Source organism: Sinohyriopsis cumingii, chromosome 6 (assembly GCF_028554795.1).
Source record: "Sinohyriopsis cumingii isolate HCF-2022 chromosome 6, ASM2855479v2, whole genome shotgun sequence".
Classification (NCBI taxonomy): domain Eukaryota; kingdom Metazoa; phylum Mollusca; class Bivalvia; order Unionida; family Unionidae; genus Sinohyriopsis; species Sinohyriopsis cumingii.
The window spans coordinates 61,747,479-61,819,567 of record NC_142966.1 but is presented as its reverse complement, the minus strand read 5'-3'; the positions used below and the strand labels follow the sequence as shown (position 1 = coordinate 61,819,567).

The following is a 72,089-nucleotide window of genomic DNA, read 5'->3' as shown; positions in this document are numbered from 1 at the left end:
CTACTACAAACTGCTTCAGATATACTTTGTGAAACATAAATTCCACACGCCATTTTCCAGTCATTTCCAATCTGCAAATACCCTTCCGATGGATAGCGTCCCCCATATAGTCTCACGATCTGGCGACCTGTAAAAGCCGTATAGAGTGTATGAGCTCAAAGACGTGATCAACAGCGTGGTTGGTATAAAGTACTTGTATATAGGAATACCATGATCAAATGGATGAGATCACAATAAATACACATCAGCCAACATGGCTTTGGAAGTGTTGCCATAAAAATCTTTTATCGACCGATACCATTAAGCGACCCATGTTGTACGAAAACTCGAAGAACATTGGTTTCAACCATAGATTATTACATTGAGTATAGTGATGGCTATCAAATTACTATTAGCTATTAAAATAAGAAAACTGAAATATATTCATAGTCCACATTCAATTTTCATTTACTAAATGATTAAAAACATTGTCACGTTTGCCTGCCCGCGATTACGTACGTCAGGAACAAAGGAATGGGTTAGCGCAATGAGTATGTCGACTTTGCACTGTTATGGCGATTTTTGTTTGTACAAGAGCCGTGTCGTTAGGTGTTAACACTCGCATATAGATGTTAGAAGCTTTGTTCTAAGAACAAAGGACCCTCAACGCTATTGTAAATCTCCCCGCTTTGACAGATGGCCTGAGGCTCGTCTGTTAAGCTGAACCGACTTGAGGTAGAATTGATATCCAATCAGAACTGATGAAGGGTGGGGCCACCAATTCGAACCAGAACTGAACAGTCATTCGGACTGATAACGAATTAGTGATTTGTAAGCCGTCGTACTGATAAAGCAGAATATACTCACTCCGAGGGAGCCACTTTTGATTTGGCGGGAAAACTCTTAGTACATTCTAAGGAGAGAAAGCTTCGTAAAGGTCAGTGAGTTATTTGCTCGATTGTTGCAGAATGTTACGGCATTGTAATTGTAATTAAGTGCAGTATGCATATTTACTTACTAGAATCGTTAGTACGTAGAATTAACCTTGTATTGTTTAATTTACATGCGTACTTGAGAAATGAGCTATGATTATGCAGATTGCTCGCTCGACAGAATTAATATTGTATTTCGCTATTTAGTTACTTCGTAGTAAACTAGTGTATTTATTCATGTGAGATTCTAGATTTTGCAATTGTTGAATTAAATTGTAACTTTGGAAATAGTTGCAGTGTGTAAATTTAAATAATATGAATATTTGAATATTTGTGTACACTTGTGGGAGTGTAAAGTACAGAAATGCGTCGGATTATTGTGATATTGTTGAGAATAATGAGATTAAGAATATATTGATGTGACGCAATTTAGTGATTTCTGTATGATAAGTAGGATACCGCTCTTATTGCAACGTTGTTTCTATAAGAACGTGTGTGGTTTTCGATGTTCACGAATGCGTGGCCAAAGATGTAGATAACCTTGATCTGACGATTCATTGATTGTTGATTTAGTGTGAGCGAGATGGCTAACACAAATGCTAACGTCCTTGGGTTTTTCGTAGGAAGCTTTTGGGGACAGAGTAGTCAAGTCCCGAGTCTCAGAGAGACAGGATAGAAGTAGGCGGAGAACAAGCTTCGTTGAAGGAGAAATAGCGAATAGAAGCAGGCGGGGAACAAGCCTCGTTGAAAGAGAAAGAGAGAAAGGAAGGAGGAGGAGAAAAGAAGACAAAAGGGGAAGAGGACAGGAACAATAGGAGAACGCCGGAATGAGGAAAGCAATTGGCGTAGTAAACACAGATGAGTAGAAACCAAGTACAGGGGAAAGCCATCTCACACTGAAATCACGTGATGAAATAGGTTGTCACATGGTCGAGAGGAAGCAGATTGGTTGAGAACTTAATATCGTTTGATTTGTATTAAATTATTATTCTTTTGGATTTCACCCTTGTGTTCTTAATAATTTAATTGTCGGTATTGCTGACTGGGGGCTCGGAGCTTTACCTCTCTCTATCACTAATTTCACTTCCTACAAAACGAGCCAGGGTGGGAATTTCACAGTAATTCAAATAAATTTGGGAGCACCCCACCCCAACGCATAACAGTGAGTCACATAGAACTTCACAAACATGTTTCTCAATTTCAAATAAGTTCTCTCTGATTTCCTGTCGTCTATTTTTCACGAGGTTGTCTATTACTTAATTGCCAGACACTTCGTGGAGCAAAAGCCCGCATCCATTATAGCACTAAGCCATCATACACTTCAAAATAAAATGTATTATTCTATATTTGTAGCTCATTGATAAGCATCATTCATATTTTGTCGCCTCCTAAACTGTTGTGCATATGTAGATTCCGCTGCTCCACAAAGGAGCCTATCTGCTTTAGCTTGCATTGTTTTTCTATTTCATCTTTGTCATACTGTGGACAGTGATAACATAATAGATACACACTCCAAGAGAGCCCTTATAACAGTTCAAATACAAAGAATATACTCATTATATTCTACTTATTTTCAATAAAGTTTGAATTTCAAACTTCATAGGATATCTAATCGTTTCATGTTTCACTAGCATTTTTCTGCATATGTATATGCCAGGATAAGGTTTCGTCTCAAATGAAAGAGAAAGTCCTGCTTGATAATAATGTAACTCATAAAAAGATGTGGTGGCGTTCCTTTTGGAGATGTTTTGTTAGGATATGATCACTGATTCGGTTTTATTTAGGTAAAAGTCACATATTAATTGATCTGCCTACAGATTAATTTTAATCATGCTCCGTTCATACACCTTTTTGGTAGATTGGTCCTCAACAATAATTGACAGCGATGTATTATCAGCAAACAGTCTTATACAAGACTGAATATAAGGAATAATCTCATCATTGTAAATTGCAAAAAGCAGTGGTCCAAGCATATATATCAGGGACACAACAACCATGATATGCTACTCCAAAGTACAAGTTCACTAGCAATGGTTTACGCCCTGTTCGAAAGAAACAAGATTAACCGTTACAAACGTCCATCTATAATTCCAATATTTCGTTGCTTATGAATTAAACCATTGTTCCAACCTTTGGCGAAGGTCATATTAACATCGCAAAATACTAGTGTAGTGTATTTGCATTCTTCGACAGCCATGCATAAAGTATTAAACATAGCAAACATTTGGAAAGGTGGCGATACGTTTCAGATTAAACCAAATTCAAGATAGCCAGTTAGGCTTCTGGCTGTAAGATAGTTGTAAATGTGTTGAATATATTTTATTATATAATCTGTTAACATGGCGTAATAGGGAAATAATTTGTGATTTTTGTATGTGTGTCTCTCTATCCAGTAAGCATGCACAATGAAATGGATATAGGATAAACAAGACACAAATATACAGTAGCAGTGGTACTTAAAACATAATAATGGATTGGATCTACTGTAGATAACATCCTGATTATCTCATGAATATTCATTTTTTTTCCATTGGTCTTTTCCGATTTGTTTCGACATACTGGCGGATGACCCAGTGGCCGTGCTTTCACTATTTGAATGCAATGCTTTTTGTATGACTATACATTCGTTATCTGAACCATCTTTTATATTTAGATGGTAAGCGTATTTTATTTACATAATCAATATTAGTTAAAAGTTACGTTCATAAAATCAAATTAGCAATTTTCATCAAGATAGCGAATAGCTGCAATAGCTTTTCAATAACACTGTGCTGCGTACATGTTCGTCTTGTCAATTTTAACTCTTTGAAATCTAAAAATTGTGTATTTGTACGTGGCATAAAAAAGTATAGTCTATGTCTGACTAACCGCTAAGGGAAAGCCTATTTTCTTATTTATTACAAATGCATACTTCTCTCGGAATATCAAATAAACTATATACTCTGTCTGTCTGTCTGTCTGTCTGTCTCTCTCTCTCTCTCTTATATATATATATATATATATATATATATATATATATATATATATATATATATAACGATTTGTCTTTACACTTGTATCCGACTTTGTCAACGGTTGTATATCAACGTATAAAGCAAAGATGCCAATTAACGAAATAAAATTGGATAAATCGCCTTAAGTACTACTTGCAATCTACTCCAACGTCTTGGTTGTGATTGCAACCTGAGCTACCCCATGTGACTGAAGGACATTTGTCTAGTGTAGCTTCCGTCCCATTACATGATAAGTTGTTCAGCCAAATATGCCCTGTTCCCGATCCGTAGCCAGCGCCGGTATAGTACTGAATTGAACTATACATTAAAAGAAACAGAGGGTTACAAAAGTATATTACTACTAGAGAATCATTTCAAACGCAAAAGTTTCATCACATAATGTTGTAATACCTTAATGCGTATAAAATATGAATAGTCACATATACATCTGACTGACACTTTTGTCAGGGAATCTTTAAATCAATAGATGGGATCCTTGACCGTGTAAAGTAATAAAGAACGCCAGAAAAACGTCGGGTGCATTCCGGCAAGTTCTTAGCACATTTTGTCACTAATACAGCAACGATTGCTTATATTTTAGTATTTATTAAATGGACGAATGCTTTGGGACAGATTACGAAGCAGATTTAAAATACATCTGCACACAAACGCAGTACAGTTTGCTGTTATAACGCTAAAACAACTAAAGTTTCCAGAACTTTCTTTATGCTTCTTGTCTATGCTCGATTTGAAAGAGAATTTGAAGAAAACAATTGTTGATACAGACATTGTATTGAAAGTTGCCTTGCATTACACAGCCAGAAAACATTGTATTACCTTGAGTCATAACCCAACATGTAGTAAATCACTTCAGCATCCCTAGAATCAAATCCATTGTTGCACACAGTTCCCCATGTACCATTATAATAGACTTCAACCCGGCCATCAAGTTCAGTGTTCCCACCAACAAGCCGTACATAATTTTCTAAATAGTACAAGATAAAATTAATGATACAATGGTGTAATAATTGACTGAAAAACTGCCAGATATTTTAAGTATAAGCATACGAGATCTACAAAACAAAAACTAATATTAATAAATGTATTCTCCTAAACTTATAATTATTAAAGTCTATTCTAGCAAATGCATGAAATGCAGTAATCCAGTTATGTTATGCTTGCAAATGCATACGGGTTTAGTAAACAAGAAATAGTTCTTTATCTCGAAAGTAGAGCAACGGGTTTCCTCTATATTCTGTGAAAATTAGGCTATAATGCAAACAAAATAAAAGTCCATTTTGTAAACTTACATGTTGTTGAATCATTATAAAATTCACATGACACGTCCACAGACGGTCGAGTCGCATGGTCAAAACGACCGTTTCGAATGAGCAAAGTCGCATATGACCATTTCCCCCGATATTGATTCAACAGCCGAATATTTTTCGATTTAGCCTTGTGGTAACTACTGGATACAGAATGTAAGTAATGGGCTATATACTGATTATGGGCCATACACTGTATGACCTTTTACTTCATAATCTCTGATCTTCACATCCATACTCTGATCTTTACCATAGGTCACAGGTCCTCAACTTTGTACTGAAGAATCAGGATGCATAGTTGACAAATCTACATGAGACAAATCTGTCATCTATGTGAAAAGCAGAACATGTTGTCTTCAAATTGTATGAACAGAACCCTTCACGAATGATCCGTATTATAATGCAGCTATGAAACCTTCGCCAGTGGTCTTCAACTGTGATGACAAAACTATGCCCAGTGGTCATCAACATACTAGGGAACTTGGGATATTGATCCTCGTGACTTTCACAAGGGGTTTTTGTCTAATGGTCTTAAGAACTGTATAATTTTCAATTGGTCGCCACATTTTGTCAGAAAAACGTTTGCCAGCGGTGGTCAGAATTAGGTCGGTGACACAAAATATGACCCAACGATGATCATAATAGTTATTTATAACAAAAAGACTCAACAAATATTCAATATAGTAGCTGTAAAAACAAACTGTTTGGACTACTATCTCTACAACAACAAAACAGTATATTAAAAGCAAGCTTGTTTGCACGATAGTTATTAACATCCAATTAAAAAAACAACTGATATCAATTAACAATTTAAAATTACATACATAAACCATGGACTTAATATTGACCTTATCCTTGTATCGTAAATGAGTTTAAATCAGCATTTGATAAAAAAGCATTGAAGGACATTAACCAGATAGAATTTAAATGCATAATTTACATAAAAGCCATTAAGCATTTTCGAAAACTACACATTACAGTTTGATCACGAAGATTCAGGCAATGGGTACAAGGCAAAATGTGGTAAGACTTGTTTAGTAAATCATTTAATTGGAAGGAGCAAAGCCGTATATGAGCATTTAACCTCCTGGTGGAATATCAAATTGGCTTTCGTCGAATAGAACCATACCAGTGTTAGTAAAGTCGATATATAGATTTCACTTTTTCAGATACGAATTTTGCAGTCTGAACAATCAATAAAACGCATATAATACAACAACAAACAGCCTAAAGCTAGAAAAACTTAACACAATTTATAGAAACATGAATATGCCACAACATCATGATTAATGATATCTTAAAAATAACAATTTCAGTGATGTTAATTCCCTTAAAAAGGAGAGATATCACTGACATTGAAATAAGCAGACTGGAACAAAATTGAACTTCACAAATGTGGAATATAGTACGGTGGACAAGATGCAACTATGATTAACAAAACTACAAGACAATGCATAAATACACTATAATGAATCTGTATCTTTCTCCAAGACAGTAATGGACTGACAAATGAATGATTAATGAGTCTCAATAAAAGTAAAGGGTCATGTATAACATATTGCGCAACTGGCCAGGTAAAATAACTAATGCTGTTAAAGAAAACAACAGATGTTTAATCTAGGGCATGACAGATGCAAAAATAGCAGTAAGATTTCAAAAATATGTTTCAGATTCAAAAGTTAGTTTAGATCATCTGTTACTGCTAAAATACTAAAGGCTCTAAATATTTAATAGGTTACTGCATTTGTATGGGGAAATATGAACAAGTTTGTCGGATGGATATACTGCACGACCTTGGGAGTGAAGTATATCCATCCAACAAAAAGAGTTCATATTTCCCCATACAAATACAGTAAACTTTTTAGCACATGCTCATTTTCGTATTCTATCGAAGGCTTAATTATATAAACAAAAAATACACTACTAGAAACATAGTAACTGAATGTATGCCTTATTTAAAACTAAATACACAAACGCAGATTCATCAGTACACAACAACAACATTATTAATGAACACATAACTCCACCCAGATATAACTGAACTGAGTCGAGTGCTATACATCACTTTCGAAAGAAAATGGAGTTTAGGCCAACTTAAAATTGAAACTTAGATTTATTTTGTGAATGAATGCACATTGCAACAACTTTCCCATTTAATCTGAAATAAATAGCTTTTGGTAGTTTTCTCGATTCTTCTAACTTTCGTGATAATGATGATTTATCTGTGTCAGTTCTATATGAAGTACACCTGATTTCTGCAGCGAGGAGGGCAGCGTGGTGACATCTGCAATTGTGTTTCCATTGTGCCATTGAATGTTTGAAATTATGTGGGGGAAATGTGAAATCTTAAATTTTCCATTGTCAAAATGATGCTATGGAATACAATGTTGGGTTTTCTTATTCATTTTGAGCGCTGTAAGAAGGATGTAATTGCACTTGGACATTAGACCAAATTACAGTACAATTTCTAATCGTGTAATCAAGCTTGCGAACCCATGATATTGCTCATGTAATTCGGATTTGCAGAATTAAGAAAGTACATTTCAGGAAGTTCCTGAAGTAAAACTGTATCTTTATTGCCATTCTTATTACCAGCTAATGAAGACAGTTTATGCATTGTCAGTTCTTGCATGTTATTTTTAGGGACCCAAACATTTTATGACCTGTTTTTCGTCACTCGCTCGATAAATCCGAAACATTGTATCAAAAATGTTAACTTGGAATGTGGCAAAACGTCTGCTTTAGTTAGTTTAGAAACAAATTTAATCAACCAAAACGTAAAGCGTCTGCTACGTGAGTGTACATGATTTGTTTACAAAGTAGTTCCTAATACACTATTGGACACACTTAAGTGAAATATGAAGTGCACGAGAGTGCAATATCGTAAAATACTGCACGGTTCTGAAAATATACAATTAACGGAGCAAATTATGAGCATATAATAACAGCAATTATTGCACTTTGTCTAGGAACATATATTTTAGCATTCCCCAAATGATTATGTTTATTTGAGGTCTTACTCAAGTTCATTTACATTTTCTCCAACATTAGTTTATCTTTCTTTAAAATGACAAAACATGTGCACTTTTATTCGTTCATAAGTTTGTAGCTCATTTAATGTAGCTGTTGAAGCTGGACCATTGTAGTAATATCTTCTTCCGATTTCCTAAAAACGCTGTCGTTAAGTCCAAGTCCGTTTTGATTGATATTATTTAGAAATGTACAATATCAGTACTATTCTCATAGTTTTTCCTTCTCTTGCTTATTGAATAACAAGCAATGTATCATTCTTGAAAATCGATATTCCCTTATTTAAACCGATACGTATTTCTCTTACTTCATTCGAAGAATGCATCAACTTTGAACCTTTCATCTACGCTCGCACGTGCTCGCGCACTCACGCTAAAACACATCCACACATATACGCATACGTATGTACATACATACGCACGCACACACACACACAAACACACACACATACATACATACATACATACATACATATGTTATAGCCGTTAAATCCTACAACATACATACATACATACATACATACATACATACATACATACATGCATGCATGCACAAGCACACACACACACACACACAAACACACACATACATACATACATACATACATACATACATATGTTATAGCCGTTAAATCCTACAACAACATACATACATACATACATACATACATACATACATACATACATACATACATACATACATAAATACATACGTACATACATACATACATACATGGTGGCCCCGAGTGGCCGAGTGGTCCAAAGCACTCACCGTTACGAATCACAGCCATCTCATCTCTGTCTGCGTCAGTTCGAGTCTCAGCCTCGGCTAACGTTGGTACGTGAGAAAACCTGCCAGTAGCTTCTCGTGGGTCGGTGGTTCTTCCCGGCGTTTTCCAGGGTTCTTCCTCCACCAATTATACTGGCCGCCATGTATAGCCTATCTTGTGCAGAAAATGGCGTTAAATCCTACAAAAACAACAACAACAACATACGTACGTACGTACGTACATACATACATACATACGTACATACATACATACATAACGTGGTTCATTTAATGTGATAGCATTTTTATTTCACTAATCGATTAGTTTGACTTACCTTTGTTGCAACTAACACCTGCGTCACTGTCGTGATTGTAATAATTGATCATTACGTTAAATGTAGCACACTCTGTAATATTTTTTTCAAGTCCTGTGCATCCATAATTTTGAAAAAAATAGGGAGGACCAGAACCTTGCCCAAAATATGCGTTTGTAAACACACTTACATGGCTGAAATATAAATTTTTAACATGAGTCAGATGTGTTAAAGTAGATAACAGTGTCTAAAAATATACATATTTGAAATTAAAATTGTCATTCCGCAAGGATATTTATAAACACGTAGAGATGTGAAACATACACATTTGTATATTTAGATATTTCTAAACAGATGAAATGATCTAAAATTTACATCTACTGATACAATTGAATATTATACCATTAAGTAATGTACGTTCTTTTAACAAATACAAACATCGTCCCATACAGGTAAATTACGATATAGCTAAACTTGCTATAGTTTGACTGCACGCGCATAATATATTAAATTCCCAGATGGTCCTTTCCACGTTACGATTATCAGCAAAGTAAAAAACAATTCGTAAAATAATGTACATTTAAGGAGTCGCCGCTAAGCATATATTGATTTATTTCATTCTGCAATACGTCATAATAGCTATGCAAATTAATCAGTGCATGCTTTTGCGTGTGGTACTTGAACCACTTAAGTAATGTGTAAGGTTAGTAACAAAGAAAGAAGTACCCAGTTTCACACCTGGAATGAACTAGACTGTGATATGAATAGTGCATGACATGGCCACAGTACAATGTTGAGGAACACGGTTTCAAATGTCATTTTCCAACCGAACTGACAAGAAGTGCAATGTCTCTAATCGAAGTCAATGACAACAATTTCACGAGATTCTTGTTTAGCGTTTTTGCTAGGATCCCTAACCTTCCTTGCATAACAGGTGTATGTTTTTTTTCATGCGGTGTTAAAGAAAGCCAGATATTGTCTATGAAAATGGTATCTCCGATGACAGTACTATATCACAGCAACAATCTCTCTCTCTCTCTCTCTCTCTCTCTCTCTCTCTCCGCTAATATTGGCTCCCATAAAGCACGGTATTACTTCCAAAAATGAGAGACGACCTTCCGCTGCACAACTGATCTACAAGGAATGTTTCCGCTACAAGTCTTAATTTTTTTTTATTTCGGCCGTGATAAACGACCCAATTTTAGAGTATTATGAAGTGTATCTAAACCTGTTTGGGCACATATAATAATTTCAAGAATCACTGTGCTGCGACTAACTAATATATTGCCATGGCGGTCGCGGTAACCCACCTTGTGTTTAGGGCCATTCATAGTCGATATCGCATGGACGCACAACAGGTCCAACAAAACCTGACGATTTAGAATTATAATTCCTCAGCGCTTTTATCTCAGTTCTGCTATCTGAAACAGAGTCTTAATGAGATGTTACATGTAGTGTTTGGTTCATGTTGGATGTGTTAAATGTATCACTGCATGTGATCCAATCTCGTTTAGCAGCGAGTCAGGTGAAAATGTTTCGTTATTACGTAATTACTAGATACCTAGTGCTTGCTGATCATTAGGTTTGAAAACACACACACACACACACACACATATATATATATATATATATATATATATATATATATATATATATATATATATATATATATATATGCAAAAGAAGCTACCGTAGCGCCTGAATTTCCAGCTTAAAACAATGAAATGTATTGCTTCAGACCTCTCATTAAGTAAATTTTCATTAAACCAAAATTAGCGTTTTATGAAATATGCATCTTTTGATTAGATTTCTGATTGACCTTGGACTTAAAACTGATTCCTTAACGTTAGACAGCACCACATATAGAGTCACATACAATTGCAACAATAATAGGGTCTACTTTATAAACATGTACACGAGACCAAATCGTTCCGAAGTTCAGTTACAAAAGTTATCTTTTCTATCAATTATAAGCTGGAGTGTCAAGTCAAAATTGTACTTAGAAAGCTAGCACACAAATCCGTGTGGTTCAATATATTATTGAAAACGTTGATTTCCAAAAACAAATAAATCTCATCATAGGCAAGAAATACAAAATAACATCGCCAAACACTATAATTGTTCTGGGTATCTGGTCGATTCCTACAGAGATGCTATTGAATGACAAAACACACAAACAAAAACAACGATGCAAATTATTTACGGCACAATTGCAAAAGAGCTTTTGAACCTTTCGAACTGATCGAAGGAGGAAAGGTTTGCATCCACAAATAGCACCAAGTACAAAAGCCACTAGAAAACCTAAGCTATTAGAAGACTTGGATAACCAGGGAATCTACCATCAAGAGTTAAGTTACGGAAGAAATAAAGACGCCATAATTGAGAAAGGGCTGAAAAATGACTATTGACACTTGGAATAATTTTCGAAGGCTTAGAAGGTACCAAAGTTAGACTGCCCTCCATGCCTCCATAGTTTATATCTGAAATTAGTAAATAAGTTAGAATACTTCTTCCAGTCAAATGCAGTGCGCATTGAAATACCCTGTTGCCTCGAATCCCAACATTCTGCATATAACTTTGGCTGCATTTATATTAATATTAGACACCGTTCCCCACGTGTCATCTGGACCTAGAATTTCAACTCTTCCCTTGCGTTTTCCTCGACCACCAGCAAGGCGAATCTTTCGTACAATTGCACCTGAAATAAAAGTGTGACTTTATTGTCAAAAACCTAATTGGCTTAAACTGAATAAGAGAAAAGTAGATTATTTAAAATAGTATAGGTGTCTAGGTTAAAATAAATATATCATGCCATTTCACCGTACGTATAACGCAATCAGAACCATGATTTATTTTTGTGGCATTTTAAAAGACATCAGAAATTTGCTCGAGAGCTGCATGAAGGTCGTATTTAGTAGATACTTCATGATGGAGTTGCATGACTGACTGACTTGATTTCTACAACAATTACTCAATTTATTATAAAAAACAAAATAAATATGTATTTTAGAGGTTGGCAAAGGCGTTCTTGATTAGAAAATGTATGTGAGATACTTAAAGTATTTACTGAACGTATATCGGAACTTACTAGACTGATTCACATGTTTCGTTCTCATTAGTTTCGAATTAAAAGTACAAAACAATCGTATAGCTACATGTACAATAGTGTACTAAAGGTTTGGTTATGTCTTTGTAAACATTGATAGTTTGTATTTATATTTATTTAACGCAGGAATAGGTTCACTTTTCCATCTTTTTTGTTGATGACATTTTTTGCATATTGTCGACTTTATATCATTGCAATGCGGATGTTTCCGAACTTTGCATTTTAAAGATCGCGCATATTACATTTACACTACACGATTTAGTACCTGGAGTTTTTCTTGGCAATTAGAATAGGTATCTGTCTAACCCCAATCTTGGACATTTTAATATTCGTTCACGTAAGATTGTTTATTTTCCTTAACCTTGTGGATTTATATTCATTTTTGGAACTATGTGCATTTTAGTGTGACTTATGTTTATGTACTATATAGGAGAAATTAGCATGCATCTGAAAACTAATATATAAATTAAACGAGTAAAATGCTACGCGGATAGTCGAAATATTGAGCTGAAACGTCTTAGAAACATGTTCTAAGTCCATAGTAACATAAACCGATAAAATAGTATTTCTTACCAATGCCACACGCTACCCCTGCATCACTGGAATGGTTATAATAGGAAACATAACTCGAACATTGATCCAGATGTGTCTCATTTCCTCGACAGCCAAGATTGTTAAGCCAAACTGGACCAGATCCCGCGCCAAAGTAGGTGTTACGGTATGCAATTGCTTGACTGAAAAATGTGAAAGACATATTAAACATTATGTAACTTAATTTCAATATACTTAAAGACAATATAGAAATAAAGCTATTTATACCTTAAGAAATTAAAGTTTAAAATATGCTTTGCTTGAAATACACAAATTCAATATATATTATCATCAATATGTGATATGCACAATCATTGACAATAATATTGGCACTAAATTAGATGCATTGAATATCTATGTCAGGGCAAAAATAATTTGCATAGAAGGAGCACAATCAGAAGACTGACATGTTATGTTCACACAACAGATCGTGTATGTGCCACATTAATGCTGATGTTATTTAATAATATTATTGCTTCATCATATTAGTGCCCGCCTGTTTAGTAAACTTCCACCATTGCAAAACGGCAACATTTATATTTTAAGTGTTTAATTCTAAAAGCAGATTTGTACGTTTATACATGAAAGTAATTTCAAATTTAGTTTAATATAAAACTTTTAAACTTGCAGCATGTACCCTGTCACAAAATCATGATCAAACATGATTGGATGCTTGGTTGTTCACATACTTTTTTAACTAATGGCGATTGTATTTTGATTGCAATCATGACAAGGTGTGATGTCATGTATTGACACGTTTTATATACTTGGTCTTATATCACTGTATTGCTGGAGAAAGTTTTTAATTACTATGTAATATATTAATTTACTTTCACATGCGTTTTATGTCTGTTTCATAATTGCCTTATGTTGGTGCCGTGTTAGGTGTTATTTGACTTATTAAAATTTAATATATCAATTACTATTAGTGTGGCATGTTTATCCTGCTTTACATGATGTATTGCTTTATTATTATTATGAAAGAACAAGACACCATTATCTGTCGAGTTTGATTTTGAATTTAGCCAGAGTTAAAAAGACAGTGACATCGACTTAATCTAAAAACCTTTGTGTGGACATTGATTTTGACCATGGACAAACACGTACACGGACAATATATCCAGCTTCCGACAATGACGGCTTGATATATCATCTCTTTGTCTCTCCATTTCCGCTAATGATTGAATAAGGGAACTATTTCTTGAGTGGGTTCAAATTCATTGTAACATGCCTAAATGTTTTCGCACATCAAATTCCCAACTTACTTCTTCTATAATAAGAAGTGCAACTAATTAAAAGAGGTAACTATAGAAACCTGAATGACCATAAGAACAACACGACTTGAAGGAAAACAATGCATTAATATTATCTGTACGATGAGCTATATGCGACAATCTAATTGTAAGTAATACCTCAGGCAAATTTACGGAGCTGAAATGTAATAAAAACTATATCACCTTAGTTAACAGGTAGGCTTGTGTCTATAATTGTTTATATAGCATCACGTGCAGTTTCTGAGACACTAAAGGTCTAGTAATTCAATTTTTGATGGCGGAATAATTGGATAATGCGTCTTCTGTAAGCAATGATATTATTTTTTTTAAAAGTAATCATAATATATAAGTTGTTTATATTTTACATGGGAACAGCGTTCTAATAAACGTATTAAGTACCCGGTACTAAATCCAAGCATTCTGCAAATAACCATAGCATCAGACGAGTCAAAGTCACCTTCAGTAATCGTTCCCCAAATGCCGTTTAAACCCGCAACTTCCACCCTTCCTCGAGAACTTGTACTTCCGTTTCCAGCAAGATGAATATTCTGTACCGCTGTAAATTTATAGACAAATCAATATATATATATATATATATATATATATATATATATATATATATATATATATATATATATATATATATATATATATATTGTAACACGTAAAAGACAGTGAATCAACCAATACTTGAGTGAGCCTGCCCCGAGTCGATTTGTTCCACTTTTTTCAAAGGACCGTAAGACAACTATTGTTGTCACCTGCAGCGTTCTTAAACACGCAAATAAAACAAATGTTTTATCCTAATCGCCTAACGATAGCACATGAAGAAACTCTAGCATCACATTTACGTGCTTTTTCTTGATTCACATTTGTATGACCCATCAATAAGCGTTTCATTGTGCAAAGAAATATGAGGGTCCATTTTGTGAAACTAATCCATATTACAGTAAAACCTCCTGAATACTCTAAATTATGATGTCTGCTCCTTGAAATTGTTGAAGTACCTGGTTTGAGAAATATCTTGCCAGCACCAAAAATCCATAATCAACAAAGAATTACTAAAATCGTAAATGTCGTAAATCAATATATTTTCGTTTTATAATTTGCATCGCAAATCAAAATTTCTGTCCAGAAAGCGTAGTGTTCTGCATGTAATTTGGTAAATACATCTTGAAATGTCGTTAGTAAGCACATGAAAATCTTCAGCTAAAACAGTTTCTAAATACACGGCCTGGTTGAACTGGTTTTAATTATATTTTACAGGTCGAAGATTTGAAATTCAGTCAATGTTTGTACATAACCAGTTTTATAAATTATATTTCTGCCCACCACACACCAATGATCAGACAACTGACGTCTATTTTAAACGTTGAATGACAGTATGAAGTGCAACAACGTTTTGAGGTACAATTACATACTCGACGGTATTCTGGTATTCTGGTACAATGTGTGATCAAAAGTGAAGCTGTTTAACGGTGCCACAAGAATCATTCTGCCATATAAGAACAATTATAGAAACATCTGAGTAGCAATCGAACCAGTAGCACGAGTAGTGGAAACTATCGTCTATTTCCCATGCACCAATGACCTAACCTAATCACGTATGCACTAATCCAAGTCTCCACCCTAACCCAAGCGTCAAAGAAGAAATAGTCGAGGTGCAAGAAATATAGCATTCACACATAGTGATATTAGATGGCTATCATTTCCGAGCATGACCTGTTACCTCTAAAGAAGCCGCCTCAAAGTGATCGACTCAAAATATTTGTTTCCAATTTATAGAGAGAGAGAAAGGACTTAACTGTATGTGGCGGAAAGTAAAATTCAATAGATCATTTTAGAAATTAAAATGAATAGATTATTCAGAATAGGAGTGTATTCAATATACAGGAAAATCAATAGCCCATACGAAAGAATGGTTGGAATAATTGAAGAAAATGATCGAAATATGGAGGCAAATGTCAAAGTTAGCTTGCTACTGTTAATTATAATAAACAAACACAAAGAGCTGAATAAAGTTGATTAAGTAAGCAGGATAAAGCAAGTGGCTTACATACTTAAGGATGAATAAAATCCAGTTAATTTTCCTTCATTACCTCATACAGTATTAAATATTTTCTGGGTCAACAAATATAATCCCAAACCATCCGATAATAAACGCTCTGTTAATTATATATGCTATTTATCTGCAATAGGCTTACAGTTTGAACGATATGTGATAACATTGTACCTTGAATACACTGAAGATGAAAAACTTGTCCTAGGATACAGAGCAAGTTGTATACCTTATGCATCCGTTGCCAACAAAAGAACACAACGTGACATATGGTGAGTGTTACTCCAGGTTATGTAGCATACGCAGCATTTTTCTCCCATTTTTGCAAATTTTCCAACGTCAAGAATATATCCACGTTACAATAAACCCCAAATTGAAAGCATCACTTCATTAGAAATATGCTCTTGTAATTTATAAGTCATGTTGATATCGAACAACCAAAAGTGTTTAAATTGGAGGTAACTTCTTGTACGCCAACACCTCATGCAGGTGCTTAACTATTATTGATAATACAGGCAACTGTGTATGGCAGAACGTGCTCATACCTTGTGCAAGTACAATAAATACACGTGTCGTACATTGTAGTTCGCACAGATAGGACACGCGTGCATATTAGTATATATCTTCATCCACAGAAATATTCAGACTTTCACATTGGAGCTATTTACAGAATGACATGTTTTAAAGTCTAAGACTTGTATGTGTCAATTTTATATAATGCATTCGTGATAAGAAAACCTTCTAATGAAGGTTATCGGTTTGAATTATGCCATTATTAGGGAGAATGTACTCTCACCTATGTTTGATATGATGTTCACTTGCATGCGGAATCTAACCATCAACTGTATGCCTATCCTGACTCATCCAGAGGAGTCCCGTTTATAAATATAAGGTATATACACACAAAATGATAAGGTAGCACAATATACCAGAGCGAAAAGCAAGCATATTTACATGAAATAAATATGCATGCAGTGACACTGATATAACTGTACTTGTTACATAATTTTACTTAGTTCCTAGCAGAAATCGTACCCGTACTGCAAATAAACTCAGCTATCTCCCGGTTATCATGCAGAAGCGACCTATATATTTATGCAATGGAAAACCTCAAACATTATTGTCTTCAAAACGGTATGCGTAAGGTAAAGACGAATTAATGCACATGTTTGTATTATGTTGTATTAACAATAAACAACTCACCGAAGTCGCAAGCTACTCCTGCATCATCACCGTGTCCACTATTATGAAGTCCCCATCCATTTGATGTACATTGCTCTAGATTCGCTTCGTTTCCGCTGCATCCAAGGTCATCGAGCCAAATTGGTCCTGTGCCTTGGCCAAAATGGGCACTTTGGAATGCAGTAGGAGAACCGCTAAAAGAGAATATAATCGTATATTCATTCTACATAAGCGACTGCATTTATTTGTCTGAAAAAGCATGTAGAATCGTTCTTCTAAAGGCTCACAGCGATGTAAAAAGATTGCTGGCTATTTAAATTGCAGAACGATGCACTTTAAGGAATTAGTGAAAATGTAATGTTGCGTGCTATTCTGAGGAAAATACTATTTCAGTATTGTTGTATGGAACTATGGTGCCAATAATAGCTACTGTTTATGACTTTTAACACCAACACAGGAACAGTAAGAAGAAAGACGTTATTCTATACACCAACCTAAACGTGTATCATCGTCTGTGCCACTGATGGAAGATAACAAATTCCTAAGCAAACACGAACAAATTAAAGGATGGCTAGAGCAACAACCTACATCCAAATTGTGCAGACCAGAAGAACAAGGTGAACGGATAAAAGAAAACGTTAATAGGTGTCTAAAGCAACGCCCAAATAAAGGAAAAGGCCCTAGTGAGCTGCGTGACACTCGTGGTCTTGTAGATAGTTTGGAAACAAATGTGGGTTCGGTTGGCCCACCAATGATATGGACCCAATAATGATTCACGTCTTGCTGTAAAAGCTCATGGAAGACATCGATATGTACTTCCTATTTTACTGGCGTGGTTCTGAGTTTATTACAGTTGGGCTAGTATCCGATCAGTACCGTTTGGTGATCTTGCTGCAAATAACTCGCTTGTGCGTTCGGTTGAGAGTGACGTCAATTAAAATTATACCGAACCTTCCGTGGGCGGTTAGTACCCTTTAGTCGAACAATTAATTCATTAGATGGAGAATTACATTAATGGCCCTAAAATGTGTATACGTGTATATACGCCCACACACAGCTCTGTCATCTCTATCGAATCATCTCTGTATTTATATATCACACGGTTGTCAATAAGATTAACGTTAGGTGAACCGAAGATATTCCCGAAGACAAGCGATTTGTAAGCATGGGATACCATATCGCGCCATTCATTGTCAAGATTACCTCACTAGTTCGGATAATTTAACCTGTGATGCTATCAGTGGCAATTATAAAAGCGGACCTTCTTCAGATCTAGCCTGTCAGGTTATATACTGTTTGAGTTTTCCCCAAATGTGGAACCACTTTATTTGATATCGATTACTCCCGTATCACCTGTGTATGCTTCATATAATAAATATCCGTTTGACACACATTCCTTTTCTGCTTGTGTATCAGGACGGTGCGTGTCGATCATGGGCTGGGAGACCTTGACAATAAAAAATTGACCCTGCTCAATCAAAATATAAGTATAAGTGCAAGACACGTCTATGTTTTCTCTTCTAATTGAGGTCATCTAAAAAAACAGCAAAACGTATACAGGCAAAAAATCATGTTCATGGTTGCAAATACAATATCGGTTTTTGTTAATAATGACATCACAGAGTTGTTCAAAAACACTCTATAGTCCACCGACTCGCCAGAAACGGAAATGAGTATGTAAAGGCTACTGACCCGTCTGTGATGTTTCATAAAAGCTCACCATTATTCAGACCATATACCCTATGTGACACGCCTTTCAACTAAACCCGGAACTGATGTAGATCTTGGAGATTTCACCAAGAAAGCGGATTTGTCTCCGCTTATCAGCCAGGTTGTTGTTGACGTTGACCGATGATCTGTGAGCTTATGATTTATGAGAATTGAACTTGACCATTATAACATCTGACGTGGACATCCAATATGTTGAGAGGCTGCGAAGTACTATGGTGCAAAAGCTGAGCGTGATCAGTGACGTATGATAAATAAAAAAACTCTGGTATATCAACTGCTGTTATCAAAGCCCACGTTACCACATATTCGAAATATTTTTATAAGGAATAAAACCCGAATTCAACGAATACAAGATAGCCAATCTATGATGATGATGATGATGCAACAAAACAGTGCATTAGTATAAAATGCATTAGAACAAAGCCATGATTTATAACCCTAAGTTATCAAATAATCTAATAATATATAACGAAAACAAAATTTCAAGTATACACATGTTCACATGTAAATATTGATGGCCCTTATTCCAAGATTAGAATCTAAATACTCTTTGTTCAGGTCAGATCTTAATCATACAATACATACACCATTTTCGGATGCAGCTCTTTCAAAAATTAATAAGGACTTAAAAAAGAAATATTGGATGAAATACTGCTGGTGACGCAGTATTAACCGTCTTTGGCGCTTGTGTTTACGATTAGATTTATCAGTACGTATACGTGATGTAGTCTGACTGCTATGATGAGGTTCGGAATTTACTGACATTGTGTTGGATAAGCTGACCAATGGTGCGAATATTGCTAGCAATTTCGCTCTACTTGCCGACACACATGAGCTTCAAAACAGTGCTAACATATCCTTGTATGCAATGGAAAATAATCTGGCTAAGGGCCAAATAGAAATCATCCGTTAGGACCGTCTAATATGTAAACGTCATTGCACTAGCTCTTAAAAAGCCCAAACGTTGACTGCACCTCCAGCCATGAAAACATTCAGGGATCGTTCTTATTATGAAAAAATTAAATTCATCGCTGAACCCACTCTTGTTGCACTCCAAGTTAATTACATTCCACTAACCTTGATTCAACCTTGAAGACAACAACATCAACTGTTACTTAATAAAGACTCACTTATTCGGATAATATTGTTTGCACGAAGACAGAACGATCGTTTGAGACATTATTCAATGGTGTAATCAGTGTGGATATATATAAGCGTGGTGCTAGGCTCCAAGAAGCTATAATTGTATGACAGTTGTAACAGTAAAAAGAAAATGTTTATAAGTGTGTGGGCGTTTTGTAACTGATCAAGATCGGCCCTTTGAGTAATTATACTACGTGACGCGAAACATGAATTGTAGCGGAGAAACAATTGTAAGATTAAGGCAAGGGAACCACGCTACCCATGAAATACTAATGCCTGTTGGTAGCCGTATAAGCTATTTGTGGAACCGTCGCATTAACCACCGTTGGTCTGGATGTGGAGGCCATCAGGACTGTGCAAAAATGATAGGTACACCAATCGGAATTAGAGGTACACCAATCGGAGTCATATCTATAGTAAAAGCGTGACTGCCAGTGCTATACAATCATCTCTTCACCATGCATTTATGAATACTTTTCCATTCAGAACATCTCGGGAAGGTACAGAGTAGTCTCAATACGATCAGTAAACTGAATTCAATAGCCTTCGAAGCTAAATAATTAGCATAGCTGAGTTCTAGCACATATACGGAATCGGGGTGAGCCAATCGAGGTAGTGGACTTACAGGTGATGAGAAACAAGTAACTTTATTCCAATTTGCAAGTGTGAGCACTCTTATGATTTGTAATCGAGTGATTGATAATAGCAGTGTCACAACACCGGTTTTGTTGGTTAAGAATGTGGGTCACTCTCTTTTAACCCACGTGATTATCCTGTTGCATGGGTACTTTTTGCTACCCTTCACGGATTACAATCCACACGTTCGCTTCCATAAACGTGTGATTTGAGGAAAACGCATGTGGGGTAGAACACTGTGAACCAGATGAGTAACAAAAATACAAAATCGCTTTTATATCACTCCTAAAACTGATCTGTTGTGACCGAGGCATATAAGCAGATTATTCCTTTTGAATGAGATATGTGATAGAAGAATGGCTTTACATAGCCTTCAACAGCACAGCACATTCACCGGATGTGTTACCTAAATATGTCTTACAAAGCATTCGCTTGTTTCAAGATTACATACTTTTATGAGAGTAGTCTCCACATGCTGAAACATTTATAAAATTTTCATTGGTTTAATTTATATTTGAACGTGGTTATATACATTGTAAACTTAGATTTGGTCTATTGGGTCTTCTCAAATTAGTGTTACCCACCGACGAATAGTTTAGATGGTATTATACCAACTGACTATTACAATTAGTGCATTCTTACAGCAGAAGAATTTGTCTCTATGTTACGCGCATTCGTTGATATATTCTATGTCTAGATCAAAGTACCATGGAATATAAAGTCCAAATAATCGGATGTTTTTTTCGGCGATGTAACACCTTAAATGTTGCTTAAATTGCCTTTTTCTCTACATGTTTCATTTCTCATTGCTCCATATTTTTTTCAAAGAAATCAAAATAACATGAATATCTCCTTAAAAGATGGAACTGTTTCCTACATCTCTCAAAGGTTTTTCTACAGGACATATTCTCCATATTCAGTATGGCAAATATGAATACAATCACATATGATGAATTTACTCAGAAGTGACAAACTCATTACACAATACATAATCAGTACAAATAGATCTTACCTCTTAGCAATACGGAAGCACGACCTACAACCAAGATCACGACCTGCAATACATGTCCTAATGATATGGATTACCTTACCAATCTTTACTTACTTGCACCATTGTACGTAATACATTATTGTGATCATATGTATTCCTACATCAGCCCAACATAACTTAATGTCGACATCCTTTCTTTTCGGTATTATTAATGTCATCCGAATTTTTCACAGCATTTTATTATACTTTCAAATGACAAAAGAACTGTTTGTCAGTTTCTGCTTGGTGCTTAGTTTTATTCGTTTGACCTTTGTGTCCTAATTCCTCTCGAACATTATTTCCGCTAGGAAATTCAAGCTACATACTACGGTTTCTGAAGGTGTGATTTCCATTATACGGCTGTATGTAGATCTAGAGTTACTAAATGTTGCCGCTGTAAATATATGCTTTTCATTTATCAGTACTGAATATCGATGCAGGAAGCAATATCTATAAGTAAAATCACACCAGCATGCCTTTATATTTGACTGACAATTTGTGTTTTAAGAAAACGTTTCCAGAAAAACGGTTCGTGATGGAGCATGTTTGACGCCATTTTACAGCACGTGATAAGCTGTATATGGTAGCCAGTATATCAACTGGAGGAAGAATGCTAGAATGTCGGGAAAAATTGAAGACCGACGGGTAGCTACTGGCAAAGGTTCTCACATACCAACATTGGCCTAGACCGAGACGTTGATTGGTAAAATAGACACAGTTCAGATCAATTGACCACCCGTGATCTTTAGCTATAACGGTTTACTGTTGCTTGGTCACATTCTACGGAGACAGAGCTAATACCAAAGACTTTATCAAGACCGATACGATATCGTGAGTGAGGATAACGTAAATTTATTGTTATAAATCAGAGTGAATTATGATGAATATTTCGCAGGGTATATGTATCGACTCCATTAAGCACAACTAAAATATCATTTATCTCTGACCACTTTAGGTATTTGTGTATATCGCTGAGTAACATAAATCACGTCTGTGTTTTTTATGCCTGCCTCGAGAAAATATTCTAGCTGGATTTGGCTGTTTGTCCAGCATCACATCATCATCATATACTACCAAAATTATAAATCCATCATGGTCATCTACAGATGGGGTTTCATCAATACCAGTGATACAACTAATAATATCATTGCCGTCCTCGCCCAACAATTGTGCATTTTCATTAAAATCTTTAAGCACATCGTAGCATCTCTGATCATCTACGGATGGTGTCACTAAATCTAACTTATCCCACATGAGCCATCTCATTATTAGATTATGCAGTAATTGTGTTTTACCCGATCCGGATGGACCTATTAGTATTATTCTGATGTATGGTTTCACCGTTATTGCTTTCGTGTTGCTGAGAAATCATTGACATCCATGTATTCAAATATAATAAATATGGATCTATATTGCGTTCGATGGATAGTAACCACCCCCACCAGTGGATTAACAACAATAATAACATAAAATGTAAAGCGTGAAGTTACAGGTAAAGGTGTAAAATGTGGTACAAAGAATATATATTTATTTTGTCCCCTATGAAAACAGGGTGATAGAAAAATTACCAGGAGCTCCTTGGACTAAGTATCCAGGAGAAAATCTTCTTCCTGGATATAATTATTGCGGTCCTGGAACTCGACTTTCTATCCGTCTTCACGAGTAATATGAACCAGGATCTGGAGATTATCCAACAAATGCGATTACTCAGGGGTTCCATATTCATGATGTAGCGTATAAAAATAATGATATGCAACAGCGATATATTGCAGATGTGAAGTAGATTCACTCGTTAAATTCCATAAAAAATAAGTCAGATAATCATTAGAGGATTGGTTGATAAGATCTGCGATGAAAGGTAGACTTATATTAGGGGCCGGTTATTATTATTATAATGGAATCGACTTATTATAGCCCAAGATGATATTGAAGGGGTAGAGCAGCGATAAGTAAACTCGCTGATGCAACAGTTGGTACAGAGGCAATATGACAAATTTCTTCCACCATCTACAAATATCAGCATGTACATTTTTTATGTCTGCACCTATAATGAAGTTTATCAAGCAGATATGTTTGCTTTTACTACACGATACTATTAAAATTGGTAGCCGTCAATCACTTACATACAAATACGCGTTAACCGTCGGTGACTGTGCAAGTAGGTATAAAGAAGCAGAACCACTATCAACTAAAGCAGCAACTGAATTTGCATCTGCATTTGAACAGATTTATCAACGGGGACCCTTGAGATGGTCACAGTGACTGCAGTTTGATCCTAGCAAATAATTTCTTGGTGCAATATCATCTTTGATGAAAAAACAAATGTCAAAATTAGACGGGGACATACTGCAATTGATCGTCATCAGGCAATTGTTGAACGATTTAATAGAATACTTTCTAAGAGATTGTTTGGATATTAACACGCAAAGAAAATAATTCAGAAAGATATGAGATCTCGCGAATGGGTTGCAAGATTACCAAGTGTAATAGCTGCGTTAAATAATGAAATTAATCTTATGATTTCTATGAAACCAATCAATGCTATCACAAAGAGCATACACCAATACAACTACATGAGTCCTTTATAAAAAGAACAGTCCTAGGTAATGTAACTGTCAGATATTTATATGAACTTGGTGAACTTGAAGGTGGTAAAATCGAGCGACTGATCCTATTTGGAGCATTACGACACATCACATTTCCAGCGTGGTAAGATATACATGCAGACCCGCAATCTACAGATTAGATTCAACTGCTTCTCAACATGGATTTTTACGCGATCAATTGCAAGAAATTCATAACGACACACAATTAACACCACATTCACTTTTGTAAACTAGCGCCCCGACATCAATTACATTCAGGAGAGGTGAGCATCTCAATTTCGCGTGAGTGACCAAAATTACTATTAATCTTTTCTATGTTATATTGCCTTGGATTATTATTTGGATATTGTCGTAGCATTACTGGGTAACAGCATTCACACTGATTCTTCTGTTGTTTTAATGTCATGATAAATTCAGCATCGAGATCAAATTCGCGCTTATTTGTTTGTTACAGTTTTTATAACCGACTAATTTTTGTCTTACTACATCATTAACAATAACATTATCGCCAACATTTTTGGTGTTACCAGCGGTTTCTGTAAAGTCTATAATAACCCTCCACAGTTGATATATTCTTTTAACGCAACATACTGCGTGATTAACTAAATCTGACCATTCGATATGATCATCAACAATCCAAATATGAGTTTCAGAGATAGTTAATCCCTAATGATCCTGCTATATCAACTGCAATATTCTGTTGTCGCGTATCTACTGGTCGATAACACGATCTTAAGGGTAGATTTGAACATTGTCTTTATGTAACATAAATAATTGTTGTTGAAGTGAATCATGCACTATCCTTCTACTTGCAACTATCAAATCATCTGATTTCCATTAATTCCAAACATTGTTAATAGGAGTTTCTGATATTATTTCACACATTATTTCATATTTAATTTTTTTTTCTTTTGTAGCCTGATTAATTTATTAAACTCTCTTAATTCTGGGTGAAGTGCACTATGATTATCATTTATTTCGTCATAATAATTAACATAAGTATTTAATCATTCGTGCAGGGGCAATCAAACAAAAGGTGGTGGTCGACCATCATCGCTGCACATTATAACAGCAATATTTTGTGTGATCAACCAAACAAGAACAATTTGTAGTGTTTCTATCCACACTGTATATTATTTCATCCCAAAAATATAATCATTGGAATATATGTTTCACCTATTCCTTCAGAAGTCCATGTATCATCCTTACGCCGACAGAAGCTATGGTAGGTATGAGATTTAATTCCTGGTTCGTTCATTTTCCTGGCGAGTCTATGTGCAGGTGTTAAAACAACCATATCAACAGTGTTTGAAGAACTCTGACGAACTAATTCGATCTCACGTGTTGTTTTACAAGAACCTCCCGGTCCATTAAGATAAACAGTCTTGTGTCTAGCTACAGGATCATATACCAATGGTGCTGATGATAATTTTTATATTTGATTATTTTTTTAATAAATATGTTCGATTTCAACTTCGGTAGATTCAGAATAACTCAGTATATTTTGTTGTTTTATTCTCCATTCGCCCCTTGATGCATAAGCACCAATATGAAATTGTTCTAATAATCCTTCACGTTTTTATTGATATAAAATGAATCCCGAGCGACTCTAACCGCGGTACCAGGAAATCTCTTTGTCATCGAGGATACAGTTATCGAAACATATGCAAGCATTGAAGATCTTAAATGAGTATACTGCAGTGACTCACCATCAATATAACTCACAATTGTACCTATTTGAGTTCCTTTTGTTACGAAAACTCTGTTTCGACTCATAAATATGTTTCTCTTCGTGGCATCATTAATTATAAAATATAGTTCAGTATCATCTATAATCAATATTGTACACTATCGTTCATGGTCATATGATACTCCTTGGGTAAATTTACCAATTAATTTTCTGCCAAAATCTTTTGCGATTTTGTTCTCAAAATTGGTTATATCAGGAGTTTCATCACCAGAATATTTCTTTTGATGTGGTAACCAAACATTTTGTGGACGATATTACATAATTGTTTCACTTACTGTTAAGAATAATATTATTTTTACATCAAGCATGTACCCTAATAATACTGTTTGTGCCCTCATTTTGTTCTGAAAGATATTTGCCAAACGAGACCTAACAAATTGGATGAAGATCTTCGGCAAACTGAAAAGACTCGAAACAAGCGAATCCAGTCAGGTCAACATCTGGTTATGATCCATTTATCGATACTCTGGTCATCCAAGAAAACTTCTGGGATCACATGCAAACATATCAACCGAGATAACATCATTATACTCGTATATGGTATTCCCTAATCCACTTTGCCCGTATTCGATATTATATCTTCGAGAAAATAAAACCTCGTAGAATTTCATGAATTTCTCTACCTAGCAAAATGAGGCGCGATTGATGGAATCGTAAAGCAATTACTGAGCTATACTGTATGCATGACATCTTTATGGGTTTATTTCAATGGAAGATTTTTCATTTCTTCGTGGAGAGATTGTGTGCGATAAATCTCACCCTAGGGTCTTGCAAGGCGATAAACTTTATTTTTCGATGCAGGTACTTCCATCAGATTTTATTAATTCGTTGTCATTTTCTGCGGAGATCTGAATTAACCATAATGATACAGGATCACGTTTACTTATTTCGTTAATAAAATTAAATATATCTCCTTGGTAAAATTTAACAGTTAGACTTCGTGGAAATATTGTACTAGCCGATGTCCACGCGTGCTCATTATGATCAATAATATTTATCGGAGCTCATTTCGATTTATATTTCAATTCGTACAAACCCTTTCCTGTTATTCTTTTTAATGTTATTTGGAATTTTAATTTCTTTCCTAATTCAGCAACATCATTTATTGTACCTCCTTTATCCATGACAGATTCATCTCTTTTGTTTGTTTTTTTACGTCTTAGATCCCTTATTTTATTTCCTCGTATCGCGTATGTACAATGTTCCATTACTCGTTTGGCTACGCAATTTATTTTCGAAAATTTCAGTGGTTTTAGATCATGAACGCTTGGATTGTGATTCAGCTGATATATATAATGAATAAGTGCGGTCACAGGACACGCACTTTCATAATACGGTTTGTCAATACCAGTCAATATTCCTGCTTTGGAATTTTTGGTCAATTTTACAGTATCTCCAATGCCTTCGTGTAATCGAACAAGGTCACATTTGTCACTGATAATCCAAGTATCTTCTACTTCCTTAATACATTTTACACTGCAAAACGTTCTGCTTAGGCTTATTCACGACTATTAAAATAAAAAGAATAGGTCTAATCGTGAAAATGAAAGCAGTGTCAGTAATTGTGAAAGAGACAGTTGTGGCATCGATCGCTTCATCTTTATAAGGTGTAAAGGATTGTGAAAAGATTTAATTCTCATAATATTTATTCTCATTCAGATTCATTTCTGATAATAATATTTATTCTCATTCAACCTTAAAATTATTATTCTCATTCAACCTTAAAATTATTACTTTAAGTACCATATAACCACATCAGCTTATAAAATCACTTATATAATTAATATTTTTAATTATATTTTATCCCAACAAATTCGATTTTTAATTTTATTCTAATAATAATATTTATTCTGATTCTGAAAATAAGATATTTTTATTCTGATAATAATACTTATTTTTTTTATTTCTGATATAATGTATCCTGATTCAGATGTATTTATGATAAAATATTTATTTACTTTTATTTCTGATAATATAAATACCGGCTCAGATTTATTTCTGAAATATTTATTCTGATTCTGAAAGTATGTTTTATTCTGATAATACTTATTCTGATATTATTTTATTAAATTCTCATAATAGTCATATTTATTATTGATGCTAATTGTCTTATAAAAATCTGAGATTCTGATAAAAATGTATCGTTTTTTCATTGATTTTAGTCGATTTCATAGTACAAAATCCGTGAAATTACCGATTTTCAAAGGGCCAAACCTCACGCAGTTCTCTAAGTGATTTAAGGATTTATTGATAATTGTCTTAATTTTTGTTTATATTTTAGCAGAAATTTAATCAGAATCAGATATAAAAAACAAGAAATATTACTTCAGACGGTGTTTTATGAGAATTTGTCAATAAATCTAAAACTGAATTTGAAAAGCGCGTGAGGTTTGACCCTTCGAAAATTAGTGATGTGATGTGACATGCTTTGGATTTTTAACGTAGTTTTAACAATTGTTCCGTCATATCTCTACAATGTCTTCAATGTGGCAGTTTATAGTGACGTTTACACTGGGGCATCATGCCGCAAACATGTAACATGATCTTCCATCTAGTCACATTACCCTGACACCAGGCAAATCAGTCCTAACACTAACCTCTTAATGCTGAACGCCCAGCGAGGCAGCAGTTAGTACCATTTGTGTAAGTATTTGGTATGGCTCGGTCGGGGATTGAATACACGACCTCCCACATCCGAGGCAGACGCTCTAACAGTTAGGCCACCTGAGCGATAATTTAATCAGTAATTAAATGGGTTTGCAAAGATCGTTCGATAATAATAATAATAATAATATAATAATAACAATAATATTATAATAATAATATATTCTGGTAATAATATTTGTTATGAAATTCTCTGTTTTTTGTTGGATATTAACAATTAAATTAACCCGAACAAATCTGAGAATCTGTGAATAACAATATTATAATATTTATTCTTTTAATAATATTTATTCTGATAATAACATTTGTTTGGTAATTTTCTGTTTTTTTGCAGAATTTTAACAATTACGAGTACCATTCACCATATTAAATTTGAGAATCAGTTAAGAATAAGATTAAAACATTTACTCTCATAATATTCATTTTGATAATAATTCTTTTTTTTTAAATTCTGATAATATTTTGATCGTAGTAATTGTATGAAATTTTCTGTTTCCTATGAGATGTTTATTATTTTAAGTATCATTCACCTCACCAATTTGGTGAAATTGTTCGATAATCTGAAAAATTATGGGCAATATACTCATAACTTTGATAAAATTGTTTGATAATCGAATTTAATCGGGTAATTTACGCATCAGGTTTTAAATTGTTTTACTGATTTTCATGATTGCGATTACCCATCAATTTTAAAATCTGACTGCCTTGACTTTTTAAAACTCATATATCTTGAACGAGAATCAGTATTAAAGTTTATATATATATATATATTGCATATATATGTATGTATGTATATATATATTGCATTTGCCCTGGTTATGAACCAGGATTTATAATCAATCACTTACGTGAAATTCTATGATTTTACATTCAAATTTATATTCAGAGTTCATTCCGTAAATCAAGCAACTGTCTGCATTGGTCAGTAAGTTTGAAATGTATCTTGATATTAGCAGATTATGACATCGCAAATAGACCGCATTTATTGGTTGTTGTACGATCAAATATTCAGGAGGTACAAGAGGTGTAAATGTATATAAAATGTATCATTCTTGTGTCTGATTAAATTTTTCAAGATCTACTTGATAGCTGCCATCAATTGCATCACATACAAGATTGACTGCGATCGTTGATGTAATATTAACAATTTCCGGTGAAATATGTCGGCCGCAACCGTACATTGTTATATTTGAGAATATTTGATGGCGGGGCTATTTGTTCCATACGGCTATTATTTTTGGAAAAGTTTTCATTGATGACGTAGTCGAGTGATTTTTTTAATTAGTCGGTATTAAATGCTGGTACTATAAAAAGATTTAATTGTCCTTCTGTGATCACGTACTGTCTTAGAGACAACTGTTTAAACGTTTTTACGTTTGGGTATGGATGAATTTGATACGTTATATTATTACCTCAGTCAAACACAAATACAACGATATGTTTATTGATAAACTCGAGGTTTGATGCAACTTCGTTTAGATGTTGTACTGACTCAGCGATCTGTAACTTTATATCAATGTTGTAATTTTGTGCGAAACTTGAATATAAATTTTGTAATTTATTACTTACTCGTTCGCGTTCAGACTTGATGACTTAGGAAAATGATTTGATTTTTTATCGATAAAAATGTATTCTCCTCGTCTATATCAGATATATCGTCATGACATTATAACCGAAGATATATTGTGCTATCAAAATTAGTAATATAAGAAGATGTATCTGCTATGTTCCATGAATGAATTTTTCAATACAATGGAATTTCAGGCCATCCTAACACCGATCGTATTGATGATTGATACATATCTACAATATAATCTAGAGAGTTTATTTCTATTGTAGCTTATAATATTGGTTTATGAACAGTGATAGCGATTTTTTATTTTTTTCCCGTCATAGGCTGGAATTCATCGTTGATGTGTTTAATTTGATTACTGGCCGTGGGAATTCCAATAACTTGCCAGTCGTGAGTTCCATCGGGTGTATTTTTTCTTTTTGCAAATACCAGTGAATTATTTGCTGGTAATCAACCGAATAAATTTGATTTAATATTTGGCCAGCTATGATATACTCGTAATTGTGATAGTGCCATTTCTCTAGCTGGAATTGCAGTTGTAACGTCACCACTAAATTTAGGATTGGCTGAGCTTAATGAAGGAGTTTTATTAACGACAATCTAATATTATATCTCGTTCGGGGTTGACATAATTATTCTTATTATCATTATTATTATCATTATTTAAATCGGGCTTGCATTCTATCACAGTCATTACTTCTTTGTAAATCTTAAATCATCTCCGTGAACTCGGCGTCTGATAATTTTCCATCACTAAGGCTTGATGCTATTAACGAAAATAATTTGGAGTACGATAACGTCACTGTATGTAATTTTATTTTATAATCATGTAATTTTGTGTTTGTGCACGTGCATATTATTTGCGATGATATTAAGAAGGTCAGCACTTGTTGTTGCAGCTTAAACGCAAATTGTTAAATATACTGTGATGTAATTGTTATTGTCGAGAGAATAGGCCGGATCCAGCGATAACAGCAGACGCAGAATTCACAATTAAGTCAACAACTATACGTGTGCGATGTTGCTTTTACTTGGATACTCGTCAACAATATTTTTAGTTTTGTTTGCCATTCACGTGCTTGATTGTATCTGTAATGTTAAACGTTGATTGAGGAGTTCATTATATTTTAAGTGGTGGTAGTTTAGCAACTAATTCAAGACACCAATAATAAATCAAGCCGTGTTTGTCTTCTTCGAGTTCCGCCACAAATATTTTCTCGTCGTTTTGATTCAACAGTGCTAACATGTATCCAGAGGATCCAGTTAGTGGATTACGCCGTGAAATTGTAACAGATATCGAATTATTTGTAAGGCCAAGTATTGAGAGCCTGTATATACCAGTACCATCAGCGCAATGTTTAATGGATTTATTGACAGGTGAACATAATCCTTGTCCAGACGCTACAGTATATACTTCACTGTCGGTAAAAAAAATTATGTCAATTTATTATCAATAATCGCTGGATTAACTAAACAAATTCATCAATGGTTATATTTCTGTTTCTACGAAAATTTGTAAACGCTTGTACATGATTAGAATATTCAGATCTAATTGTGGCCATTCCCTCATTGATTGTCATTATCGAGTTCACCATCGGAATGTTGCTATCATCGACATATTTCTTCGCCACAGCGTCATAGCTTGATTCTGCTTCTCCAAGACCAGTAATTTTCTCATTAGCCATATTGACAGACCAGTCATTGTATCACCTGCGGTTAATAAACGATCATTGATTTCAGTTCTGATCATGTTGTTGTTTCTGTCTACATATCTTTTTGTTACCACACTTACATCTGATTTTGGTTCTCTCACATTACTAATCATATGTTACTCATATTGAGATCGCCGCACATAATATCTCCAGCTCTTCTGATACGTCTAGCAATGTATGCCATGATTTAAAAAACTGATTCCTCTGATTTTTTGATTTTACCGTTTTTTAGTAAACACCCCTAAGTTATTTTATGTGGGCTGTGGAATCCGCAGAATAAAATATGTCAACGGGATATTACTAGTCTTTAATCGTACTTGTTTGTCTTGAAAAGCATCGACCTAATTTTGGCTCACATTTGCAAGACTCAAAACATTAGCGAATTCATCGTTGACCTTGTCAAGGTTTGCATATTTAGATAAATCGCCTTAAAGTTTGTCCTGAGTCTTACTCAGAGAAGATCTTCCGTATATATCTACCATTCTACTTTAAGATCCTTTAAAATGTTGAATCGTCTGCACTTTATGAGGTGGTAATAGGGACATTGACACAGCGTTGAGTACATCAACTACTTCACGTCCTCATATTGGCAGACCGGTTATTGTTGTGTTGGTAATTTTAAATACCAGACTGGAGGTTTTATTGTGTTTACGCAATTTAAAAATTATTTTGGTAGCGCTAATTAATACGAATCAAAATAAACAATTCCACGTGGATCAATTGCACTTGCCATCCAATGAATAACAGGACCGGAACATTTTATCGAGATTAATAATGACTGTTTTAATATTGTTTGTTTGTTTTGGTAACTGATCACGCATAAAAACACATTTGAAGTATTTTATATTTACTGTTTAGTGACATCAGTTAAATGAAAATATGAGATAGGAATTGTACCTGGAAGTCTCAGACTTTTTTGGTACCAATGATGGGTCCCTGTCAATCGTAGACCCTTTCCCTTATTATTTGTAAGTCTCTATTCATTTTCCTGTTGCCTTATTTAATGTCAGCCCAGCCACAGTTCACACAACATCAAGTGCAGCTGCGTTTGCAACAGTTCAAGGCTCAGCGGCTATTTCCGCTGGTATAATTGAAGATATATACTACCTGTTTTAACTACTTATTGAATGGCATCCGCAGAAAGATCAAATTTAACACCAGTATTTAATCGTTTGGCGTAAATGAAGTGCTTGAGTTGACGTTCAATTTATTTTGATCACCTCTGATCTGATCCTTTTTTAGTGTTATTTTTGTTCCAGAATTCTTGTTTTATATTGATTGAAGGTTTTTCATCTGATTGAGAGTCCGATTGATACTAACATGATGATATGACATTTTTAATATCATGAGCAATTTAATTACTTGTTTTCGTCTGGGGCATCAATAACTCTAACTCGTCCACCAACATCTTCATTGTAATATTGTTTTATCTCTAAGTATAACAGCGATTGCTATGTAACCACCAGCGGATGGTCACGCTACACGAGCTCGGATGTGTATATGAACGAGAGATTGCCTGAATAAATATATATGTTCCAACGAAAAGTAAACGATTGTATATGATTGGATATAATGTTGTGAAATCTTGCTGAGATATATGTAAACCAGAATCAACATTCTGGTCACGCTCCAAAAATGTCATCAACCGATGATAATCATGCGCAACATGATTTTGATCAAAATTTAGCAGAACTTCTTCAGAAGGTTCCTGATGTTCGTTTATACTCAACGTGACTTCGGAAACTCCAAGTGTGTCCAATACCATTGAATTTCGTTCCTGCGAATTTATTCTGGCATTTTCCTGAAATGCGATGAATATATGTCGTGGTGCTGATACTCCCTGTTAACGTTGTGATGATATATGCCATGTGAATAACCCAGCAGCATCACTTTGAACGCTATCTGTATTCATAGCCATTCATGACAATGTTGATTTACCGCTCCGACTCATGAAAAGAAGTAACAGTTGTTCTTCGTCAATCAGTGGAGTCATTACTGGCATCCACAGTGACAGTTGTGTAAGTAATAGTTTACCTGCATCATCTACGATTGGCGCCAGATTGCACCATTGTTGGTGACTTTTCTTACAAGTACCACAGTGTGTTTAGCACCAAATATAACTTTTCTAACATGTTTACAAAATCCAAATGTATGTGATAGTTGAATTGCACATGACACATTTTCTTCTACGTGCTGCAAATCCAAAGTTGTCATTGTCATTCATCGATGTAAATGCGTTCCCAGCTACATGTAGTCTCACGCTGCTACTCTCGGGGTGATCAGTGGTATCTTTTGCAAACATCATTGACGGACCAGCTGACCTGGAGTAATCATCGCAGCATCTTGCCAGACCCAAAATCGTCGTAGCAATATCAACATTTTCGAGACACGATTCAATATTATTTCCGTCAATTATGTATCTGGCACTGTCAAAATTATCTTAATGTCATTGTTAACAAAACCAGGTCGGTCTAAAAGTCCGTTTGCTCTATCATCTGCTTTAAAATATCTACCTTCTACTTCAGTAAACGTTGCAGCAGGTACACGTATATACTTGTATCCTGAACTTTAATTATAATCAAACTCGTGCGTTAGGCACACCTGTGTCATAGAAATAATCTTGATAATCGCATACAGATTCATCTCTGAGAACTGGTGCATCCATGGCAAGTGTGGGATCAGATACACGTTTGAACATTTCGTTATAATTATTATCGCCTAACACAAAGACCAATTCCTGCCATTAAACTTGCCGTTATATGTTTTTTGTCTCTGATATGTGTACACCAGCCAACTCTGATAATGTTTTATTTGCAGCTTGATTTATTACTTTACTAACATTTGCAGGCATAACTTCAGTGCTGGGTAATTTTACTGGATGTGGTTTTAGTCGCCTATCCTTGATTACCGAGAATGCTTTACTAGCAACAAAACCAATACTTTTATCGCGAATAACATCAATAGCTTTCATTGATAATTGTTTTGCAATCGATTTTGTTTTTGGGGATATCATTCTAAACCGACCCTGAACATTATCACCAAATTCATCTCTGTAGGTAACGTTGTATGTTGGTAATCGCGAATGTATCACCCTGACCATTACAGGTCCACGTTGAACATTATGTACGATCGTCTTGATTTCTTGTCACTGGTGTAATTATATACCTCAATCAATGTGGTAATCATCAACGATCTCATCAATTAGAGACCGATAAATATTAATATCCATGATATCACCTGTAAATAATCATTGACAAATATCACCTGCTTCATTAATAGCTGCTGGAAAATTCTGACCAGCTCGTTTTCGACGAGTGATAATTTCTAGTCTTTTAACATCGGCAAGGACGTTACTGGGACATGGAGTAATGAAACCACTTCCTCGAGTAACAAGACCAATTCAGATTGTTTCTTCTGCTTCTTTCTTACTTGGTGAAGAATATAATTTCATCCATGGTTTAAGTGTTTCAAATTGCAAATCTTCTGCTTGTTTCCTTGCTCGTTGAACCTCCTCAATTTCATTTATTTATCTCTTAGTTTGCTTTCTGCTTTTGTTTTTTCAAGTTGAAACCTCATTTCTTCTTATTTTTTTCTGCTTGCCAGAATTGATTGTCTACTACGTTCATTTACTGTCTGGTTAAAAATGTTAAAATTATTAACATCTTCCTCAGATCTGATTTGCTGAGTATCAGTAGCGACGCGATATACATCCCTAAACCAATCAGCATTTTATAAAGTTTTAACATATTCCGGTTTTATATACTTATCTCTATCATGATATCCATACCCGGAAATATCAATTATTTAGTCTGGTCATTGATAGTAGTAATACCTTCAGTTGTAAATATTTCCATGATGTTAGTTCTAACTCTAGGCAGAGGTTGTAGCTGAATTTCAGGTTGTGGTTGAGGAGGTTGCTGGGGTGGTTGTTGAGCTGTTTGAAGACTGCCAGCAACATCAACAGGTAATAACTCAAAGAGTTTTTTGAACCGACTCAGTTGTTGTAACAATTTTCTTGGTTGGTTCGATAATTGGTTTGAATAATTGTTCTAGACCTTCTGCAAATTCCACCTGACACCCCTGACGTGCTTGTGGTTCCTGCTTGACAACATTACGAACATAAATATATTTCTTAATTGACTCTATTCGCTCTCGAGCTAATCTAGCTGTACGATACTCCATTTTTGATTTAATAATGATTTAATTACTCACAAATTACAGCAGAGATGGTGCTACCACAATTTAGTGTCCGACGGGTAAAGAAAAAACTCGCATACAAATTTTGAAAAACAGGAACGACAAAGATAGAGTGAGAAAAACTAACCCAAATAGAGAAACTCTCGGTTAGGTAAAAAGGCTTCAATTCGACGTTATTACGCTTATATTTTCATTTTCGTAAGAATTTTTGTTTTTCAAAAATGGACTTTGCAGCAAGTGTTATGTTCACCCTCTATTCTGCTCTGTCTTTTATATACGCGCACGACGTACAACATAACTGTGATTTATTGAATTAATCGCCTCCACCACATACATTTGCTGAGATTAAGTCTTTGTTGGCTTCGACCCTTAAATTAACACAGTTTAATTCCATTATACTTTCACTCTAAAACATCTTCTGTAGATGATGTCTTTATACAACTCTTGAAAATACGTGCCAGTAATTTCTCTTTTGCTAACTCAATTACTATTCGTACAACAATAAAGCCACTTTATCGAAGCAAAGTTACTGCAAACAATTCATAAGGTTAATGTAAGTGAGAAGAATGATGTAATGAATAACTGAAGAATGGTGGGCATGAGGAAAATGTTTTTTCTTCACATTTAAGAATGAGGGGTAAATTTAAATTGCCTACGTGCTGCTAAATCCAAGCATTCTGCAAACTACTATAGCATCATTCACGTCAAAGCTGTCATCACATATTGTTCCCCATGTACCCTTAGGGCCCTGGATTTCGACTGTTCCTTTATATATAGTCCCTCCGTTTCCTGCTAGACGAATATTTTGTATATCTGGAAATATACATTCATACACATTTAATAGTTAGACTGTGCGAAAAAAAACACATGCACAGTCTATGGAAATGATACACAATTATGCTTCTTTTTAATTTGTATCTATAATGCAGATGAGGAGTATATGCACCCTGACAGGGTATTTTCAGAAAATGATTATTGCGATAAAATTCAAGAGAGAGAGAGAGGTATATAAAGTTTCTTATATCAGAACTACTCATTCCTATTTCGACATCCGTCCAGCGGAATCAAGGTTTAATTTTGTTCATTTATAATTTGAGAAGAATTTATTTATTTAAATTATGCATCGGTATTATTAAATGTTCATTAAATTTAGGACTAAATCGTGGTTTTGAAATTATATAGATTTCATTCAAGAACATTCTGGATTATATAATTTTAATACATCAAACTTGATATTAAATTAGCACTGTCAAGGCTACTGGCACATTATCACATTAAAGATACTATTCATTCAGATCACCAACGAAATTCGTTCGGAATAGTCTATTCTCTTGGACTTGCGACAAAATAGTTAGGACTATTTGGAATTTAATTCCTTTTAAATTTTAACTTTGTACTGTGGGGAAATAACTTATTTGTTGAAGTTTGCAAAACGTTTTGGGTTTCACTGGTACTTAGTTTCAGATCATAGAGAATCGTAACACCATTTTCTCAATTGAATCTCCTAGCAAGACTGAGGTCATATGGATAAAAACGAGCAAGAGGAGTAAAACAATACCGAAAGTACAAGCGTGGGTGGGGGCCCCGAGTGGCCGAGTGGTCTAACGCGCTCTCCGTTACGGATCACTGCCATCTCACCTCTACCTGCGTGGGTTCGAGTCTCGGATTCGGCTAATGTGGGTATCTGAGAAAGCTTGCCAGTAGCTTCTCGTGGGTCGGTGGTTCTTTCCGGGGATTTTTCCGGGTTCTTCCTCCACCAGTTATACTGGCCGCTATGTATAGCCTATCGTGTGCTGAAAAATGGCGTTAAACCCTACAACAACAACAATCGTGGGTAAGGCTTGAATGAATTGAAAAGTAAGCAATACTATGTTTGTGTTCGCTCAGTCTTTAAGCATTGCAGCCGTATTTTCAGGGTGTAGTTTAGGGTGTGGTGGATTTCCTGTAATAGATGCTATATTCAGGGGAAGGGGCGCGCCCTGTGGATCCGCCGATGGAAGCTATTATAGTTTGCATCATCTAGTACGGCAGCCACAATCGTTTATGAGCTAATGAATAAACAATAACGAGGGGTACTTTTATAAACAGTACAATTCAATATGGCTAAAAATCACAATTTAATCCTATTGAATGTGCAAAGGCTTATGTGATGTTTGTGTAATAGATTTGTCTTTTGAAGATGTTGAAAGAATAAACTAACTGGTATATTTTGAGAGCAAGAATAAAGCTTATATTTTATTGATGATTAGTTTTATTAGTCAGAAAACATTTTAGAGAAAGAAAATATATACTGATAGAATGGCAAAAATAATCGTTGGTAAGCGTGAGTGTGATAAAAACAATTAACTAAATTCATATATATAGAAATAAAGGAAATATATATAAGTGAACAGTCATATTTGTGAAAAACATATAAATAGGATAATGAATGTCAAGAATGAAAATATCCAGACCAATATTTTTTTAATGTTGCCATCTAATGTTCGTGTGCTGTACGTTATTACTGAAAATGCGGTTAGGTGTGAGAGTATACTTACTTGGCGACCGTCGGTCTCTATTGAGCTGTAGTGATGTTGCATCAATCGCCTGCTGAAATATACATCTGAAATTAATATCGTATCTAGATGTAGGACACAAAAGTGTAATATTTTGTCGTCTCAAAATGTCTTCATGGGTATTGTCGAGAGATAATAATTTCTCGTACTCAAAATCTTTCATTAGATCAGTCCATATAAATTAGTTTTATTTTTATTTTAAGATACAAAATACCCCGAAATGTTAAATCAGAAGTTAGAAGATAGGCTGCATTTCTCAATAATTTGTTTTCCAGGCAAGTATTTTCATTTCATGTAACATGCGAGCATATTTTTCATACATCTTCTGTATGATTTAGGAACACAAACAATAAATATTGAATATTGAAAAACAAAAGAAAAATCAAAATGTTTGATACCAGACAAATACACACACAGCAAGTGATGAGCTAAATTATTGACGCACTTTACTTACACACAAACACATATATGCATGCATACACACACGCACGCACGCACGCACGCACACACACATACATACATACATACATACATACATACATACATACATACATACATACATATTTGTGTATTTATTCGTATATATGAACAAGGGCCCTCTTGTCTATGGAGAGTCCTTTCTAATGCAAGACAAATCAACTGAAGAATATGAGAGCTCTTTATTTGACGTGTTCTCTTTACGATATTGTGACTGACAAGACTTTTATATACCTTGACCCCAAAGAAAAACCCGATAGAAGTATAGAATGAGATATATACACATGCGACATGTATCGTTGTTTATGTATGCTACGAATGTAACCAGCAACTTGATAGGAACGGTTTGTTTCAGTTGATTCCAGTCAGATAGAAGCGTTTTTAGATATTGTTTTGTCTAGTTCAGCATGTCAAGGGTAGAAACATAACGAACTAGATCCACCATGATTGACAGGTGATATCATCTATGTATTTAGCAAATTTGACCAGCTTAGAGCAAACAGGTCTTGCATAATTGTATTTACCTATCTGAGACCGTTGTGTTTATCAATTGTTTGTTTAAATATGTGTAGTAGCTCTAGTAGAAGTAGTCGTCGTATTAGTAGCACCAGCATCATTCCAAATGACATTTTAAAACTGCCACCATCATTAACAAGGGCCATAAAGCTAAATTTAAAACTTTTCAAACTCTCACAAATGTAAGAGAGAGAAAGCAAAGTAAAACTTTGCTATCAAAATAATAAAACTAATTAAAGACAGTAACATTTATTTGATAGTAGTATATGGGGATACCCTAGCGACAATGGGAATTAGCATTACAGACCCCCTTGGGACAATCTGGCGACAAGGGAAAATTAACATGGGAGAAAAATCGTGGGACAATCTGGCGACAAGGGAAATTAACATGGAGAAAAAATCGTGGGACTGTTGAACGACAAGGGAAATTAACATGGAGAAAAATCGTGGGACTATTGAGCGACAAAGGAATTTAACAGGGTGGGACTGTATAGCGTCAAGGGAAATTGAACATGGGATTTTTTTTTTTTTTTAAATTTTAAAAAAAAAGGGGTAGGCAATCGAAAGTCATTCTCTTTTCGAGACCTATGAGTGGCCCTGAAAAGGGCCTTTGGGTTTATGTTAATATTAACATAGATGGCATCTGTCACATCTTCTTCTTCTTCTTCTTAAACTCCGTCTAACTGCAGGTCCATACACAAGTACCCTCTTGAGACATCCTTGTCTTTCTATGTAAACTCTTCTCATCCATAGACTAGTATCTGTCCTATCAACAACAGTCCACTTGGACCGGACATACATGTCCGTCCTAAACATCATTGAAGACACAAGGGTGGATGATTCAACTGTGGTCCACATCGTGAGGCGACGAGAACAGGTGAATCCATGCAGTGAACTGCGCTTATTTATAGGTACAGGAAGGATTGAAACGGATTGAGTTCATTCACCAATCCCAACACGCGTTACAAAATTCAGTCAGCCCGCATCCAATCCGAAGAGAGCAGTCTGTGACGTCACGTGGTCTATATAGATTCGCTAGCGCCTGTGTGCTGTCAATCTATGCGACAGTGATTCAACATGACGGAAACTCAGAAAACGATCCATTGGGGTGCACCAGCAGTGGAGACCGCCCAAGGGAACCCGGACTTACTTTCAGAAGAGGTGAATTGGGATTTTGTGCATTTTCTTACCTCGCAAGAATTTGTTCCGGAACCTTTGTTACCTTCTTCATTACCGCAAGTGGAGAATTTTAGACAGAGACAGAAAGAAGAATTGGAGAAATTTATACAACGACAAAAGGAAGCGGAACAAGCTTTTCTCCTACAGCAACAGCAACAGCAGCAAGAAGAAGAGGTAAGAAAAAAACAACAACAACATGAAGAAGTAGCAGCAAAGAAACAAGAGGGTGAAAATCAAACGGTCACGGTACTGTTGGACATTTTAGCGGAGTTAAGGAGTCTGAAACAAATGTATCAGACTTCTTTATTACGACCGAAGAGAATACGACCTTCCCGAGCTAAACACGTCAACCCTGTGACTAAGCCTGTCGTACCACCCTTAGTGATTTCAACCAAATCATCATCATCATCAACAGTACGCAGTCCAGAAGTAGGCCTTGGCCGTGGCAAAGGCTTAAGGCAGTTAAAGTTGATTGCTTAAACTCACCCCTACACCAAAAAAGGCCCTTTTCAGGGCCACCTACATTTCTCGAAAAGAAATACAATTTCAATTGCCAATAACTCAAAAAAAAACCAACAAAAAAAACAACCCATTTTACCCCTATAGTACGTTTATATGAGTGCGTGAGTGTAGCTTCTTATTTTAAAATCAAAACTCAAAGACACTTACCTTATATAATTCATTTATTCTTTTATCCATAGTTACAATCCAATTCACAATTCACAACAGATCACTTCAAAAAGTTTATACACTTCTTCTGTCTCCTTGTTTAGTCTCTCTGTTTTTTTAAATTTCTTCACCGTCACACTCTTTTCCTCTTCTTCCACCTCGCTTTCTTCCCTTCTTCTTTTCTTCTCCTGTTTCTTTTTCTTCACCTGTCTGCTTTCTTCCTCTGAAGAATCCCTCTCTTCTTCTGAAGAATCCCTCTCTTCTTCTGAAGAATCCCTCTTTTCTTCTGACTCCTCTTGTTTCTTTTTTGGGCAATCTGGAGACCAATGCCCTTTTTCTTGACAATAATAACAGGTATCTTGACTTTTGTCTTTTCTAGCCCCTTTTTTTCTTTTTTGACGGTCTGGACACTCTGAAGACCAATGCCCTTTCTTCTGACAGATATAGCAAGTATCTTCACTTTTATCTCGAAAGGAAGGCGAGTAGTCCGTCGGCTGGTCTGAAGAGAATTTTCTAATGACCCCTCGCAAAGCTCTGATGAAACGTTCCATCTGGCTAGTCTCTTCCATCGTTGTGCTCGGTTAGAGAGTGAAATGAATAGTGAAAGGACAAGACACACACCCTTTTATATACGCTGGTCTGCCATGACTATAAATTAGTCTATGGTGTTTAAACTTGAGTCATTTGACGTTTTGCACTCAAGACGAAACGATCCTATTCATTCGAGAAGAAAAAAGAAGTAGAAAGTAAGAGGCAGAAACGTGATCTATCGCCTCGTACCAGAGCTGAAGTCTTGGCACAAATTCATGCCAGTGATTTTGAAGAGGACATGAGTGAACCAGAATCCGAACCCTCTAAACCAAGTTCGCCACTCTTAGTCAACCCTGAAAAATACTATTCCATTCGAGAGACGGAAAAGCGCTCCTCTAGAAAATTTAGAACTACGGCTTACAAATACACGGTTAAGTTTAAAGATTTCAAGGCTGAAGTACCGTTAGAGAAAGCAGAAGGGTTCATCACTGGGGTGTGGGATTCTTTGCTCACCACACTCAAGCGACAATGTCAACCCAAAGAAGATGATCGCTTGAGACTTTCCATACAACACGACGGTTTGAAATCCCCTGTTTGGATCGAGTTTAGCACCCCTGCAGAATTGACCACTTCCTTAGTCATGGACAAAATTCAACACGTACAACAATCTAATGATCAGTTTGACATCACCGATGGAAAAGCCACACTGGACATGACCCACGTCTCTCCTCCTCAAGGGACTGGACGCAAAAAGATGTTATTGGTGGACGACCTTCGCAACACCAAAACAAGTCTCGTCCGAATTAACAACCCTCAAGACCAGATGTGTTTAGACCGTGCCATCGTGGTGGGACGAACCTATGCCAACAAGAACGACACGGTAGAATGGAAAAGAACCTGGAAAACTATTCAACGATCCGACCGAGCCAAACAACGAAATGAAGCAGAACTCCTGTTACAACAAGCCGGACTGTCCAAAGACACACCCTGTGGCATTCCTGAGATGCAAAAATTGCAAAATGCCCTAGCTCCACGATACACCTTGAAAGTGTACCCTCAAGAAATGCGCGGACCTCTGTTGTTTCGAGGGAAAGACTTTAAGGACGGAAAATACATTCATGTCTATTATCACGATGACCATTTCGATACCATTACCAGTATCACCGGATTCCTAGAAATGTGACCATGGTTATAATAATCGAGAGTAACACAAGCATTGCGGATTGAAATGCTCAGGATGTTTGGCCTCTCCACCCTGTCTGAGTGAAGGACCAGTGCCTTGTTCAACTTGTCTGCGCACGTTTGTCAGCCCTACCTGTTACCAACAACATTTGAAGACGCAAGGTTCACAGCAGAAATGTGCTTGTCAACTCCTGAGATTGTGCCCTACGTGTGGACAAGGCATGCGTAGCAACAGTGCCAAGGCACACGTATGTTCAAGAAAGAAAAAATGTCACATTTGTCATGACATCGTGGACTTGGAACACCAATGCTACGTGCAAAAATACCAACCCCCACCAGAGAAAGAGGACGGTCACAAGAAGAAAGGCAATTTCATCTTTTTCGATTTCGAATGCATGCAAGAGACCGGCATTCACATTCCTAATTTCTGCGTGGCTCATCGAGCGTGCGAGAAGTGCATTCAAGAACCTATTTTCAGTCATTGCCCTCACTGCTTCAAGATTCCTGGAGGGCGTGAAAAAATCATTCGGGGAAAAGACCATCGGAACGCATTCGGTCGATGGCTGGGACTTAGAAAACCACAAGATCGTGTACGAGTTTAACGGTTGCTTATTTCACTGATGTCCCGTCTGTTACCCTGATCGTTGCACTAAAAATCAGTTTTTACAACGAACCATGGAAGACTTGTACCAGGACACTTGTCAGCGACGCCTAAAGTTGGAACAGGAAGGATACCAAGTGGTGGAAATGTGGGAACACGAGTACGATCACCGTATGAAAACCGATCCCGAGTTTAAACGCCTCGTGGAAAGTTACAAGCCGATGGACCCCCTGAACCCGAGGGATAGTTTGTACGGAGGAAGGACCAATGCCACATGTTTGCTGTACCAAGCCGACGAAGAGAAAGGAGAAGAAATCAAATACTTGGACGTGTGTTCACTGTATCCCTACGTGTGCAAATATTGTCGCTTTCCTGTAGGGCACCCACAATTGCTGACGGAACACATCGACCTGAAAAACATTCGACAATACGAAGGTCTGATCAAGTGCAAAGTTTTGCCACCCACGGACTTGTACCATCCTGTCTTACTTCACCATTGCCAAGGCAAACTGATGTTTCCTTTGTGCCGTACTTGTGCCGAAACGTGCAACCAAGACCAGCCTTGCCATCACACCCAGGAAGAACGGGCCTTGACGGGGACGTGGGTCAGCGTGGAATTGTTCAAAGCTCTGGACATGGGATACCAACTGTTAGAAGTGTACGAAATTTGTCACTTTCCCAAGACACAACAATACCACAAGGGTGACCCCATGCAGAAAGGCATTTTCGCCGACTACGTGGATGCCTTTTTGAAACTGAAGCAAGAAGCCAGCGGCTATCCTTCCTGGTGTCACACTCCCGAAGACCAAATAAAATTCAAAGAGAAATACTATGAACAAGAAGGCATCTCTTTAGACCACATCGAGAAATACGAAGGCAGGCGATCGTTTGCCAAAGTGATGTTAAATTGCTTGTGGGGTAAAATGGCACAACGACCGTGTTTACCCAAGACGGAATATTTGACAGAACCTTCCCGCTACTTTCAGATGATTCACGACAAAACCAAATACATGAAACACGTGGACGTCGTTCGCGAGGATTTGATCTTGGTCAATTACGAAGAAGATCTGGACTTTGTACAAGACGACCCCTTTGGAAATGTCATCATTGTGGCTTACGTGACAGCCCATGCTCGCTTAAAATTGTACGAAGCTTTAGAATTGTTAGGGGATCGCGTCCTGTACTTTGACACGGACAGTTGCATCTACATCGATCGACCGGGTCAGCAACACCCTAACATCGAAGGAGACCGTTTAGGAGCCTGGACAGACGAGCATCCTGACGACAAGATTCTAAGTTTCGCGAGTGGCGGTCCTGAAAATTACAGCTACCAATACCGGTCCTGAAAATTACGGCTACCAATACCGGGACAAACAAGAAGAAGTGCACACGGAGTGTAAAGTGAAAGGATTGACTCTGAATTATCGTACCAGTCGAGTGGTCAACTTTGGGGTACTGAAAGAAGCCTTGCAATCGGGAGAGGATGGAAACTTTAAAGTGACCACTTATCAACCGAGCAAGATTGTACGTTTACCCACTCACCACATCGTCAGTCGACCCTTGGAAAAAATCTATCAAATCGTGTATCAGAAGCGAGTTCGACTTCCCAATCATTTCACCTTACCGTATGGACACATCGGTATTGGTCTGTATATAAAAAAGAACCCTAGGCAAGATCGATAGTTCATTGTGACTACCAAGACCGAGCGAACAAGATGAATACTTCCAGAGAAACACAAAACAAGTTGTTTAGAAAGGCACAATTCAAGTGTGGGGCTTCTAAATTGGAATGCGATTGTGAGCCTTGCGATGGGTACGATGCTGTACGTTGTGACCTTAGCGATGCCGTAAAGCATCTTGGGAACTTTAGTGTCACTACCCCTATCATGGAAAGTGATGCTGTGCGTGTCAAACCTGAGTGATGCGAAAGTGATGCCGCTCGTCCTCTTGGATATTTAACTGGGTTTCGTTTTAAAGCGGAATGTTCACCTTCACGTCTACCCCCCTACGGATGTCATCCAGCCCTGAGCAAACTCCTGTTCATGTCACCCAACCCTCATCGAAACGAAGCTGTGAAAGACGAATATTCGTTTCCTGTGCGTTTGTCGGAATACTGCGACTTTGAAAATCGTCTTCAATCGTTCAAACGAAAATGGCCTAAGTATCTGGGAGGACCGACCCCCGAAGAGTTAGCCAGAGCCGGATTTTTCTACTTGGGCGAAGGAGATAAAGTCAAGTGCTTCAGTTGCGGTGTGTCACTTCACCACTGGGAACCGCAAGATTCGGCCTACGTAGAACATGCTCGATGGTCACCGAATTGTCATTACTTACCCTTAGTGGGACCGAGACATTGAAGTAACTTAACATAATCTGTTCATGGATACTTTACACGAGAACATTCGTGCTTTGCCTGTGGAGTTGAGAGAACGCATTTACCGAGAGCTGGTCAAAATACAAGTGAAACGTAAAGAACAATTGCATCCGTTACGTCACCGGTGTTTGAACCACTGGTACCTGAATGCTATACAAAGATTGATTCAGTTGAAAGTGTTCCATTGGACAGACATTGATCAACGATCCCTTAGTTTTAAAAAGGATTGGTTTGCTCTGGATGATTCTATCTACTACATTGTAAACTTGCTGCATCGAATTCCAGAGGAAGAGTTAACGAATTACCAACATCTTGTTCACAATGTCAACTTAGTGAAAGAGGAAACTTCTGAACGAATTGTAATGTGTAAATTAGTAACTAAACGATTTAAATTCGACACTGAAGTAAAACCATGTCTGTGCAAATGGTACATTTCTTGTGTCAGACAAAAGAAGATTTAGTATGACCTATTTATGGATATTTTGCTAGAGAACATTTGTGCCTTGCCTGTGGAGTTGAGAGAACGCATTTACCGAGAACTGATCAAAATACAAGTGAAACGCAAACGCTAAGTTATTGAACCGTTTTTAAATTATGCTCTGTTCCAAAGTATAAGAAGACTGATTATGAGTGGATATTACATCAGGCACAAAGGTAAACGAGGCTATTGGCCACCACCCAAGGATTCCAAAAACAGTGTATATACTTATGGATACTTTACAAGAGAACATTTTGGGCTTGCCTGAGGAGTTGAGAGAAAGGATTTACCGAGAGCTGGTGAAAATACAAGTCAAACGTAAAGAACAATTGCATCCGTTACGTCACCAGATCTTTAACCACTGGTACCTGAATGGTATAAGAGGACTGATTCGTCAGAAATTCTTTCAGTGGTCAGACCTTGTTGAACACTTTCAGTTTGTGAATGATCAACTAGACGTTCGTAATTTTGGTTCCTTCGAGATTCACCTACTGCAACGTATTGAGGAAGACGAGTTAAAGGATTACCAACATTTGTTATGTGGAATCTGCTTAGCGAAAGACGAAACATCTAGACAAACTCTGACGTTTCGGTTACAGTATGTAACATTTAAATTCCCTACTGGAGAACGAACATGTCTAGTTAGAAATTACCTTTATTGCTTCCGTAACAAAGAGACTATAAAATCAGGATGCCATGCCACGGATTATGTCGCATATTATTGAACAGATTCCGTGGAAGGAACTCAATGACCATATTCAAACTGTGGATCATTACCATCGATTATTACAAGAACTGTATCCATTCAATTTGGGTCGATATGTGGTGTGTGTCTTAGTGACTTGTTTTCTGGGATTTCGTTTACCAGCCGATTCTTTGTGGACTCTTTACGATCAGTACTTACCACCTCAATGGCCTTAAATGGTCACGAAAAACTCCTTTTGCTCAAAGCCTTGCGGTTTCATCTGGATACTTCTCGACCTCTACGGGAAAAAAAGATTCGCCAACTTTTAGCTACCCAAGACGTGTATGACGATGTGTGTGTAGCTTGTGACTTACACCCCCACTGGACAGATGTCCGTGCCTGGAAAGAATGGGATTTTGAGGCTTGGACCCAAGAAGTGGCCCAGTATGCACGAAAGTTGTTCAAGGAAAAAAGTTACTTTTCAACCCGTGTTAGTGACAGTGCTAGAAGAACCCGTCACCCAGGACGGGACTGTCGTGGACAGACCTGAAAGACCCTTTCGGGAGGACACTTGTGTGACCTTACCCCCTACTATAGAACTGGTCAGAACTTTACCCAAAACATGTTGTACAGACACTTGTGTTTATTCCACGTTAATGGTTATAATGTGCCTTTTATCCTTGTACTTAAGCCTTTGGCTTTTATGTATTTTTGTCTTTCGTATTCATGTTTAAAACATTCAATAAATGTGTTCTGGAGAAAAGTATATAAACTCTCGTCTTGTTTGTTTTCGTGTCACATGTGACATTCCTCACACTATGGCTACCTCTGCTGTCTCTGCTCCCTCTTCCTCTACTGTCAAAGTCATCGACGAAGACTTAGATCGTGCCAGTTGGGAGGCTTTGTATCTTCGTCATCCCTTTAACATGCTCATTGCTGGACCTAGCGGTTCAGGCAAAACCGAATTTGTCAAACGTTTGATCGAACATAAACATCATTTGATCGATCGACCCCTTCAGCGGATCGTGTGGTGTTACAAAGTGTGGCAATCGGCGTACAGCCTCTTGCGAGAAAGTCAAGGCGATTCCATCGTGTTTGTGGAAGGCATTCCTAAAGAAGACGACGGCATCGTCTCTGACTCCCGTCAAATCCATTTGGTCATTTTCGACGACATGTTAGGAGAAGACGAAGAAGAAATTAAACTGTCGTTCACGCGCAAAGGGCATCACCGTAATGCCAGTGTCGTTTACATCACCCAAAATTTGTTTCAACAAAGTAAAGCCCATCGCACCATCAGTCTCAATGCGCATTACGTGGTCTTGTTTAAAAGCCCTCGAGATAAATCGCAAGTGCAAGTCTTAGCCAAACAGTTAGGAACGCCTTGGCTGACTCAGGCGTACAACGATGCCACTCAAACGTCACATGCCTATTTACTCGTCGATTTGAAACCTACGACCCCCGAGGATTTGCGATTTCGTACCCACTTGTGTCACCACTGGTGCCAAGACGGAGGGCCTGTCCTGTACACGTCTCCGTCCTCGAGTTAACTTCACTTCACAAAAAAAACCATAACAACCTTAGACCCTTCTCGTCTGTCTCACACAACTTCAACATGACGTCCCTTCAGTCGCATCTTCCCGTCAAATTGATTCGTGCCTTCTATGGCATCAGTCGAGAAAAAAATCCACAAATACGAACTCGTGTCTTAGAAGCTAGTCTCAAAGAAGTCTTACGATGGTTCACGGTGACGGCACGTCAATTACTTCAAGGAATCATTCAGATTCCTCATCAAACCAAACGCTTTTTCGATTGAAACAAAGTCGCTTTGACCCAACTGGCCGATCCTCGCATCGACACTCCAATAAAAAAAAAAAAAAATCATTTTGAAACCTGGAGGGAGCGGTACTCTAGGAGGGGTCATCATTCGCTCTCTCTTAAGATGGGATCCTAATGCCCCCAAACTTCTCCCTAAGAAAAAAGTCAAACGAAGACCCATGAAGAAGAAAAAGACCAGGTCCCCAAGGAGAACTTCTCCAGTGGCGGGACCCTCCTCTTACCAGACACCACCCCGGAAAAAGAAAAGAAGCCCCCCAAAAAAGAAACAGAGAAAAAGTCCCCAGAAAAAGAAAAGTCCACAGAAGAAAACTAGTCGCAAGAGAGGCACTTCGGCCAGGACGCAACTTTACACTCGCAAACCACAACCTGCCACGGCGGTGACCGTGTCTCCGGCAGCCTCACGTTCATCCACTTCTCCGTTGATGACACCAAGAACTGAAGAGTACTTGGAGACGTTGATCACACCAAGAACTTCTCGTTTGATGACCCCAAAAAGAACTTCCCCAGTGGCAGGACCCTCCAATTTAGTGGCAGTGGCTGCTGCTCACAAAGTACCTTCTCCCAAAATCAAAGTCCAAGAAAGATCGGGCATGTTACAAAGTTTACTGGATTTGTCCAAGCAAGAACTGGCTCGATTTAGTCCCTTGCGTACCCCTGCACGACGTGTCATGCCTGTCCTCAAACTGATACGACGTAAAGACAATCAGTGGCGACGCGTTCCAGTATAAAAAGGTGTGTGACCAAGTAGGGTATCAGTGTTTTTTTGGTGCTCCTGATGATTCAAAGATGTCACCCTCCAGAAAACATCACTCTTCTAAACATCCCCAAGGAAAGAAAAGGAAAGGACTGCCTCCTCGTTTAGTCAAACATGGGGACATGTTATCTGTCCTGTCCAAAGCTTCTCCACCCCTACGAAAAAAACTCATTCAAACGGCCTCCAAAGAGGTCATCGATACCGTGTGCGAATGTTGTTTGAACGTTTTGAAAGGCACGATCCCTTTGTCCAAACACCAGAAACAATGCTTAAGCAAACATCGTCACGTTCTTCGGAAAATGGTTCAAAAGAAAATTCCCATTCGTCAGAAAAAGAAGATGTTGGTCCAACGTGGAGGCATTTTACCTCTCTTGTTAGGCCCCATACTGAAAGGAGTCTTGGGAACCACGTTGGGAGGACTGGTGGGAGCAAGATAAAAAGGCCCTCGGAAGTCCCAAGATCTCAGAATTGACCGTTGACAACCCCATGGTAGGACGAAAACTAGCTTTAGTGCCTTACAAACGATGGATGGAATACCATCGTTGGCAAGAACAACGCACCCCGCATTTACCTCCCAATCAAAATTTGAGCGAGATGTCCCAGTTACAACACGAATTGCAGTCCTTGATGGATCGCCAAGATTTGTCCGAAACAGAAAAATCGCAAAAGTACGGTCAACTCTTGCAACGACTGCAACTCTTTCACTAGAAAGCTTTAGACGAAACAGCTCTACCCACTCTGAAAGATTTTAAGACCTTGATGAAAAGTCCAGCACCATCACCAGTACCAGTCCCACCACTACCAGTGACCAAGACAGAAAAAGGAGAAGAAGAAGAAGAAGAAGAAGAAGGGTTTCAAACTCCACCAGAAAAAGTACGCAAGTTAACAACACCACCTACCTCCAGAATCGGATGGATTAAAAAGATGATGACCACCCCTTCTTCATCACAAGAGAAAAAGAAAGTGAAGGCAGAAGTGAAGACAGAAGTGAAACAAGAACCGATATCCCCCGCTCAGACATCCTCCTCGACACCTATTGCCGGTCGCACACGCAAAGCAATGCAATCCAAGAAAGTACCCCAAGAGAAAAAGAGTAGCATCCTCCAAGAGTGGGTGCCTTATTAACACACAAACACAAAAAATGGAAAAAGTCTTAGCCAGCATTTACTACGATCCCCTGCATCCTGCAGGTTACGCAGGAGTTCAAAAATTGTATCGTGCTGCCAAAACTCGACTGAAAAGTCTCCGTTTACCTCAAGTTCAACGATGGTTACAAGAACAAGCTACCTACACTTTAAGCAAACCCATTCGGCGCAAGTTTGCCAGAAGTCGCACCCGATTGGAAGGCATCGATCATCAATGTCAAGCCGATTTAGCCGATGTCTCTCATTTGGCCAGCTACAATCGTGGCTACAAATATTTGTTTTGTGTCATCGACGTCTTTTCCAAATTTGCCTGGGTCGTGCCCTTGACTTCCAAATCGAGCAGCGAGTTAGTGCGAGCCCTACAACGGGTGTTGAAACAAAGCGGTCGTCACCCTCTTCGATGGCAAACGGACAAAGGCACCGAATTTATAAACCAAGCTTTCCAAAAAGAATTAAAGAAACGTGACATTCATTTTTTTTACCACCGAGAATCCTGAAACCAAAGCCAGCATCGTGGAACGTTTTCAACGTACTTTGAAAGAACGCATGTGGAAATATTTTACGCATCACCACACTCTGAAGTACATCGACATCTTACCGCACCTGGTGCAAGCGTACAACCAATCTTACCATCGAAGCATCGGACGTGCCCCGCAAGACGTGACTCCCGAGAACGAAGTGCTGGTGTTTGAGCGCCTGTTTGGTACGTCCCCGACGAGGGCTGTCCCCAAGAAAAGTGGAGAGTTGGCCGTAGGAGATTGGGTGCGCATTGGCAAAACCAAACGCACTTTCGACAAAGGTTACTTACCTAACTGGACGACCGAATTGTTTCGTGTCACTGGACGAGTGCATGGCCGTCATCCTGCCGTCTATAAATTGGAAGACATGAACGGAGAAGTGCTCAAAGGAACGTTTTATTTGCCCGAGTTACAACGTGTCACCAAAAAAGAAGACGACGTGTACGACATCGAAATCATTCTCGAACGCAGAACCCGTAAAGTAGGCAAACGACGTGTCAAAGAAGTCAAAGTACGTTGGAAAGGATATCCACCCAGTTTTGATTCTTGGATCGACGCTTCGCAAGTCATCGACTATAAAAAGAAGTGACCATCATGCCCTTTCACACAGACGCAGCTACGTCGACCACTCCTTCACCTAGTTCTTCTGTGCAAGATTTACAAAAACAACCTTTGTGGGTGTGGTGTGGAGAACGTGTGCCTAAAACGCAAATCGTCTTTTTCTGCCAAATCTTCGTGGTGTATTGTGTCATCGGGGCAGCCATTGCCAATTTGAGTTTGCAACAAGGAGACAAACAATTGTGGACCATTTTATTGAGCAGTTGCATCGGTTACCTGCTTCCCAATCCCTCCCTGAAATTCTCTTCCAACGGGAACAACGGGAACCTTGTGTCCAGTGCCAGTGCCAGTCACCACTATAACAACAACAACAACAATCAGAACCCCATTTTGGGCGGAGACACCCCTCTGACGTCCAGTAACCCCTCGGACAGCTACAGAACTCTGGAATGATGAGTCACCAAAACCAATTTTGCTTAACCTTACCCAGTGACAGTTCCATGGAGGTGTTTCCCCACAACATGTTGTGCTGTTACACGGCCAAATTACCTCAGGCCATCCCATTAGATCACGAAGCCCATTGGGAAGTGGCTTTGGTAGAAATGATTCACCCAACACAAATCAAAAACATCACTGAAACTCAAAACACTTTTGACGTCGAAATTCTGGACCCAACAGTGCAGCAAACCATGACGGTCACTTCTCAACATAAATCACTTCCCAAGACCCCAATACTCACCAGTGACACTTCTCCTCCTTTTTACATTTATCACTTTAAAATTAACTCAGGCCATTATTTTAGTGGTCAACATCTGGTGGAGGCCATCGCTGACAAATTCTATGCAGCATTTGACAAAGTTCTGACCGGACTAAAAAAACGTGTCACCATGGGGTACCACAAACTGTCTCACCGTCTACTCATCAAATTTGAAAGTGAGGAAGAAAGTATACGTATTAAATTTTGCCCTGGATTGTATGACATTTTGGGTGGAGACCTCAATATGGTCACGGATAAGCAGACCAAAAAAATTGAGAAAGCAGAGATTGACAACAACGGGCATTTTGCGAGGTACTTTCGTTTCCCGGTAGAACTGAACCAGGGACTGAATTTGATCTTTGTGTACTCCGATGTGGTGGAGTACAACGTGGTGGGACACACCTCCGTGCCGTTACTGCGTGTCATTCCTTTCAAAGTAAATTCTGCCACGGCCTCTGACGAGGAAGGTGGAAACACTTATCACGTCCACCGCGAATTCGTACATGCTCATTATTTGCCTGTCAGCAAGTCGTATTTGGACACGGTCAACATTGCTATAAAAGGAGATCTGGGACAAAATATTTCATTCACGAAAGGAAAAGTCACGGTGAAACTCCATTTTCGAAAACGGTTCTCTCACGACTCGTAAGTCATGTATCCAGTGTACCGAGGGGTTGCTCGACAGCGAGGACACGGTTTAGGAGATATGTTAAAATCCGCCTTTCGTTCGGTGGCTCCGGTGTTGAAACCGATGGTGACACGCGGATTGTACGCCTTCAAAGATGCGGCACTGACACAAGGCAAAGAATTTCTCCAAAATGTCATCATCGACAAACAAAACCCCAAAGAAGCCTTCATGAGGGCAGGCAAAAATGTCTTGTGCAAACGGGTAAAGACCTTTTGGGCCGAGGAGACACACCTATAAATGCCCTGCACGCTACCGAGTCAGGCATTCAGCAAGGACAAGGCAGAAAGAGACGACGAAGAAAACATCCTTTCACCAGACTTCACACGTCTAAAGCTAGAAAGGCCAAGAAAAGAAGAACCGTTCGAGACTTAGACGTTTTCGATTATTGAGACACAGCAACAAAAAAAATGATGCACCGAGAGTCTTGCGCCTGTTCCAAGTCGGAACTGGATCTGTTTGCCATGCCCCCCACCATGATGACCATGCAAGAATCCCAATGGGTGGAATTTCATCCCGTCTCCTCATTGACAGATTCCGCTCCCATCGAGTTTGAAATCAAGGGACAGCCCGAAGATTACATCGATCTGAATAGCAGTTACTTCTACTTGAAAATCAAAGTTCTAGATAAGGATGATGGTGCAGTAGAAGACACTGAGAATATAGCTCCCGTCAACAATTTCATGCATTCCTTGTTCTGCTCAGTGGACTTGTACTTGAATAACAAACTGGTCAGCAGCAGCATGGATACTTACCCTTACCGTGCCTACCTGGAAAATCTCTTGACGTACGGAATAGATGCCAAGAATACTCATCTCAATGCTTGTGTGCTATGGGAACCTGACGAAGCGACCAAGTTTGACGAAATAGATAAAGACAATGACGGCTTTGAGGAAAGACGAAGCAAAATCTTAAATAAGAAGAGTTTAGAACTGATGGATCGTTTGCATTTGGACATGTGGTTGCAAGAGAAATATTTGCTGAACGGGGTAAATGTCCGCTTGAGACTGAATCGTAGCAGTGCCGCTTTCCATTTGTTGGCTGATACTACTGCTGGCAATCCTAAAAGCCAAATCGAGGACGTCAAACTCTACGTACGACGCGTGGAAGTGTTACCCAAAGAGGGAAATGACATCAGTCAAACGTTGAGCAGAACGACCGCCAAGTATCCCATACGACGTGTGGAAGTGAAAACATTCACCATTCCCGCTAGCCATCATTCCATGATCGAAGATCATCTGTTTCAAGGACAGTTACCCAAACGTTTAATCCTTGGTATGGTCCTGAATTCAGCCTTCAACGGAGCCTTCCATCAAAATCCTTTCAACTTTCAACACTTCAACGTGAAGAAAATCGAAGTCAGTCGCGATGGCAAGACCTTGTGTACCCGACCTTTCGAACCTAACTTTTCTTCCAATAAAATGAATTACTTGAGATCGTACTTGTCCTTGTACGAAGCCACCGGCCAGTTAGGAACCAACACCAGTCACGGCATTACGTACGAAGATTACGCAGGAGGCTATGCTTTGTGGGCTTTCGATTTCACTCCAGACCAAGGCAGCGACGAGGGACATTTTCACCCTATAAAATCCGGCCAGATTCGTCTGGAACTTCAGTTTGCAGAACCACTGGACAAGACAGTGAACAAGACATCCTGTATGCAGAATTCGATAATGCGATAGAAATCAACAGTTTGAGAGAAGTCATTCTAGATTATTAGAAGCCATGGAAGACTATTATCCCTCTTTACCTAGTGGAGAAACTTTAGACATGGAATGTGAGGAGACCGTGGAAGGAGAATCCCAAGACAAAGACGAAGAAGTTGTCATGATGAAGTCGAGATGGCCAGAACAAGAAGCCCATTTAGTCTCCTGTTTTGCCAAACACTTGGTCGAAAAAATGACGGAATTGATCAAGAAAAATTGCTATGGATGTCAAAACGATCATCCCAGTCAAATTCAACACGATAAATGCCTGATGTTGAGTGAAGAAGAAAAATTGGACGAGTATCTGCACGAAGCTTGGAGTCTCATCTCGGACGAAGACGTGTTGCATCAGTGGTATAAAGACTTGCGTGAACATTCTTGTCCACCATTAAACACTCAAGAGATCGATCGTATCGAAGCTCTCCTGAATCAAAGTGAGGAGACGAAACGAAGAAACGGTTATTTGTCAGACATTTTCAAGCAAAAAGTCAGGATCGAATTGATGACTTATTATTACCTGTGAAGAAGAAGAAAAAAAAACACACAAAACATGGATACCTGGGAACTTTATTACATTTTGAACCACAGTTCGTATACGGCTTCTTGGAATCCTGTCGTCTGTGCTAAAGATGAACTCCCTCATCGCAAACCTCAAGACCATCTAGCTTATGTGATCAACACGGACGACAGTCATCTCCCAGGAACCCACTGGGTAGCCGTCTACTTTCCTCAAGAAGGATGTGTGGAATATTTCGATTCGTACGGATTGCCCCTTTTGGAAGACGATATCATCGACTTTATGAGAAGAAATGCTCAGACCACCCGATTCAATAATGTGAAATTACAAGGCACAGATTCCTTGGTGTGTGGACAATATTGTGTGTATTTTCTGCATCATCGCAGCCTGGGCTATTCCTTAGAACATTTAGTGACTCATTTTGATCCTCGTTCTTCTTCAAGAAACGATGTGAAAGTAGATCGATGGTTTTGTGACCATTATGCTTATCTTTTGTCTCAAGCTAGGAAACGTAGTGTCCATCAATGGCCTAATGACTTCCAACAGTGGAAATCACAATTTCATTCACAACGTTGTCAGCCCTGTTTAAAGTAGAGTGTAAATTGAAAAAAATGTTTGTGATTTGAAAAAAAATGTTAGATGTTATAGTGTTGGATTATTGTTAAAAAATGTTAGAGTTTTTGGTTAGTGTTAAGTGATTTTTTAATAAAAAAATGTTGTGTTTTGAAAAAAATGCCTTTGTGGTTTGTTTGGCTATAAGAATGTTTGATTCATGCTCTTTGACTTCTTACTATCCCTCTCATGACACTCATTGAACGTTGCGGCTCGAAAACCGTGTGGGGATGTTTTCCTCCACGTCCGCGCTTTGACTTTAAGAACCGGGTTGTTTCCAGTCTAACCATCCATTGTCAACTCATCCTCCTACGAAGATGTGCTCCAAACTAGCTAAGCTAAACGAAGCCTACGTGAATTTGCATAGGGTCAGACACAGTCTGATACCGAAGCCAGAAGAGATAGAGAATGTGAAGAAGCAGACCTATCCCCAGAAAGTCTATCCTCAGAGGACATCGCATTCTTAGAAACTAAAAGATTGCCATAGCAAACAAAAAAAACCCAACCCTTTTCAGGGCTACCCTAATACCCTAGAAAAGAAATAACAATCGATTTGCCAATGTGTGTAGGTAGAGTAGTGTGAATATAAACACTAACTCTTTTTTTATAGTGTGAGGGTATGTGTTTGTGTATAGGATTGTGTGTTTGTAAGTGCTCACGTACGTTGGTGTGGATAGTAGATTAAGATCATGTCTTTTTTTTGGTGTTTGAGGTGTGGGGAGAGTAGATTTGGGGTTGGATTACTTTGAGTATGTGGATAGTATATTGAAGTGATTAATGAAACTTTTTTAGAATAGTGATGAGCAGTATAAAAAAAGTGAATGAGTGTTTCTTTTTGTTTGGTCATGATTTAGGTAAGATCAATTTTATGTTTTTAGGGGGGATGTTTTCCTTCACGTCCGCGCTTTCACTATAAATTGAAACTCGCTGGGCAGTCTAGCTACCCTGTTCATTCGTTGACAAAACAATGAATACCAGAATTGTGAAACTGCTAGAACTCCAGATGCACCTGGAGTATGTCAGGCGCATACTAAATGAACTGGCCGCGGAGGCCATTGTCGAAGAAGCAAGGATGAAAGAGGAGGAGGAAAGAAGAAAAAAAGAAGAGGAGGAGAGAAGAAACAAAGAAGAGGAGAGAGGAAATTTCAGAATCCCAGAGACAGAAAATTGGGATTCTGAAGCCACATATCCCGCCTCTGCACTCCCAAGAAGAAAGGTAAAAGGAGACTGGGGAAGAAGATGCGTGTGTGGCGCCAGGCCAGGAAGGTGCCAGCATTAGATAGGTGCATCTGGAGTTCAAAAAAAACCAACAGCCCTTTTCAGGGCTACCCAATACTCTAGAAAAGAAATAACCATCAATTTGCCAATGTGTGTAGGTAGAGTAGTGTGAATATAAACACTGACTCTTTTTTAGTGTGAGGGTATGTGTTTGTGTGTTTGTGTTTGTAAGAGCTAAGGTATGTTTGTGTGAATAGTAGATTATGGGTTTGTTTATTGTTTCTTAGCGTATGTGGAGAGTATAGTTTGGGTTTTGTAAACGCTCACGTACGATTGTGTGGATAGTAGATTATGGATTTCGTTTTAATGATTTGCGTGTGTAAATAGTAGATTTGGGGATTGTTTATTGATGGTTCACGTATGTGGATAGTAGATTATATTTAGTTAGTTAGTTGGATTATAGTGGTTTTCGTTCTTTTGAACATGTACCACTTTTTTATTCACGCACTGCGTGATTTTTAATTACTCCTGGGGGAAGGAAAAGGAGCCTCATCCCCCAGGCTTTTATGTACTCAAAGAGTACTTTTTAATTTAGCCACTCAGGTGTAGGACTAACTAGTCCTTAACAACCTGACTGAAAGGCTAATAGACATGAGTAGGAATAGTCACACCACACACTCGTGTTTCTTAGTTGGATTGAAATGCCCCAGGTGTCAAACCAAGCAGTATGTGACTCCCGCCACGATTGGTCGGCAGCGATGACGTCACATTAGGACACCCGGTCTTGTGGCATTGACGAAGTGGCCCGCTTTTATGATATCATCAATTGCCTTTCCCAGTCCGATATTCCGGTAGACAGAGCCTTCCTTTTTTCCACTCTGTTTAGGTGGTGCAGGTTCATCAGCTTCATCGCCGCTGGATGATGATACTTCCAGGGCCGCTGCCAGCGTGGAAGTTTCAAATTCTTCAGTGTCGTCTCTGCCAACATTGCCTGGATTTGGCTGAGTATGTTAGTAGAAATAGCTGTGGAAGCTTGATTTAAAAGTTCAGCCAGATGTTGTTTAAGAGACAAGGAGACGGTTAGGAGTATTTTTTTTTTTTTTTTTTTTTTTTTTTTTTTTTTTTTTTTTTATTCATCAATTCCTTATTTATTTTGATTCCCTATCTTATTGGTTTGGAATGAAAACTTGTTTTTATGGTTGTTTGTATGTTATTATGGAGTCCTGTTTTAATTAATTCCTATTTTCCTATTTTAATTTTTTGTGGCCTTAATTGGTTTTTATTATTCGTGGTATGAACGGCTGTGTCAGTTTGTGAACCTACGAGACCTAGCAGGCCGTCATAATTCCCAAACAGTGATTTTGTAATATTCGTCCTTAACTGGTTTTTATTATTCGGGCTATGAACGGCTGTGTCAGTCTGTGAACCCACGAGACCGAGCCGGCCGTCATAATTCCCAAACAGTGATTTGTTATATTTTTAACTGGTCTTTGATTTACTTTCTTAGATTTTTTTGAGTAGATTGGATTCGTGTATAAAACTTATGATATTTTTGAATGTTAGATTAATATTGGGGTTTGTGTTCATCAAGAATTCTGGGTATGTTGTAGGGGATCCAATTTTATGCTGTTTAACTTTAAACTTAGCCCTTTCTTTTTCAAGTGTATGGCAGTTGTTAAAAATATGCTCTATGTCTTCTGGGACCCTGCAGTGGTAGCAGTTAGGGTTATGTGGTTGTGGTCCTATGTACTGTCCGAAGCTGTTAGCCAGCTTGGTTTTGCCCGTGAGTATTCTATTTATGAATTTTTGTTCACTGCCTTTTGTTTTGGGTGGTTTCCTATTTCTACATACTTCTTTAATGATGGTTTTTAGTTTCCTGCCTTGAGTGCTTGTGTTCCATAATTCCTGCCATTTATTATCAATGAGGGTTTTAGATATGCTATTGAGTTCGCATATGCTATAATCTAGGTTGATGTGAGTGGTTTCGTTTAGTTTTTGTTTAGCTGTTATATCTGCCATATCGTTACCTGGTATGTTAATATGGGATGGTATCCACATAAATTCTACTTGTAAGTTATTATTGTTCAGTATTTTTAACAATAAATTGGTTTGCCTAAGATAGTTTTCTCTTGATTTGGTGTTGTTATTAAGTATTGAGTTTATGACGCTTAGCGAGTCACTTATTATTACCGCTTGGGGTATTTTGTTCTCTTTGATCCATTTGAGTGCTTCAAGTATGGCCCAGAATTCAGCTGTGTATATAGAGCAGAGGTTAGGTAGTCTTCTTCCTACTTTAATGTTAAGTTCGGGGATTACGTAAGCTGCTGCTGTTCTGGGTGGTTCTGTAATTTTGGATCCATCAGTGTAAATCTTAATGTAGTTGCAATATTTTGAGTTGATTTCTTCTGTACAGATTGTGTTTAGTTTGAGTTCCTGTTCGTTTTTATTGCCATATTTCGTAATGAGGGTGTTAACTGTGGGGTTGATATTTATCCATGGTTCTTTGTCATAGTGATTTGCAATTTCTGCTTGGAGTTTGTCTATAGGAAGTTGTTCAACTAATTGATGGACTAATTTCCCTGCTGGTATGTTTTGTGATAATTTAGTTCTAAAAGGTATGTTGCATTTATTTATAGCTAGCCGGGTGGGGTGTGTGTCGGGGTGTGTTGTTAGCCTGGCTGCATATCTGAGGGTGAGTTCTTGTCTTCTAAGGTGGAGCGGCAGTTCTCCAGTTAAGATTTGAAGTTCCACTAGTGATGTGGATGGTAGTGCACCAGTGCAAATAATTAGGGCCTTTCTTTGTATGCTATCTAGTTTTTTGAGGTTATTTTGCGGTGCCGAGTTGTAAATTTGGCATCCGTAATCTAGTTTAGATCTAATTAACGATTTATATAAAGCTAGTAAGGTTTCTTGATTGGATCCCCAGGTGGTTCCTTTAAGGGTTATAAGGAGGTTAAGGTCTTTATTACACCTTTTGACTAGTTCGTTTATGTGGTGTCCCCAGTTTAGCTTGGAGTCATAATGCATTCCTAAAAATCGTGCTACATTTACGAATTTAATTTCTTGATTTTGGATGGTGAGTTTGGGAAACTGATTTTGTAATTTACGTTTGGTGGTGAATAATACTGCTATGGTTTTTTCATGGGATATTTTGAAACCCCATTTATCAGCCCATTTCCCTATTTTGTTTAAACTTGTTTGAATATCGCTGATTACTTTGTGGTTGGAAGGGTTTCCTGCTCTCCATAATCCACTATCATCAGCAAATTGTGAGAGTTCAATTAGTTTTGATGTTAAGTTGGTGTCCAAGTCATTAATCATGATGTTGAAAAGGGTTGGGCTGAGTACGCTCCCTTGTGGTGTACCGTTTTCAAGTGTGTGTGGTTCAGAGTAGGTGTCGCCGACTCTGGTTGATATTTTACGGTCAGCGAGGAAGTTTTCAATGAATTTAAACGTTCGACCTGTGATGGCGTAGTGGTTGAGTTTGGCTAATAAGCCTTTGGTCCATACAAGGTCGAATGCCTTTTCGAGGTCAATAAATACTGCAATTAAATTCCTATCAGCTTTGCGTTTGGAGTTGAACGCCAATTTAATTGCGGTTTCTAATCGTATTAGTTGATCCGTGGTGGATCTTTTGTTTCTAAATCCGCATTGATTATCGGAGATTAAATTATTGCTCTCTAGGTGGTGTTTGAGTCGGTTGGCGACTATGGTTTCCATGATCTTACAAATGTTGTTTGTTAGGGAAATGGGTCTGTAGGAGCTAATATCGTTAGGGTCTTTTCCTTGCTTGGGTATTGGAATTACTATTGCGTGTTTCCATTTATCGGGTAGTTTGCCTGAGGTCCATATTTGGTTTAGTAATTTAATAATTGTTTGTTTAATGTTATTTGGGATATTTTTGTATATTGTGTATCCTATTTGATCTTCCCCTGGGCTAGTTTCGTTTTTGGTTTTCAATGCTAGGTCCCATTCGTAAGTTGTAATGTCTTTATTTAGGTTCGAGACTTTGGGACCGAGGTCTTTAAAGAGATTACTATGGGTTCTTTCTACTTTGTCCCTATGTAATTGAAATGCTGGGGTGTGGTTGGTGTTGCTACTCATATCTGAGAAATGCTGAGCTAGTCGGTCAGCCTTTTCTTTATTAGTAATGGCTCCAGCTATTTTTGGAGTGGTGTTAGTTGTCTTTCCTCTAATTGATCTAATCTTATCCCAGACTTGTTTGGTACTAGTTGTGATATTGATATTCGTGCAGTAATTATGCCAAGTTGATTCCTTTGCCTGTTTAATTATGTTTTTAAGGTTTTTCTCCTTTTGTTTATATATAGTGAAATCAATAGAGTTTTTAGTGCGTTTGAATTTATTGAGGGCTTTTTTCTTATCAGTGATGGCTTGTTTGCATTCATCATTCCACCATGGGACTCCTTGTTTATGTGGGTTACCACTGGTTTTGGGTATGTTAGTGGTGGCTGCCTTTAGTATGGTATCAATCAGGTCTTCGTAATATTTATTAATATTATCATTTTCTATGTTTTTGGTGTCTATTTTGCTTAGTGTTTCATTAAATGAGGTCCAATCTGCTTTTGAATATATCCATCTAGGGGTTCTTTTTAGCGAGTTGTATTGGACCGTCATCTGCAGGGTGACTATTACTGGAAAGTGGTCACTGCCCAAGGGGTCAGTTTGATCCACTCTCCAGTCCGCCACCTGGGTTATTGATGGCGAGCAAATGGTGACGTCGATGGCGGACATGAGACCGTTTTCTGGGTTAAGGCGTGTTTTTGTACCGTCATTTAAAATGGCTAAGTTAGATTCTGCGGTCCATTCTTCAATCAATTTGCCTCTTTTGTCCGTCACACCGCCCCCCCCATAGCTCGTTATGGGCATTGAAATCTCCACAGATGACGATCTGATTTACTCGTTTGTGATCATTTATTTGTTTGTAAGTAATTAAGTTAGCTGTGCCTGATGTTCCCCCTGGGTCATAAATATTGAATATTTGTATTTGACCCTTGCCTGTATGAATTATGAGGGACTGAATTTCGAATGCTTCGTTGCTACCTGGGGTTGGTGTTATGGTTATTGTTGTTACATTCGGGATGTTATCTGCTATATAGATGGCTAAACCCCCACCTCCTTGTCCCGTGGTTCGATTTTTGAAGTGACCTGGGGCATATCCTGGGAGTTTGGGTATTTGTTTGGTTCTACTTGTTATTTTTGTTTCTTGAATGCATATAATATCTGGTTTGTGTTCTAAGCTTTGTAATTTGGCTTTGAGTTCACTGATATTACTTATTAAGCCTCTAGCATTCCATTGCCATATTATAATGTTCCGGTTTGTTGTATAATCCATTATTGGGGTGGTCATTTATTGATTGTTTTGTGTTGAGGGTTATTATGTTAACTTCAAATTTGATTCGATTTTGCTTATTATGCTTATTATCTGTGTTATTTTATCCACGATGTAGTGGTGGTTGTTGATAAGTTCGGCTTTGATCTCTGTGAGTAACTTTTCTATTGTCGGGTTTGACAGTGATTTGTTTTTGGTGTTAGTGTTATCTGATTCTTCGGGGTGGAGTTGTGAGTCTTTGTGGGATTTGATTAAGAATGTATCTTGTTTATTTAATCTTGTTTGATCTTGTTTGACCTTGTTCGACCTTGGTAGGTTGGGTGTTTGGGCTGTGGTTGCTTCAGTTGCTGGTTTGTTTGGGGTCATGATGTGGTAATTTTTATTACTGGGGGTTAGTTTTTTCGCCGCATGATACGGGATTTGCTTGTTGTTCATGATATCTATGGTTTGATATTCCTTGATAGTGTTGGGGCATTCGTGGGATTTAGGTAGGTGCGGGCCCCTGCAGTTGGTACATTTGGGTGTGGTTCTACAACATACATCTTTGTGGTTTCCCCCACATTTGTAGCATAGTTGGGTATATCTACATCTGTTAGAGAAATGTCCCCAGTGTTGGCAGTTGCTGCAGAACCTGGGTTTGTTTATGTATGTCTAAAGGCGGTGGCGTGCCCCAGAGTGATCTAGTCTTATCATGGTTGAGAGTGGAGAATTTGATTCTAGTATCGCTGTATTGGTTTCCTGTCCTAAATGATTTTTGAGTTTATACGCCCTATTTATGGGGGTACCACTGTCTTTGAGTTTGGCAGTGAGGGTTTCATTGTTTATCCCTTTATTTTGTCCTGTGAGTTTTAGAACTGCTTTAAATGTGGGGGTGTTCGTGCGGGAGTATGTGGCTAAGTCATTTGTTCGTGTGTTATTGTTTATTGCCATGAGGGTCTGGTTGCTATTGTGTGTTTTGGTTATTATGTTCTTTGTCCCTATTTGTTTGTGTCTTTCGACGTTAACCCTAATGTTGTTAATAATTTCAATTTCTAGGAATTTGGCCATTTGACTGCGAGTGCTGCAGTGTACTATTATGTATCTTGTGTTTGGCCTAAATATTTTGAATTGTCCTTGATGAACCCTAAGGAGGGCCTGTGTGAGACTGTTAACAGTTAAGTTTATCAGTTTATTGGAGTTGCTACTGATATAAAGTGTGTGTTCTATGGGGTGGTATGAAAATTTGGCCTGTTTCTTTGGTTCTTTGTGGGGGTGTGAGTTTGAATTATTTTGGGGGGCAGGTTTGTTCTTGGTAAACATGGGTCCCTTCCCTTTACCCTTGCCATCCCACACGTTAGGTTTTGATTTAGTGGTTGGGTTAGCTTGTGTTTTGTTTCGGCTGCTGAGTAATTGTTCTTCAGTTAAGGGTTTTGATGGTCCAGGGGTCTGACTGTTAGGTTTTGATTTAGTGGTTGGGTTAGCTTGTGTTTTGTTTCGGCTGCTGAGTAATTGTTCTTCAGTTAAGGGTTTTGATGGTCCAGGGGTCTGACTGTTATGATATTTCGGTTTGTTGTTACTGATATGAATGGGTGGAGTTATCGTTACCATGGGCCCCATTTTGGGTGTAGTTTTTCCTTTGTTACATGAGTTGGGCCCTATTTTCGGTGGGTTTCTTATTATCATGGCTATATGTTTTTTTTCCGGGGATTGTGCAATGACCATGTATTTGGGGGTGGGTGGCTGGTCTTGTTTTTGGAGTGGCGATATTGGTGTTTCTATAGGTATTGTATCATCCAGGTCCTTGTTTGCCGATGGATCTAGTAAGTTTTTGAAACTTACAGTTGAGTTGATACTTAAGTCGGCTGCTGATATTTGAATTAGTTCATTTCTCTCAGGGGTGGTTAGATGCGGTGTTGTTAAATCTTTCCTTTCAGGAGTGGATGAGAAGTTGAGATTCTTCTCGCAAAGTTCAAGGTGCTTGGAGTTTTCACTGAGATCCAATTTCCCCGTGATTATTTGCGGGTTTGGTGTCATAGGGGTGGGAGGTTTATGTGATTTCATTTCCTTTTCAAGCCTATTGTTTCTCAGAATTTGTTTTCTAGTGTTAAAGTTAAGTTTGTTTGTGATTGATTGAGACATTCCTACTTTGGTTTTGAATAAGGTTTAGGTTACTTATTGTTGTTAATAGTGGTTGTGGTTATGAAGAAACAATGAGAGATGAGATTCTGTTACGTTCCGTGAATCGGAAAATCTCACAGCGATTAGCTTGTGCTTGTAATTTGTGAGATTCTGACCAGGCGTGGTATCAGTGTGTTTCCTAGTGCCTGTTTTCGGGAACAGTGCTAACAGCTAGAGTTGTTATTATAAGAAAAAGGTAGTGGTTAGTTGTGTAATTTGTCGAATTTATTCTCTATGATTGAAAATCACACAATGATATTTGGTGCTTGTATCATGTGTGGGTTCAATCCAGTCGGTTCTAGTATGTTTCTTAGAGACTGTTTAAGAGAATAGGCGGCAAATTGAGTAGATACGGAATTTAGTACAAGTAAGGTAAAATATATTATAGTGAGATGTAAACAGCATAGAGTTTTAATTGCCCGCAGGCTTAGTAATTTTCCTACCTTGTACTAAAGTACTTAGCTTTTATACGAGGTGGTATGATCCAAAATGGCTGCGTGGCGGGCTGCTTGGCTGGATTTCCTTTGTCTGATATATTACTATCTTACTGCGTGTTCCTATCGTTCCTTTGTGAGAGTTCCTTAGATCTGTGCACTTCCTTTGTTCACGGCTTGCCGGGTTGCTAATTGTTTCCTCTTCTTAGCATTATTTCTTTGCACAAGTTGTCCTGTTCCTTTTTTCTATATTAATTGGTGTTGGTGGTGGCCGCACTCAGTAGAAATTTTAAAATTATACACCAAGCCGGTTTTAAACAGTAAACAAGTGAGTAGATTATATGAAATGAGAAAAGTAGGGGGATGTTTTCCTTCACGTCCGCGCGTTGTTTGGTCATGATCTAGGTAAGATCAATTTTATGTCTTAGGGGGATGTTTTCCATCACGTCCGCGCTTTTCGTATAAGAACCCACAGTTTTCGTCTACAGAGAAGATGGCTTCAAACCACCTGGATAAAATGCAAACATTGCAAGACGTCCTGGACAATTTGGGCATGATGGAACAAATGCTAGTGAGACTAAATGAAGACCACTATTCTTATAGTCCCCATCGAGTAAAGATGGAGATTAATAACTTAAGAAAAGTAAAGGACATGATAAGTGGTGTGATGAAAGAAATAAAGGAGGAGAAGGAGGATGAAGAGGAAAGGATAAGGATAAGAGAATGGAATGAAAAAATTGAAAAAGAAGAAGAAAATGAGAAGAGGAAGAAAGAAGAGGAGGAGGAGAAGAAGAAAGAAGAGGAGGAGAAAAAAGAAAGAAAAGAAAGAAAAGAAGAGAAAGAGTGTAGGAGAGAAAATAAGAAGTTGGTGGAGAAAAAGAAGCAATTAGAAGCAGAAGAAACCCAAAGGCCCTTTTCAGGGCCACTCATAGGTCTCGAAAAGAGAATGACTTTCGATTGCCTACCCCTTTCTTTAAAAAATTTTTAATAAAAAAAAATCCCATGTTCAATTTCCCTTGACGCTATACAGTCCCACCCTGTTTAAATTCCTTTGTCGCTCAACAGTCCCACGATTTTTCTCCATGTTAATTTCCCTTGTCGCTCAACAGTCCCACGATTTTTTCTCCATGTTAATTTCCCTTGTCGCCAGATTGTCCCACGATTTTTCTCCCATGTTAATTTTCCCTTGTCGCCAGATTGTCCCAAGGGGGTCTGTAATGCTAATTCTCATTGTCGCTAGGGTATCCCCATATACTACTTTTGATATATCAGAATCTTGGATTTATCAATCGACTGAACAGAACAACGATTAGGGATTTACAAATGTATCATTAATTCAATAAGGCAATCTTCCGAGGCGATTTTAGGAATATCGAGGTAGGGAGGAGAAATAAACAAGTAGGCAATGGTTCCGGAAGCCCAGAGATGAAACATTTAGTCGTTCCTACATATTTTTGTGTTTCACTGGCATAAGTTAAACAATTTAAGGATATAGAAAACTTACTCTAACAAATGCTCTCGGTGTTTTGCGCTCGGTTTGTTGGGGTGGGTGAGTAAAAACGGACTCATATCCCGCCACCACCACCACCACCACCATAAGTGCCTCATCTTGTATGTCTATATTTGATGGCATATGTTCGGGTGGCATCTATTTTAGTGTTCTGCAAACAACTCATCGCTAAGGATTCATAACTAAATGGACCATCGGTTTAAGAGGTTATCTGTCTCTGATCCGTGGATATACTTACGTAAGATTGTATTAAATATGTACGAACACAAGCTACAGTATTATTTAATGCTTCAAATGAGTTTTATTCCATAGAAAATGGATTAAAACTGCAACCAGCATAATACAGGACAATACAGAGTTAGAGTTATGGACGATATGTTAAACGTCATGCAACTATTTTCTTGTATTATCAGATGTTATGGAGAAACCAGAGGCAAACCATCTATCTACATATCGATAAAAAACCTCAATATCAAAGGGTGAAAGTTAATGTTGGCAATCTTATAGCTCGCCTTCAAACATACCTTCATGAACTTTCGCATGCCAGAGCTTGAAGCGCACGAATCTTTAGATAATCGAGACGATTTTACCGGATTAAGACTGAGTAAACCCTCCTGATGTCCAAAATACCATTACATTCACAAAAGACAATATTATTGGATGAGAATGAAGAAAGGGGATCTGAATCTCTGTGTCACCAGCAACAGTCAGCAGTCTACGGTAAATATATTGTGCGAACTTAATTTTGTATCAGTGAACAAAAAGCAAACAAAACAACGAATCTAGTTACTAGTTAATTTATGAGTCGGCGAAGGGCTGACATGTGCTGCAAGTGTTAATGGTTCTTACGTACAAACAAAAGGAAATTACCTTTTGTAAATGTACCTCTGGACAAAAAGAAGCAATAGTATGATAAAGCATGCAAGTGACGAAGTTCCCAAGCAGCTATTGTATATAGATTAGTAGAATACCTGCAAACACAACACGTTTTAAAACCCGAAGCTCTTGTTTATTCAAGATATTAGTCAAGTTGTCATTCCTCTTCTATGTGTACTCATTATATATTTATATTGGTCATGTAATTAATGAAAAAGAAAAACGATTAGGGTAAACCATTGTCAAAAAGATATGCAGTAATTTGATGTATTTCATAATGAGATATTGAAATGATCATGAGACAAATGATTTCGCTACTTTTGCAACATAATTTCCGTTTTGAAAATATACTTGTCCTTATGTAGGGTTTTCAAATATGTATATCAATATGCATGCATATTTCATCTCTCTCTCTCTCTCTCTCTCTCTCTCTCTCTCTCTCTCTCATGAACTCAAAATATATGAGCTCCAAACAACAAAATGTTAGGATTCAAGTTTTACCATTTGTTACTTACTTTTCCACATTAATCATGGAACTTCCATTACCCTTTGCTAATTCAATATCATGTTATACCCGTACAATATTGTAGACCGGTTACACTCTACCACAAACCGTACACAAGTTTAGGAAGACTTTTGGATTATATACAGAACTGCAATTGTTTAAGTAGCGTTTTTAACTCTTGTGACAATAACAATTATGTTTGAAGACGATGGAGAAATTTGATATAGATGAGTGTGTTTTAGAAACCAAAATGAAAACATATTCGAAATTTTGTTGCAGTGCCGATTACAGAACTAGAATGCAGCCATAGCAAGGTCTTCCAATTGAGGTCTGAATGCAGAAATAAACACAATGAAGAGCCGGAATCCTTAAAAATATATTTACAATCATTAAGAATTTCAATACATTTCTCTTTAAAGTCTGAGAGATTCGACAATAACTCCACCGCAACAATGATCTCACTTGGGCAAGAAATGTGTTAATGAAATAAAATTCTTTTAATTTCTCATTTTCCTACGAAAACAGTGAAAAATTGATAACATAAACCATTTGTAAACATTATATGTACGAACTAAATTAAAAAAGGCGCCGTCCTAAAATTATTGTAAAATTTCGGAAGCAACTTCTTTTTATCGATGTAATAGCCCTTGAATTGCGGTTCCAGAAATTCGCCAAGCAAACAGGTCTTTGCCGCAGATCGGGGCACAGTGTGCATGCAAGTTATCACAGCTTACTTGTTCGAGGCACACAAGTGCACGCTAGCTGGTGGTCAACATAAATTGGCCATTCTGTGTATTCGTCTGCGCGTAAATGACGACATATATACTCATAAGTTCGACAAAACAGCGTATTTTTCACTATCTGTATGGCTACATTCATTTCCATTTTTATGAGGCTTTCATACCTGTGAAGAGTGTGATCTTCCATTGACTTCGTGGCAAGGACGAGGGCAAACTAGTATGTATATATGTGTGTGTGCGTGTACGTGTGCGTGTGTATGCATGCTTTCATGTATGTATATATGCATTCATGTATGTATGTATGTATGTATGGTTCGATTTTGATGTAGTTTCCCTTTAAAATATGTAGTCTCATGCTGCGTCTCTTGAATATCACCAAAATCACTATGCGATGATGTGTGACAGAAGGTCAGACACTGGGCTTGTATTTGTTGGTCCAATGCGATATCTAAATGTTCATAACAGTGTGACCATAAGTAGTAAATTCTGAATAAAATGGCACCAAAACGTTTTCCTTAAATTATGGTAAAATTATCAAAAATATGTTAAAGAATGAATATTTGGAGAATTGCATGCAAATGCTGAGGATCATGCATTACTTTGAATAAAGTGTGTGTGTGTGTGTGTGTGTGTGTGTGCGTGTTTGCTATTTGGATTTTTAACGTAGTTTTAATAATATTTCAGTCATTTCGCTACGATATCTGCATTGAGAAAGCATGCAAGTAGCCTCTCGTGTGTCAGTGGCTCTTTCTGGGATTTTCCCGCGTTCTTTCTCCATCATTAATACTGGCCGCCATGTATATCGTGTGCTGAAAAATGGCGTTAAACCCAACAACAACAACAAGAACGATGTATGCAGTGTGGCACGTTATAGAGATGTCTATCACTGGGACATCATGCCGCAAACATGTACATTATGTCCCACCCAGTCACATTATCCTGACCCTAAGCCGACCAATCCTACAGTAACCGCTTAATGCTGAGTACTTAGCAAAGCAGCTATTAGTACTATTTTATAAGTTTTTGGTATTACTCAGCCGGGGTTCCTACCCGCGACCTCCGACTTCCGAGGCGGACACTTTAACCACTTAGGACACCTGGAATAAACTGTTGTGTATTCTTTATATATATTCTCTATGTAAAAGATACCATTCTTACTGCTTAACACAGTGAACTAACTGGAGGCAATAGTTTCCTACGAGAACCTAAATACGAAATGATGTCGCTTAGGATTAAATTCGTCATTCACTGCATGAAGAAAAAAAAAGTATCATTTTAAAACAGTATCTTGAATTTTTGTTAATGATGAATCACACATGCTTTGTTCATGGTATAGTTATTTTGTAGATATTGACTTGAAGACGATAATTGTTATTCAACTGTTGCAAATTCAGTTTTATCAGAGATGTGGTAGCCAGTTAAAAAGGATATCTGAGGCAGTAAAGTCACCATTAACTTCCATAAATCTACAAACGCATGACTAACATCACTGTAAGTTATTTTGGAAACATTCGTAAACAGTATAGCGAAAATATAACTCTCAGTGCTCTTAGATCGCAGTGACCGTCATTGTATAACAATGGAATGGGGTCAAAGTTTCAGACAGTGTATCGCGAGTTTTTCTATTGTAAATATAAACGCTCAACCAATCAAAAAGAGCGTTCCATTCATGGATGTTTTCAACTGCGATGTTTATTTGCTTTGTTATGTTTTTCTTATATTTATTCTTTTTACTTGGGGGAGGTAGGTATTTTTTCTGACTAGTTTTGCCTAAATTATATTATGTACAGTCGATCCATTAACTTTAAGTTTGATGATTAAATTTGAGCGGTCCTTATCAGAAAATACATAAGTAGCAATAACAAAGTACAATAATAAAGGTGTACATACCAGCAGCGACATTACTGGTATCATCATTTGAAGGATACACATGGTGACGAGCTATCAGATCACGCTCTCATCTCCCATCAGACAAGATCGTTACGTACTTTGAACTCAAGCTGTACTTGGACCCTCTTATGATTGAAGTGTCATACTTATTGTCAATCCAGACACACGTACCTTCAATATCTTCAAGTGGAACGAAACGAAACATGCTTTTATCATGGGTCAACTTACTGGGCGTCTCTTACTTGCGATAATTCTTTGGTGGAGAAGACCTTTCGATGGTTCTTCACGTGACTTTGTACTGAGCGGATGTTTCGAGAGACGAAATGACAAGAGCACAAATTGTGTTAACCATCAACGTTTGTTTTATATAGCTGAAAGTGTGATTAAATTAATATTGAGTTACTAAAATTATATGCGATTTTCATAGCTAAAAATGAGATTTAAATTAAACATGGATTTTAATTACATTTAAGTAGCAAACA

At 37.6% G+C, this 72,089-nt stretch overlaps 2 protein-coding genes across 2 annotated transcripts in view; both read right to left on the bottom strand.

The window, feature by feature from the left end:
• Positions 1-93, bottom strand: part of LOC149797066 (uncharacterized) — a 17,150-nt gene extending 17,057 nt beyond the window's left edge. The window contains exon 1 of the mRNA XM_089960704.1: positions 1-93. This exon is cut by the window's left edge and continues 24 nt beyond it. Coding sequence (XP_089816830.1) covers positions 1-53 — 53 coding nt within the window. The 5' untranslated portion in view covers positions 54-93.
• An 11,764-nt stretch (positions 94-11,857) lies between these two features.
• Positions 11,858-71,796, bottom strand: LOC149797065 (neurotrypsin-like). Its single transcript, XM_089960703.1, has 7 exons — positions 71,608-71,796; positions 39,133-39,184; positions 37,252-37,408; positions 17,575-17,747; positions 14,466-14,469; positions 13,021-13,181; positions 11,858-12,039 (listed from the first exon to the last, which is right to left on the bottom strand). The coding sequence occupies exons 1-7, from the start codon at positions 71,647-71,649 to the stop codon at positions 11,858-11,860; spliced, it is 771 nt and encodes a 256-aa protein (XP_089816829.1). The 5' UTR covers positions 71,650-71,796.
• Positions 71,797-72,089: the final 293 nt, after the last annotated feature.

Excerpts from the sequence above, each read along its gene's own strand:
- LOC149797065 (XM_089960703.1), bottom strand. The coding sequence starts at position 71,649 with ATGTGTATCCTTCAAATGATGATACCAGTAATGTCGCTGCTG. Across the intron at positions 17,748-37,251 it reads ATGCTTGGATTTAGCAGCAC|CGGTTCTCCTACTGCATTCC; the intron begins GTAGGCAATTTA and ends ATTCTCTTTTAG. Across the intron at positions 12,040-13,020 it reads AGGGGTAGCGTGTGGCATTG|GTGCAATTGTACGAAAGATT; the intron begins GTAAGAAATACT and ends CTTTTATTTCAG.